The sequence below is a fragment of the Peromyscus californicus genome, unplaced genomic scaffold (assembly GCF_007827085.1).
Source record: "Peromyscus californicus insignis strain IS unplaced genomic scaffold, ASM782708v3 Scaffold_4__1_contigs__length_199733344, whole genome shotgun sequence".
Lineage (NCBI taxonomy): Eukaryota > Metazoa > Chordata > Mammalia > Rodentia > Cricetidae > Peromyscus > Peromyscus californicus.
The window spans coordinates 176,332,069-176,398,401 of NW_026294562.1; the positions used below are offsets into that span (position 1 = coordinate 176,332,069).

At 53.9% G+C, this 66,333-nt stretch overlaps 5 protein-coding genes across 10 annotated transcripts in view; 4 read left to right on the forward strand and 1 right to left on the reverse strand.

Moving 5' to 3' along the window:
• Positions 1–2,873, forward strand: part of Pold1 (DNA polymerase delta 1, catalytic subunit) — an 18,557-nt gene extending 15,684 nt beyond the window's left edge. The window contains exons 20-27 of the mRNA XM_052712917.1: positions 453–628; positions 892–1,044; positions 1,122–1,224; positions 1,629–1,761; positions 1,835–1,948; positions 2,211–2,263; positions 2,335–2,432; positions 2,729–2,873. Of these exons, the coding sequence (XP_052568877.1) occupies positions 453–628; positions 892–1,044; positions 1,122–1,224; positions 1,629–1,761; positions 1,835–1,948; positions 2,211–2,263; positions 2,335–2,432; positions 2,729–2,834 (936 nt within the window). The 3' untranslated portion in view covers positions 2,835–2,873. The remainder of the gene's footprint in view (positions 1–452; positions 629–891; positions 1,045–1,121; positions 1,225–1,628; positions 1,762–1,834; positions 1,949–2,210; positions 2,264–2,334; positions 2,433–2,728) is intronic.
• A 1,400-nt stretch (positions 2,874–4,273) lies between these two features.
• On the forward strand, positions 4,274–8,352 carry Spib (Spi-B transcription factor). The gene is made up of 5 exons (XM_052712918.1): positions 4,274–4,396; positions 5,584–5,656; positions 5,905–6,134; positions 6,462–6,606; positions 7,374–8,352. The coding sequence occupies exons 1-5, from the start codon at positions 4,343–4,345 to the stop codon at positions 7,670–7,672; spliced, it is 801 nt and encodes a 266-aa protein (XP_052568878.1). The 5' UTR covers positions 4,274–4,342; the 3' UTR covers positions 7,673–8,352.
• A 2,776-nt stretch (positions 8,353–11,128) lies between these two features.
• Positions 11,129–33,337, forward strand: Mybpc2 (myosin binding protein C2). The gene is made up of 27 exons (XM_052760326.1): positions 11,129–11,147; positions 12,541–12,618; positions 13,085–13,171; positions 13,371–13,519; positions 13,811–13,928; positions 14,871–14,919; positions 15,065–15,124; positions 19,093–19,286; positions 19,598–19,730; positions 19,847–19,971; positions 20,061–20,166; positions 21,137–21,309; positions 22,439–22,604; positions 23,923–24,029; positions 24,371–24,400; positions 24,535–24,674; positions 26,135–26,294; positions 26,389–26,493; positions 27,302–27,490; positions 28,153–28,287; positions 29,422–29,589; positions 29,720–29,808; positions 30,338–30,533; positions 31,013–31,152; positions 31,381–31,540; positions 31,643–31,779; positions 32,948–33,337. The coding sequence occupies exons 1-27, from the start codon at positions 11,129–11,131 to the stop codon at positions 33,335–33,337; spliced, it is 3,603 nt and encodes a 1,200-aa protein (XP_052616286.1).
• Positions 33,338–35,663: 2,326 nt separating this feature from the next.
• Garin5a (golgi associated RAB2 interactor 5A) lies at positions 35,664–40,456 on the reverse strand. Of its 5 annotated transcripts, XM_052762299.1 has the most exons (5): positions 40,260–40,456; positions 39,984–40,102; positions 39,361–39,491; positions 36,377–36,653; positions 35,664–35,828 (listed from the first exon to the last, which is right to left on the reverse strand). In XM_052762299.1, the coding sequence occupies exons 1-5, from the start codon at positions 40,327–40,329 to the stop codon at positions 35,772–35,774; spliced, it is 654 nt and encodes a 217-aa protein (XP_052618259.1). In that variant the 5' UTR covers positions 40,330–40,456; the 3' UTR covers positions 35,664–35,771. The 5 variants fall into 5 exon arrangements, with proteins under 5 accessions (XP_052618259.1, XP_052618260.1, XP_052618257.1 ...); XM_052762300.1 differs by lacking the exon at positions 39,984–40,102; XM_052762297.1 differs by having other exon boundaries at positions 39,984–40,456.
• Positions 40,457–40,559: 103 nt separating this feature from the next.
• Positions 40,560–51,360, forward strand: Emc10 (ER membrane protein complex subunit 10). 2 transcript variants are annotated; one of them, XM_052762296.1, is made up of 8 exons: positions 40,560–40,760; positions 42,151–42,223; positions 43,883–43,992; positions 44,612–44,716; positions 44,928–45,109; positions 45,203–45,296; positions 46,018–46,104; positions 46,283–51,360. In XM_052762296.1, the coding sequence occupies exons 1-7, from the start codon at positions 40,647–40,649 to the stop codon at positions 46,102–46,104; spliced, it is 765 nt and encodes a 254-aa protein (XP_052618256.1). In that variant the 5' UTR covers positions 40,560–40,646; the 3' UTR covers positions 46,283–51,360. The 2 variants fall into 2 exon arrangements, with proteins under 2 accessions (XP_052618256.1, XP_052618255.1); XM_052762295.1 differs by lacking the exon at positions 46,018–46,104 and having other exon boundaries at positions 40,562–40,760.
• Positions 51,361–66,333: the final 14,973 nt, after the last annotated feature.

Sequence of the window (66,333 nt, forward strand, 5' to 3'; positions counted from 1 at the left end):
ACTGCAGTAGTGTGGGGATGCCCAGGTTATGGATGTCTTGCAGTGCTCTGGGCCTGCTTCCCACTCCCATGAGTCTCTTGGGTATCCATTCTTAGGACACAGAAGCCCAGTGTTCTGGGTTCTGAGCCAGAGGCCTCCCTTGCACAAACCAGGGGTGTGCATGGACCCTGAAGTGCTCACCTGGCTTCTTCCCGCTGCTCAGATGTGCACCCTGGCTGCTCCAGTCCTTGGGTCGGGGATCATCTCGGCTCTGGATTCCATGATTTAGGGGCCAGCTCTATGACTATGGTGTGATGTCAAGTCAGGTTCCTAGGATGCTGGAGGGTATCAGGCCTCCTTAGGGCTCATTTCACCAAGGTCACAGGCTCTTCTTTGCTTCTCCTGCTTCTGATGAGTCTCAGGATTGGGGGTGGGGGAAGGGCACAGGGTCACCACTCATGGGTCTCTTCTAGGTTTACTTTCCATACCTGCTCATCAGCAAGAAGCGCTATGCTGGCCTGCTCTTCTCCTCCCAGCCTGATACCCATGACAGAATGGACTGCAAGGGCCTGGAGGCTGTGCGCAGGGATAATTGTCCCCTGGTGGCCAACCTTGTTACATCCTCTCTGCGCCGAATCCTCGTGGACCGGTATGTGTATGTCCCGCCTAGACCAAGAAGCCAGCCTCCCTCAGACCCGGGGGCCCAGCACCCTGCCCTGGGGACACAGGTGTCTTGGCATGACGGTGGGGCAGTGGTGAATCAGGCTGGCGGCTGTGATTGCCTCTGGCCTTTCCTGCCTCTGCACTTGCCCAATCCAGTCTCAGCCCATAGTGCCTGATCCCTAGCTCCTAGCTGATGAAAGTTGCAGCCCTATCCTCAGTAGTCCCGGGTGACACCCTCCATCGTCTCAGGGATCCTGACGGTGCAGTGGCCCATGCAAAAGATGTCATCTCGGACCTGCTCTGCAACCGAATAGACATCTCCCAGCTGGTCATCACCAAGGAGCTGACCCGTGCAGCATCAGACTACGCTGGCAAACAGGCTCACGTGGAACTGGCTGAGAGGTGGGGCAGTCACCCAGCCTCCTGCAGCTGGGGCCACTCAGCCCTCCCCAAACCTCACCCATCTCCCCTATCCGCAGGATGAGGAAGCGCGACCCCGGCAGCGCGCCCAGCTTGGGTGACCGCGTCCCCTATGTGATCATTGGTGCTGCCAAAGGCGTGGCTGCCTACATGAAGTCGGAGGTCAGGCCCACCTGGGCTCTGCCCCTCCCAGAATCTCACTTCTGCTTTCCTTGGGGCGGTCAAGCCCCTGGGCCTGACTGCCTAGTGCCTCCTTGTACAGAGCTGGCTGCTGTACCATCTCCGCCCCTCCCTGCCCAGAGTGCCAGCATTTCTATTTGCTTTTATCATTTCAAGCCACCCGGTGAACAGTGACCCAGTTCTCAGCCTTGTGACCTCTGACCCCTGCACCCCCTCCATGGCCCTTCTCATGTGGGGAAACTGACTCTTAGTGTCCTGAGGGCCCCCACCCAGGCCAGAGTCATGCCCCCAGGTTCCACCCCTTCCTCACAACCTGCGGGTGGTGTCCACAGTTTTCCCCAACCGGTGCCCCTCTGCAGCTGTTGGTAACCCCAGCCTGCCCACAGGACCCCCTGTTTGTGCTGGAGCACAGTCTGCCCATCGACACTCAGTACTACCTGGAGCAGCAGCTGGCCAAGCCACTGCTGCGCATCTTTGAGCCCATTCTGGGTGAGGGCCGTGCAGAGTCTGTGCTGCTGCGTAAGTGGAGCCCCGAGGAGAGGGTGTGGGCGAGGAAGGGCCAGGGGCAAGGCTGTCAGCTCCTCTCCTATAGGTGGTGACCACACACGCTGCAAAACCGTGCTCACCAGCAAGGTTGGTGGCCTCCTGGCCTTCACCAAGCGCCGCAACTGCTGCATTGGCTGCCGCTCCGTGATCAACCATCAGGGTGAGACCCAAGCCACAGCTCCTACAGCCATGGTCGGGCTTCCACAGGCCCCACTCTGCCCACACTCCAGCAGAGGGTCCTCACCCGCCCCGGGGTTCCCCAGGGGAGTTTTCCCCACACACTCAGGCCCTTGTTCTCCAGCCTCTGGGGACTTTCAGAGGCCGGGATGGGCCGCGGGTGGAGAAGAACAGAGATGCGGGGATGGAGGCTAGGGCCTGGCTCTGTCCCAGCACCCCTGTGCTGATACCCACCCCGCCCCCAGGAGCTGTGTGTGAGTTCTGTCAGCCACGGGAGTCAGAGCTCTATCAGAAGGAGGTGAGTGAGGTAGGGCTGGAGCTGGGGCAAGCCTGACCCCCACAGTCCTGCTCAGCCCACTGTGTGCCCAGGTGTCACACCTGAATGCCCTGGAGGAACGCTTCTCACGCCTCTGGACACAGTGCCAGCGATGCCAGGGCAGCTTGCATGAAGACGTCATCTGCACCAGGTGCCCTCCCCCTCTGCTGCCAAGACTCCTGACCCAGACCTCACTGAAGAGAGGGCAGGGTCTGCCTGGCTAGGCGCCCGCACAGCCTCCCCGAGGGTGGGGCCGGGCTTTCCCCAGGGAACGGGCGGGCGGGGCGGGTTCCCACGCCAGGTGACAGCTGATATACGGCTGGCTACCTCTCGGCACTGCTGTTATCGGCTCCCCTGTGCCCGCTAAGCAAACAGCCCCCTCCCCTGGGTGGGCAGCAGGTAGGGGCCAAAGTCCTGGGAACGGCCCCTGACCACCACCCTTCACAGCCGCGACTGTCCCATCTTCTACATGCGCAAGAAAGTTCGCAAGGACCTGGAAGACCAGGAGAGGCTGCTGCAGCGTTTTGGACCTCCGGGCCCTGAGGCCTGGTGACCTGAAGAGGGACAGGGAATAAAGCTTAGACTTTTGCTACTGGCTGTGTGTTGTGGTCTCGGGGAACAGATTGGGCTTCATGGCTCAGGCGCTGTGCAATCCCTTGGGGCCTCAGTGCCTCTGCCTGTGCCCACATAGGGCTGGCATCTCTGTTTCCCTTCTGAAACCTCGAGTAGGACCCGCCACCCTGCTCTGCTCCTCCCCACGGAGCTGGTGGTCGCCCAGCTGGCACCAGGTGCTGTCCTGTTTCCTTCAGGCCTCGGGCAGCCCTTGGCACATCGGCTTCCACACCTCAGCGCAGCAAGGGGACCCTCCCTGACGCTGTACTTCCACCATGGGGTCCTGGTGGTCTGTCTGCCTGGGCTTCCCCTCCACTCTTGGGAGGTCCCGTCTTCACAGCTGTTCCTGGGCCTCACTGCCCCAGGCCATCTTGCCCTGGTCACCATTGGCTCCCTCCTGTGGCATCTTACTCCAGCGCCTACAAGCCCTCATCACCTTGCCCTTTCTCAGAACTCTCTCCACCCCTCCGAGTCAGCCCTCCACCCCAGTGGTGGGGAACCCCAAATCCAAATGGCTCCTAGGCCCACCCTCCCTGCCACGTGACCAGAGGGTTGTGCAATCCAGACCCCTCCCCAAGGGGATTTTTGAGGAGGGCCCCCGTGGCCCGCCCCTGGAGGATGGGGGCTGGGCCAAAACGTATAAATACAGGGGTAGTGGCCAGAGGCAGCCCAGCCTGCCGTCAACCACCATGCTTGCTCTGGAGGCTACACAGTAAGTGGGTAATCCCTAAACCTGTACTTGGGACTCCCACCCCACTCAGCACCCTCTGCTTCTGTGGCCCCCAAGGCAGGTGATAAGGGGGTGGTCCCACTGTGCACAGAACAGATCTCCCGTTAGCTCCGTTCCTAGACAGGTTTCCAGCATGGCATGTTGTGGAGACACTCACCCCCATCCTGCCCGGGTCCTCCCAAGTGTGTCTGTCCTCTGCATGGTATTGCACGCTCCATTTCTGGCGCTCTGCCCCTTGAGTTTTGTCTATTTCCTTCTGTCCAACCGTTCCCTTCAGCTCCTGGCACCTACCCGAGCCGCCCGTCCTGGGGCACGAGAAACCCCGTCCCTTTGCTCACTCCCTTTCGGACTCTCCGTTTCTAGCCCTGCTCTTCATTCAGTCCATTGCTTCTGGTCTCAGCTGGGCTTGCTAGGAAGACACTCAAACCGAGCTCTGGCCACCCTGTCCCCAGCTGTCTGGGGACTTTCTCCCTCTTACTTTCCTTGTCTCCCCCCAGTGTCTGGGCATGCAAATCCCAGGGGTAGTGGGGGACATTTGCCTGGCACCCGCCCCCTACTTCCTGTCCTGATGGGGGTGTGGGGGTGACTGTGGGAAGGCTGGGCGCACACAAGAACAGCCAGCAGACTGCAGAGCTGTGGTGGGTGATCACAGCTGCCATCGCCTCCCCTGTGGGCCCCACAACCACTCTGAGTCTCAGGTGGCCAAGGGCAGCCCTGACATGCCCCTGTGTCTCTCTCCTGCCAGGCTGGAAGGCCCACACTTGAGCTGTTTGGTGAGTCGGAGGCCCCCAGGGGGGGAGCGGGCCCCTGTGGCCCATGGGGACTAACTTTTCTAAGATCATCTGCTTCTGGCCTCAGTTTCCAGTCTCTGTCTCCCCAAACCCCCATCCCCACCTCACCTGTCTGCTATCTTTCTAAAACTTGAGGCTACTTCCTTGTCCTTGTCTACCTGTCTATTTCATGCTGTATGTGTACAGCCCCTTCTTTTGGGGCTTACCTTATGGATCTTAGGCCTTTTAACGATGGCATTTAGGACGCCAACTATTTTCCCCAACATTTTTTAACTCACAGCCCAACAATGAGACCTTTCCTGTGGTGGCAAGAAGCCCCCACTTCCTTGAGTTTTGTTGGGCTTTGTTTTGTCTTAATTGAGACGGTCTCTCAGTGTAGCCCTAGCTGGTATCAAGTTCATGATCCTCCTGCCTCAGCCTTCAGAGTACTGGGGAGTTTAAAACTGGTGTCTTACGTGTGCATCAGTGAGTGTCTTTATTGTATGCACCCCCGTAGCCATTACCAGACCCAGAGCCAGAAAGATCCCGCCATTCTGGAACATTCCCTGGCGTTCCTTCCTATGAAGTCTCACCCCATATTCTACGTTGATTCATTTGAAGTTTGTGTTAACTGACTCATGCATAGGTCTTTTGGGCACCTAACCTCTTTCCATCTACAGCATGTTAGGTACCTGTCCAATGCCTTTGCTGCATGGTCTGCCACCCACCAGTACAGTGTGTTTATCCTTCTTCTTGCTGAGAAGCTTGTGATCTGGGATCAGAGCAGAGCTGCCTCAGGCTGCTCTAGCTCCCCGACATGAACAGGAGGGGTGTGCTGGAGTCAGTGGGGTAGCACTTATCTGCTTCAGATCTAGTCTCCACTGCCTCTACAATGGCTGTGCTGAAGCAACATAGAATTGTTGAGATGAACTGGTGCATGCCTGTCACCACAGTACTCAGAGGATAGCAATCACTTCAAGTCCTGGGCTAGCCTGGGCTACAGAGTGAGTTCCTGGGTACCAGCTGCATAGTGGAAACTACTAGGGTTCCTTGAGGGTGTCCCTTACTCATGGACTCAGCCTCTGTCTCTGTCCTTGTCGGCCTCTCCCTTCTTTCACATGTCTGTCTTCCAAAGGTTGGGGACGGGGGAGTCTCCAAGGCCTGGGATGACTCTGTCCTCACTCCAGCAGTACCCAGAAGGTGTCTTCTATGACCTGGACAGCTGCAAGCCCTTCAGTTACCCAGATTCAGATGGGGGCCCTGGTGAGTGACCCCAGCTTCCTAGCACCTTAGGCTCAGTTCACAGAGGGGGAGCTGAGACCCATGGGAGCTCTCCCTCATCATGGAAGCCCCTCCCCAAGCCACCTCCCTACCCCCTCCAGTCCATCTGCTCCCCCATGCAAATTCTGGGGTCAGAGATTTGCACAGCTTACAAAGGCTCCTCTGTGTGGGACCTTGAGGGAGCGGGTCTTCTGTCCACCTTTGGCTACTGACTCTGACCCTTCTCCTAGACGCCACCTGGGGCTGGACAGAGGCCCCACCTGCCCCCACCATCGCCCCCTATGAAGTCTTCGACCCCGCTACGGCTGCCTTCGCCCACTCCCAGGCTGTGCAGCTCTGTTACGGTCATGGTCTCGGCCCCTCTGCCTACAGCCCTGTGGGGACCCTAGACCCAGCCCCCAGCTTGGAGCCTCCAGGGCCTGGCCTCCAGGTGTACCCCTCAGAGGACTTCGTCAGCCAGGTGAGGGGCAGGGAGAGCTCGGAGGGAGACGTCCCACCTCATCTTTCTTCTGCAGCTCTCTGAAATGAACTTCTGGATTGTGCTTGGGCGGGGAACACGAGGACACCCTTCTGTCCCTCCTCTGTACTTCAATGCAGAGGGCAGTTCCTGGGTCCATGCCATCTACTGGCTGTGTAGCTTTGGGCAACTGCCTTAACGTCTCTGTGTATTGAGATAACCAAGGCCAGTGTCTACACTGTACAGGAAGATGGAGACCCAAGTAGTGAGGGCTGCAGGGGTCAGGGGAGACTGAGGGACTGATGTGCAGGTGACCCTGGTCTCCCACAGACCCTGGGCCCCTTGGCTCCGTACCCCAGCCCTGTGCTATCAGAGGAGGAAGACATTCTGCTGGACAGCCCTGCCCTGGAGGTCTCGGACAGTGAGTCAGACGAGGCCCTCTTGGCTGGCTCCGAGGGGAGGGGATCCGAGGCAGGTATGTGAGGTGGAGAGTTGGTGGGAATAGTGACTGTGGGTCAGGGGAGGGGCTGAAGGAACCAGGGTTCCCTAAGCACTTACTAATACCCCCCCCCAGGAAGTTCCTAAATCCATGCTACTTGTTGGCTGTGTGACCTTGGCCAAGGGCATCAACCTCTCTGTGCCATGGTTTCCATTGTACACAAAGCCACAGTCACAGCAGCAGTAACTGCCCAACACCTACCCACAACCAGTCTCCACCTCCTTGTACCTCTGTGTCTGGCCGCCTTTCGAGATTTCTCTGTTGGACATCAGTTTCCCATGTAGAAACCCGTTATCTTGTACTGCTCCGCTTCCCAGCCCCTTGCTGTGGGGCTTCTAGGCAAGGGGCTCTATCGTCCTTCTTTTTACTTTTTTTTTTTTTTTTTTTAAATTTTTTGAGACAGGGTTTCTCTGTGTAACATTCCTAGCTGTCCTGGACAGCTTTGTAGACAAGGCTGGCCTGGAACTCACAGAGACAGAGATCTACCTGCCTCTGCCTCTCAAGAGCTGGCATTAAAGGTGTGCGCCACCACCGCCTGGCCCTCTTTTTACTTCAACTAAGTTGCCCAGGCTGGTCTTGAACTTGTGATCCCCTTTCTCAGTCTCTGGAGTAGTTGGAATAATAGGTTTGAGCCAACTAGGTCCGACTCAATTGTGAAAAACTGAAGTGTGTCAGAGGGCTATGGATCTGGGGGTCCCTTCAACAGACTCCACCTCTTAAAGTGGGTCCCCAATACCCTGCAGGTGCACGCAAGAAGCTGCGCCTGTACCAGTTCCTGCTGGGGCTGCTGCTGAGAGGGGACATGCGCGAGTGCGTGTGGTGGGTGGAGCCGGGCGCCGGCGTCTTCCAGTTCTCCTCCAAGCACAAGGAGCTGCTGGCTCGCCGCTGGGGCCAGCAGAAGGGCAACCGCAAGCGCATGACGTACCAGAAGCTGGCGCGCGCGCTGCGCAACTACGCCAAGACGGGCGAGATCCGCAAGGTCAAACGCAAGCTCACCTACCAGTTCGACAGCGCGTTGCTGCCAGCCACCCGGCGCGCCTGAGCACCCCGCTGGGACCCCTTTCTGGCCCCCAGGTCCCAGGGCCCCTGGAGCCCCGTCTGGGGCTGCCAGGGTCCTCAGCTCTCACCAGGGCCTCCCCCAGAGTCCCCTGTGCCATATATGGGACAGGATGGTCGTGTTTGAGGGGCTGTCTCATGAACATGTCATTCTCCACGCTCCTAGCACGGCAGGTTTCTCCCTGGGGGCTCCTGGTGGTGGTTGCGGTTCCGGAATCCACCTTGGTACTTCTTGCCGGAGCCGGGTGATGACACACGTCATCGTACCAGCAGGTGGCGCTGTCTACAGCCCCCCCCAAGCGCCGCACCCCCCACCCCGCTCCGTGTGTGTGTGTGTGTGTGTGTGTGTGTGTGTGTGTGTGTGTGTGTGTGTGTGTGTGTGTGTGTGTGTGTGTGTGTTGGGTGGGTGGGTGTCCCGCTGTGCTGCCCTGAATCCCTTGTCAGATTTGAGATCTAGTTATGTCTTTATCTGGAGCCCTCTGAGAACCCTGTGCCATCTATGACTTTTCTCTGTGTCCACCTATGACTTTATTTGAAACAAGGTCTCACTATGTAGCTCAGAGTGGCCCCCAACTTGTGATAATCCTCCTGCCTCAGCATCCCAAGTGCTGGGATTACAGGGGCACACCACCACACCAGGCTTGTTTCTTTTTTTTTTTTTTTTTTTTTTTTCGAGACAGGGTTTCTCTGTGTAGCTTTGCGCCTTTCCTGGAACTCACTTGGTAGTCCAGGCTGGCCTCGAACTCACAGAGATCCGCCTGGCTCTGCCTCCCGAGTGCTGGGATTAAAGGCGTGCGCCACCACCGCCCGGCCGGCTTGTTTCTTTTTTGACGCAAGGTTTTACTCTGTGATCCAGGCTCTCCTCAAGCTTGTGGTGATCCTCTCGCCTCAGCCATCCTTGGGGACCCTCTGGGATCCATGTCTGACATGATTTGTTGGGTAGCGTGGGGGTGGGTTGTTTGGTAAATCTTGTAGACCGGGCCCTTCTGGGGTCCTTTGATCATATGAGAAGTTCTCTAGCATCCCTAGGTTCTCAGCAGTCCGAGTTCACATACTGACTCTCCTGCGTGAGGTGCACCTGGGTCATTCTAGCGCCTGGCCAGTGTGGGGTGTGTGGCGGAGATGCAGGTGTGTCAAGGCCTGTTATTTTTGAGGCTGGGTCTCATGTAGCTGAGACTGGCCTTGAACTCACTATGTAGCTGGGGTGACCTTGAGCTCCTGCCTCAGCTGGAGTGCTCAGATTACTGGCACCATCATGAGACTGTTTCTTTTCTTTTTCTCAAGTCAGTCTATCTTTGTGGCCCAGGCTGGCTTCAGACTCATAATAATCTTCCTGCCTCAGTGTCTGGGGTGCTAGGATTACGAACATGTTCCACCAAACCCCGCTTACCCCATGCCATCACTAACCAGACTTCTAAAGCTGGTTAACCCCCACCCACAAGGCAGGCAAATTAAGTCCTTGCAGGTGTTTTCTTCAGAGGAAAACGCGTTTTTACAGTGATCTTTCAAACTAGGAAGCTCCTCCACAGTCCAGACATCTGAATGGGAAACTTTGGACAATTGGTGACCTCTGGCCAGCTTTTCTGTGTCTAGAGGCTGGGACCAGCCCTGTCCTAGTGTTGGCCCAAGACCCTGCCCAGTGCCTGCCTGTCTCACCCCCTGTGGCTTCGTCAGCTGCCTGTTGGGGCCCAGTCTTTGCCCTTCAAGTGCTGGATACAGCCAGCTGCAGGCCAGGCCAGCTCAAAATGGTTCTCATTGGGCCTCCATGGCAGAAACAGAACCCAAGGCTTCCAGCCCAGGGGGGCGGGGTCACCTAGGCCTAGGTCCCTCTGAGGAAGAGGAGGAAGAAGGCCTCCTGCAACCCTGATAAACCTGACACATGAACTCACCTCTGGGTGGCCAGGACGGGAAAGAAGGATCGTGGAAGATTTGGATGTCCATGTGGCCAAGGCTAAGCTGGCACCTAGGAAAATTCTTTCTTCAAAAGCCAACATCATCACTCTACATGGATAATAAATAAAATCCTAAATCAAGGTTACAGCTGGGACCCTTTATCAAACACTGCCCCTGCCCCTCCGCCGGATCTGGCTGGTACTGACACTGAGGCGGCTACAGTAGGGGGCAGATGAGGGACGAACCGTGAAGTCCCCGGGCTCCTGTCCGCTCACTCCTCCACTCCAGGTTTCTAGCTTTTGTGTGTTCGTTTTCTAAAGATAGGATCGTTCTCACATTGTAGTTCAGGCTGGCCTCGAAGTCACGCCAATTCCCCTGTTTCAGCTCAGCCTCTGGAATTCCGGGATTCAAGGGTGTGCCACTTCCCTGGGCCACTATGTAACTTGCCTGCTCCCTCGGGAGCGAGGTGGAAGTTTGCCGGGCAACCGAAGGCGTCACAGGGAGGCTGCCTACTAGTTGGCTTAGTGCCCCCAGAGGCGGGCAAGTTTCCGGCTGTCAGGGGATTTTGTAAAGTGGAGAGGAGGGAGGGGAGTAGGAAGAAAGAAAAGAGATGGAGGCAGCTTGTCTTGGCTCCCCTGGGCCCTGACCCAATCCTTTTCCCTGACACCCTCCTGGGCCAGCCACGCCTATGGTACCCCAAGCCCCTCTCTTCGTCCTTACCCCCTCCTCGGCTCTCTGGTGCTGGGAAGGAGCCGGCCCGGGCAGCCCTCCAGGGCCTTCCCGGCCTCTGCACCCGGCCGGTGACCGGCAGCCGGCCAGGCCGCTCCCAGGGGGACCCACACCAGGACAGGGCGGGAGGGACACCGAGACCTCCTCCCCCCGGCAGGCACCCGTCCTGCCTACGCGGGGAAACCGGACTCTCTCTCCCGGCTCTGGTTTCTAGAAAACTCCTGACTCGGGCTGGCTAAGGAAGGCTTCCGGAACCTACCCCTCCCGCGCCCTGTGCACCTGAGACCCCCAGCCCTGCTCCTCGTCCTCCTCCCAGGACCTAGTCGGCCCCTCCCCACACACTCCTCTCCTTCCAGGACCCAGGTTCCCCTCCTCCTTCATCTCCTTCCTTTCCCCTCGTCTCCTCCCCCTTTGTCCCGGGACACAAGTGCGCTCTCCGTTTCCCCTCTCTCCCCATCTTGTGGTCTGCTCCCTTCTCCTCCCTCACCCCCATTTCTCCAGGACCTAAGGATCTGGGCCCCTGCGCCCCAGACCCCCTCCTGAGGTCATGCAGTCTCTACCTTTGCACCTCCACAGACTCAGGTGTCCAAGCTCCCCCAGCCCGCCCCCACTGGGGCCCTGGCACTCCTCCACCCCTCTCGGTCTGTTAGCTATTTCTCGCCCTTTAGAGCACTCGGGAGGAATGTGGGGCGGCCCTGCGATGCCTCCTGGGAGTCTTGAGCCTCCATAAAGGGCTCCTCCTAGGAACCCACCTGTCTCCACTAGGGCCTGGCTAGAGCTACTGCGGTCCCAGTCCTGGGAGCGGGAGGAGGTCGCCGACATGCCTGAGGCTAAACCAGGTGGCTGGCCAGAAACCTTCCCGGGGATGGGGTGGGAGAGGGACTGCAGACTAGGGCATGTCTCTACCGTGGGAGGAGGGGGCTCTTTGCCTGGTCCTACATCTAGGGGGAGTGTGGGTTCCTTCCCTGCTTGGGGAAGATGGGCCCCTTCTCTGTGCACAGATGGATTACTTCCTAGTGCAGGGTGGTGGGGTCTCATGTCTGTGTAGGGTCAGGAGTCACCCTCCCTCTTCCGGGACTGGGAGACCCATCCTGGGTAGAAATCTCAGCTGTCTAATTATAAATTGGGCTCGGTTTCTTTCTCTCTCTCCCTCTCTGCTTACTTCATCCTTTCTTTCTCTCCTCCCGCCCCCCCCCCCCCCCCAGCCCTATAGACTGGTGTCAAACTCACTCCCAGGCTGGCTTGGAAGTCCCAATCTTACTGCCTCAATCTCCCAAGAACTGGGTGGTAGGCATGCGCCCCTACACCCAGCGAGGGGGCTCCTTTTCTTGGGGCTTATGGGATCTTGCTGTGCACTGCTGGGGCTCAGCTTAAGGATAGGGTCCTCTCCAGATGGGAGAACTCCCTCAAGGTAGTTGAGTCTCCTCACTGAGTGAAGATTGGGGGCTTTCTAGATCATGGAGTGCTTCTATGGACACAGTAGGACTCCATATGCATGGAATGATACTTTTCTGTGTAAAGATGAGAACCCCCTTGGTGTGAAAGTTGGGCTTCTGTGCAGGAATTATGGGTCTCTTTTCCATGGGTGGGGAGCCTTCTTTTTCCTGCTCCGATGGGCATGGAATCCAGAGCCTCCCGCCTGCTTGGCAAGCACTAGCCCTGTCCCAGACCCCAGTATCTCTCCATGTGTGGTTAGGTTTACTCCTTGGGGACAGGAGCAGTCTGTATGCTGGCTGGGGCTTTCTCTTTTTCTGGAAGTGGGCATTGCACATGAATCCTGGCATCACCTTCCCCAAGGTGGCTGGTCCCCTGGTGTCAGCCCAGCTAGACTGAGGTGGACACCAGCTCTCTTGCACAGACTGACCCATGGGTCAGTGACCCGCACCACATGGGAGACTGCTGTGGTCAGCACCAGTGTCCAGTTTCCATCCCAGGGGAAGGGCTAATTATACCCCAAACCTGAAAGGTCAGGCTGACGGCCAGAGTCTGGGGCGAGGCTACGAGGGTTGGGGGAACCTGATTCCATACTCAGGGTTAGGATCAACTTATGCCTGGAATGGGGGGGATCTGTAACCCACCATCTGAGGGAGGAAGGCCTGATCTGGACCTTGTGTCTGAGGGAGAAGGTTTGAGGCCTGGACCCCCAGGTCTGAGGAAGGTCTGGGTCTGGACTCTGCATTCTTGGGGAGGAGAGCACTGTATTAAGCTGAAGTCTCCACATCTCCTGTTCAGCAGCCAAAAAGGCCCCCAAAGGAAAGGATGCGCCAAAGGAAGCCCCTGCTAAGCCGGCTCCTGCAGAAACCCCCAAAGGTGAGGTGCCCCCTGGGGCTCTGCCAACTGTCTCCGCCTGGCCCCTCTGCACAGTGGCCCTAGCCTTTCCTAATCCCTTTCCTGTAGCTGTCCCCACACAGCGACAGAGCCACAGTCCTTCCTGGCTCCCCAGCACCCCACCCAGGCTGGCACTTCACTCTGAGTAATGATTCAAGTAATTCTTGCCCAGTCCCCAAAGGCTGTGTCCATATTTCCATGTCCTTTACCTGAAAGTCCATTCAGGACCATCCTGGCCATAACCTGCTGGTCTACAGAAGGGGAAACTGAGGCCCAAGGGGCTGAGAGAGCCTAGCAAAGTTTATGCCCTCTGGATAAAAATGCAAGCCACACCTCTAGTCTCTGGTTTCTGAGCAGAGGGATTCTTACTGACCCCAGAACCCTTCCCAAAGAGGGCCTCTGCTTCCCCTAGACCACTGCTGATACCCTAATCCTTTCTCTTGAGCAGAGGCCCCACCTGAGGGCCAATCCCCAACTGCAGAGGAGCCCACAGGCATTTTCCTGAAAAAGCCGGACTCTGTGTCAGTGGAGGCTGGTAAGCACTTGAGAAGAACAGTCTAGAACCCGAGTCTGAGGGAGGACTCCTGGGTCTAAGGGAGGAGAGCTGGGGAGGACTCCTGGATCGGACGGAGGAGGGCTGGGCCTGGACCCCCTGGATCTGAGGGAGGAGGGCTGGGTCTTGAGCTCAGGGTCCTCTCTGGAGAAGTGGGTTCCTCCCTGCCTCCCTCCTCCAGGGACGGACACAGTGATTCTGGCCAAGGTGAACGGAAAGGAGCTCCCGGGCAAGCCTACCATCAAGTGGTTCAAGGGGAAGTGGCAGGAGCTGGGCAGCAAGAGTGGAGCCCGATTCTCTTTCAAGGAATCCCACGACTCTGCTAGCAATGTGAGACCCTGGTGGGATCAGAAGTGGAGCTAGCCACCCAGCTGGTGCTTGGGAGCTCTGGCACCCCCTTGAGAGAGCCAGCGCCTGGGGTGGTGGCTGAGCTCTGCAGGGTGAACTAACAAACCCGGCTCGAGCAGGGCATAGCCATGTGTTCCTCACCCACCGAGAGGCCCCAGGGAGTCAAGATCCTGCAAGTTGGAGGGCGAGCTGTCCCAGACCGAGAACTCTGCTTTGGGGCCGGGTGGAGACTTGGGGACTGTGAGTCACAAGCGCCATGCCCCTGGCCCCCAGGTGTACACCGTGGAACTCCACATTGGGAAGGTGGTCCTAGGGGACCGCGGGGATTACCGTCTAGAGGTCAAAGCCAAGGATGTCTGCGACAGCTGCCCATTCAACGTGGACGTGGAGGGTGCGCTGGCGATGGGGGTGGGAGTGGGTGCGCAGGCGGGACAGGGGATGCTGTCAGGGTGGGGGGTTCTAGACTGAGCTGCGGTGGATGCAGGTGTGGGGGTGGGGCGGTCACAGTCTCTTGGAGGAGAGGGTCTAGATTTAGTAATGGGGGGGGCAAGGTCTTCAGGCCTTGTGTAGGAGGAGGTATGGAGTTAGGGGTACAGATGTTTAGCAACTTGGGGTATGCATACAAATGCTCAGGAGGCTTCCAGGTTTGTGTAAGTGTGCTGAAGGCTTGGGTAGCTAGGGCCTCCCACCTCATAGAATCCGGATGTGCGGGTTCAGGATGGGGTGTATAGACTAGGCAGGTTTAGGAGCAAGCAGGGGTCCTGCAGCCTCTGGGGTTCTACAGCTCACAGTGTGTGGGGTCTGAAAGTGAGGGGCTGGAGGAATGAGATCACCCTGACCTGGGGGAGTAAGGACCAGCTGTCCAGGAGAATGCGGCCTGGCGGCCAGGGGAGTGGGACTCCAAAAGGTAGAGAAATTATCCCTGGTGCATGCCTTTCACCCAGCCCTGAGACTGAGGCAGGATGATTCATGCCAGCTCCACATGAGCCTGGGTTACACAGTGAAATCTTGTCTCAAAATCCAAAAAACTGGGGAGGGATATGCAGGATGGTTTTGGTTCTAGGCCAGCCAGGGCTACATAGTTTGAGACTCTGTTTCAAATACCCCCCACACACACACACACACAGGAAAGAGAGAGAGAGAGAGAGAGAGAGAGAGAGAGACAGACAGACAGATAGAGAGACAGACAGAGAGGGAGCACACTGTCTAGGCCTTCAGAAAGGGTGCATTGACCCAAAAGATGGAGGAAAGGGTCCCCAAAGAGGCTGTGAGTTGTGAATGTCTGGGCAGGATACCCTGGCCCTGATCTTACTTCTCTATCACCTGTCCCCAGCACCCCGACAGGACGCCTCCGGTCAGAGCCTTGAGAGCTTCAAGCGTTCGTGAGTGCCCTGGGTCCCGGGAAGAGGCGCCATTGGCCCTGAGAATCAAGGGGGGCTCTCCTTGGGGGGGTGGAGATGGAGGACAAGGAGTGGAGCCTCTGGGACTGATCCTAGTGCGGTTCACACTCCTTCATAATGATCACAGGGGCGACGGGAAGTCAGAAGATGCGGGGGAGCTGGATTTCAGCGGCTTGTTGAAGAAGAGGTGAGCTGGCCTAGCTACAGAGAGGGGACAGGGGGGTCTTGGGAGAGGGACGATGGCCAAAGTGCCAACACCTCATTTCTTTTCAACCTCCCTGGATTTTCTCCTTTTCCTCCCTCCCTCCCTCCTCCGTCCCTCCTCCCTCCCTCCTCCCTCCCTCCTCCCTCCCTCCCTCCTCCCTCCCTCCTCCCTCCCTCCTCCCTCCCTCCTCCCTCCCTCCTCCCTCCCTCCTCCCTCCCTCTCTTCCCTTCATTTTCTTTCCTTCTCCGTGTGGTGTGTGAGTGGGGAGGGGTGGGGGCAGAGGTTGATTTCTGGTGTCTTCTATCACGCTCCACTGCCTTTCTTTCTTTATTGTGTTTTGAGACAAAGTCTCACTATACAGCTTTGGCTGGCCTTGCTTGGAACTTGCTATGTAGACCAGTCTGGCCTCAAATTCACAGAGATCTGTCTGCCTTCAGTATTCAGTTGCTGGGATTAAAGGAGTGTGCCACTATGCCTGGCCTTTCACTTTGGTTTTTGAGATGGGGTCTCTCACTGAACTTGGAATTCAATAGGCTGGCTAGGGCAAGCTGACAAGGTCCAGGGGTCCACTTCTCTCCATGCCCCACCCCCAGGACTTCATTTTTATTAGCCTGTGGGTTTGTGTACATGAGTACAATAGCTGTGGAAGCCGGAAGAGGGTGCCGGACCCCCGAGGGCTGGAGCTACCTGTGGTTGTAAGTTGCTTGATGTGGGCACTGGGAACTGAATCCGGGTTCTCCAGAAAAGCTGTGTGTATACTTAACTGCAGAGCATGCCCTGCAGTCCACACTGGCTTTTACAGACATAGGTCCTCATGAAGCAAGCACTTTGCCCAGAGCCATCCCTCCAGCCTCCACCCCTAAGCTTTCTGTTTACTCTGGTACCATCTCCTCCACAGCTTCATTCCTTCCCACCAGACCATCCACCCCTACCCCTGCCTACAGCGACATCCAGTCAGGCACCTGCCCAGCAAGTCCTCGACCTACTCCCCCTGAAGCCACCAGCCACGCATCCACCCTGCTCACCCAGGCTTCCAGCCTCTTACTGGTCCAGCTATGCATCCCTCCACCCTACCACCTACCCATCACTGGTCCCCTACCCACAAATCCGTCCACTCATCCTCCATCCACATAGCTATCTACCTCTCCATCTTCAAACCCACCTACCCACTTTACACATCCACTCTTCCCCCACCAGCTTCCCAGCTCTCTACGCACCCATCTGCCTTTACACTCAGACATCTATCTGTCAATCTGCCCATCTACTCTCCACACTCATTCCCTACACCAATCTGTCCTTTTTATATCCATCCACCTCCCTGCCTGTTTATTCAACTGTACCTGCACCCCTCCTCCCCAACAGCACCCAACATCCTATCCAGACATCTGCTCCCCCCCACACCCAGCCAGCCAGCAGTGTCCTTTCATCTCTTCAACCCATCACTGACATACCCAATCCCTTAGAGCTTTCTGTTAAAATTAGCAATGTGAGGTTGGTATTCTGTAGGTAAAAAATAACTGGACTGGGGCTGTGAGGATGTAATCAGTAAAGCGCTTACTGTGCAAGTGTGAGGCCCTGAGTTTCAATCCCCGGGACCTGTGTAAAAGCCAGGGATAGAGCCACGCTTCTGTAATCCCAGCAGGGCTGAAATCGGGATAGGTAGATTCTTGGAGTTTGCTGGCCAGCCAGCCTAGACCAATCAGTGAGCTCCAGGTTCAGGGATAGACCAACCATGTCTCAAAAAGTAAGGTGGGTTAGGGAGATGGCCCAGTGGGTAAGGGTGCCCGTGACCAAGCCTGATGACCAACATTCAGTCTTTGGAGAAACAGCTGACTCCTGAAAATTGTTCCCTGACTTCTACACATGTGCTGTGGTTAAAAACATTTTAAGAAACGAGGTAGAAAAATGATTGAAGAAAGACTTGATAGCAACTTCTGGCTGCACACACAGATGCACACGTGCACACATGCAGAACAGAGTGGATAGATGGCAACAATGTACTGTTGTTCTTCAGAACACTTACTCTTTCTCATGTATCCACCCGATTATTGGTCATATGTCCACCTTCATGGCTCCAGTTTTCCCACTGACAGCTCTGCTTATTGATTGATTCCTCTGTGGGTCTTCTACCCACAGCCACAGGCTTGGCCATCTTGCATCTACTTGTGACCCAGTGCTTGCTCAACCATTTCTGATGTCCTAGCCATGCATGCATGCATCCTGCTCTTCTCTATCCGTCCTTCTGTTGATCTGTCCTCTCACCCTCTGCTCTCAATATCGATACAATGTTCATGCCCCAAGTTCACCCGTGCATCTACTTTGTCCCTTCTTCCTTCCTTCCTGAAGATTCCTGCATGCATTCCTCCTTCCATGTGCTGCACATCTTGTGAGGCCATCGGTCCACTAGGGGCTGGGCTGAGATGGAGGCACAGAGAAGCCCCACTTGATCCTGGCCTGACTCCTTCAGTGCCTTGGGAAGATCCAAAGACAGGGACACACATGAGGCAGTTTGGTGTGGTTGGAGGAAGTGTCGGCAAGGACCTAAGACATCAGGGCAAGACCAGGTCACTGCCTTGGAGGACCATAGGTACCTCACAGAGAAGAAATCATTGGTACTAGCGTTTGTAGGAAGGAAAGGGACACAAAGGCAGGGACGTAAGAGGCTGGAAGCAGCAAAGAGCCCCGAGAGGCAGAGAAGAGGCTGGAGTGCTAAGGACAGGGCATGAATCTGGTTTGGATGACTGGAATGGTGGTGGTGGAAAGATGGGTAGGTTGGTGATTTCCAGGATGAGGAGCTGGGGCTCCCTTCTGAAGGTAGTGAGGAGTCACGGCAAAGGTTAGAACAGGGAAGGGATGGCTTCTGATGTGAATGTCAGAGACCATGGGTGGAAAAACCTAGAAAGGAAGGTGACTGGTAAATATTTGTTGGATAAGTGGATGGATGGATAAGTGAATGGGCACATGGGTAGGAAGGTGAAAGGGATGGATGGGTAAGTATATGGGTACATGGGTAGAAAGTGAAAGGGTGGATAGATGGATGGATGGATGGATGGATGGATGGATGGTGAGTGGGTAGATGTGTAGGAAAGTAAATGGATAGATGAATAAATGAATGGATAAATGGGTAGGAAGGTGAAGGGATTAATGTTTAGTTGACTACTTGGATGGATGAATCAATGAAATTGATGTGGAAATGGGTAGTTGTATGGATGGATGGATGAGTGGGGGAAGGGATAGAGAGTAGATTAAGGATGACTGTTTACCCAGTTAGATGAATGAGTGGGTAGACTGGGTGGACAGAGGGATGAATGAGGACTGGATAGATGGAAGATGGATGAATGGGTAGAGACTTGAGGAAGAGAGGGAAGGATGATTGGATGATAAATTCAATGGTGTTTATATAGTTAGATGAAGGGAGATAGGAAAGGAAGGATGGATGAATGAGTGTTCAGATGGATGGGTAGGATACATGGACAACTGGAAATGGATAGATGTGTGGGTAGCAGATAAATGAAGAAATGGATTTATGAAGGGGAGGTAAGGTGGAAGAAGAGATGGATGGGTGATAAATGGAGAGGAGTGGATAATGAATAAATGGGTGGGTATTCAGGTGGATGTGTGGAATAGAAGGATGGATGGATAGATGAATAAATTAGTGGGCGGATGGGTGGATGAATGTAGGGGTAGGTGGGTGGGTAAATACCTGGATGGTTGGATGGATGGACAGATAGATGCTGGATAGATGGATTGATGTGTGGCTGAGGGCTGGATAATTGGGGAATGGATAGATAAGTGGCTAAAAGGAGGGAAGGAAGATGCTTGGGCAATGATCCAAGAGGGAGAGAACAAGGCTCAGAGTTACCAGGTAACTGATGAGTCACACAGCAAATCTCATCGTGGGGTGGTGGGGTACCTTAACCACCTCACTACTGGTGTCCCTGCTTCCCCAGGGAGGTAGTTGAGGAGGAAAAGAAGAAGAAGAAAGATGATGATGATCTGGGCATTCCCCCAGAGATTTGGGAGCTCCTGAAAGGGGCCAAGAAGAGCGAGTACGAGAAGATTGCCTTTCAATATGGTATCACTGACCTCCGTGGCATGCTGAAGCGGCTCAAGAAGGCCAAGGTGGAGGTCAAGAAGAGTGCAGGTCAGTATTGAGCCCTGAGAGACGGGATTGTCCTGAAGTCCTCCAACACTGGGGACATCTGTACCTTGGACTCAGCTTTTGGTCCTAATCTGACAAGTGGTGGGCCTCTCTCTCTCAAAGGTCTCTAAGTCCACAGAGACCTCTGGACTTGATCTTGGAGAGACCGAGGTCTGGGAGGAAGACCTGGCTCCTTTAGAGATGATCAGGGCAACAAGGAAGTCTCCTCTCTACCCCCTGGTCTCCTGTCCTCGATGAGCATCTCCACATTCCTTGATCCTTCCTCTACCCTGTGGTCCTCTCTCCATCCCTAGCCTTCACTAAGAAGTTGGACCCAGCCTACCAAGTAGACAGGGGCAACAAGATCAAGTTGGTGGTGGAGATCAGTGACCCAGACCTTCCTCTCAAGTGGTTCAAGAATGGCCAAGAGATCAAACCAAGCAGCAAGTATGCACAGGGCAGTTGCTGCACAGAGGGAGGTCTGGAGTGAGCGCCCAGAAACAAGTATGGGTTTCAGCTTTCCCTTTGGGTTGTGTCTTCTATGATGGGTACTCTCACGGCAGGTATGTGTTTGAGAATGTGGGGAAGAAACGAATTCTCACCATCAACAAGTGCACACTGGCGGATGACGCTGCATACGAGGTGGCAGTCAAAGACGAGAAGTGCTTCACAGAACTCTTTGTCAAAGGTGGGGCTGGCTCCATCCTGAGCCCGGAGAAGCAGGGAGGAAATGGAGTGGGCCCTGAGACTGCTGACTTCCTCTCTCTCACTACACAGAGCCTCCAGTCCTGATTGTCACCCCACTGGAAGACCAGCAGGTGTTTGTGGGTGACCGAGTGGAAATGTCTGTGGAGGTGTCTGAAGAAGGTGCACAGGTCATGTGGTGAGTGAGTTGAGCTTTGGCTTCTTAGCTGAGCACAGCTGCCTTTAGGTTCTTCACCGCAGCCCTGGTCTCTAGCACACCCAAAACTTTCTAGGAGGTTCTGATCTTTGCTCAGGAGGCACCTGAGACCCCAGTTACTCTCTTTAAATCCCCCCTTTGCTCATGATCTCCTTATTCTAGAACTGACCTCTGTTCATCCCGTCTGTTTATCTTTAGGATCTTTTCCTGATCCATCCTGTTGCACTGAATATTAATTCATCTATCAGCCAGTCATTTGTCCTTGGATCCATCTATGTGTCTGTTATCCACTTGTCTATCACCCTCTCATCCATCCAGCATGTATCCATCCACCATCTAACCACCCATCCATTATCCATCACACATCTATCATCCCTCTACACATCCATCCATCTTTCTATCACCCACCCATCATCATTCTATCTACTGTGCATCCTTCTGTAATCCATTCACCTACCATCTTTCCACCCAATCATTATCAGTCCATCATCTCATTATCCATTGACCTATTCATCCATCATCCCTCCACCTATCCATTATCCATCCATCCTTATCATCCATCCATCCATCCATCCATCCATCCATCCATCCATCCATCCATTTTTCTATCCATCACCCCTCTATTCCTTTCCCCCTCTTTCCACCCATCCATCACCATCCGTCTGCCCATCTATCATCAATCTATTTATCTGTTCATAACTTCATCTATTCATTTCTCCATCCATCCCCCCAACCCAACCCCCTTTACATCGACTCATTCAGTCATTTATCTATCATCTTTCAACCCATCATTATCAATCTATCCTTCTATCATTCATTCACCCACCCATCCCTTACCCCTCCATCCATTCATTCTCCATCTAAACCAAGCACATTCCCTCCCATCCCTGATCTATGCACGATCTATCCTCCCACCTCATTGAGACCACTGATCTGTCTTCCCTCCACCTAGGATGAAAGATGGTGTGGAGATGACACGGGAGGACTCCTACAAGGCACGCTACCGCTTCAAGAAGGACGGGAAACGGCACATCCTCATCTACTCTGATGTGACCCAGGAGGATGGGGGCCGCTATCAGGTCATAACCAACGGTGGCCAATGCGAGGCTGAACTCATTGTGGAAGGTATGGCTTCCTCTCCGAGGGTTGGAGAGAGCTGAGGCTCCAGATCGATGTGTATGTCCTCTCCCACCCCAACCTGGCCAGACTCTCCATCTTGTGCCCAGACTGGCACAACAGTCATGCTGCCTGCTGCACTCACATCTGTCCACTCCCCTCACCACGCATGACACAGAATCAGGTGTGTTTTGAAAGGCATGACAGGACCCTGTGAATGTCCCAGTTTACCAACTTACTGTTATATAAAATGCCACCCCAGGAGAAAGTGGGTCAGAGAAGGGTCCACAGGACCTTATGTCCCGAGAGCCTATATTTCTACAAAGAGAAAAGCAAAGCAAAACAAAACAAAAATCTATGTCACTCACATCCAAATAAATACATTTTTTTCCCATATCGGCCATTAAACAAGTGCACACTGCATTGACTCACAGGAACAGCCTGCCAAGGTCAGCTCTCAGGTGATACTGTTGTCCAGGGGAGAGAAAGAGAAAAGGAAGGATGGAGAGGAGGTGACAAGCATGAACACACACACACACACTCACACATACACACTCACACACACACATACACACACACAACACACTCACACACATACACACACACTCACACACATACACACACTCACACTCACACATACTCACACACACTCACACATACACACACTCACATACACTCACACACACACACACTCAGCTCAGCTCTCCTTCCCCAGGAGTTCTGTGTGTCAACACCTTCTGAGTAAAATATTGGGAAAATAAATTGCATCTTAGGGCATGCTAGCCAGGAATCCACTTATCTACACCCCAACCTCTCACTGGAGAATTCTGGGCAGAGGCTCTACCACTGAGTATGCCCCCAACCCACCACAGGGCCTTTGCATATATGCCCTTCCTGGGAGGCTCTCGGCATTCTCTGTGGTGTCTCCCCTGCCCTTCTCAGCCCACTTCACTCCTATTCATGGACTTTCCTTGTTCACTATTCCCCATGACAACGTGACCTTCCATGTCCAGTACGTAGTTTGGGGCTTACTCCTCACTATATCCCCAGAACAGCATTCAGCACACAGTGGGTGCTCACTAGCATTTGTGGCCTGATTGGAGCGATCGGCTTCCCACCCTTCTTCCTTCTTATCCAGAAAAGCAACTGGAGGTCCTGCAGGATATTGCAGATCTGACAGTGAAGGCCTCGGAGCAGGCTGTGTTCAAGTGTGAAGTGTCTGATGAGAAAGTGACGGGCAAGTGGTACAAGAATGGGGTGGAAGTCCGGCCCAGCAAGAGGATCACCATCTCCCATGTGGGCAGGTGAGGCGCAGGCTGAGGAGACAGTGGGGTGTCTGAGTCCTTGGACTGGGTGGGCGGGACACATGTATCAGCTATGGCTGTCACAGACTCACTGGTTGAAAAGGAGGGTTGTTTTAATAGGAGTCTGTGGGTTGGGTGGCAGCAGGCTGATCCACCAGGTCTCACTGCAAAGGAAGGCACGTGCAGGGAGGGGTCAACTTGGACCATGTTTGGGACACACAGGAAAGCAAGAGGTTAGAATTCTGCAGGCGGTGTGTGAACACCTGAGAGAAATGCCTGCTCATCTGCTGAACGCCTGAGAGCCATGACTCTGGTCCAGTGCTACATCCTCCTGGGTTTCTTCATGAGGGCTGTTTGTCCCTGTGTTCTTGTAGCTGCTGGTAGCCTTGATAATGATCGTAGCCAGTCTGGATGCTGACAGGGAACTTTTTGAGTACCAGGTCTACCCTAGATGTTTCACGACTCTGAGATAGTGTTATCATTACCTCTGTTTATGGATGAAGAAATGGAGGCACAGAGAGGCTTGGTAGCTTGCCCAAAGCCACACAGCTAGGAAGTGGGATTTAAGCTCAGGCCAGAACATCACAAAACCACAAGTAAAAACAGTGGCTGTGTAAACATGAAGACTTGAGTTCAATTTCCAGCATCCATAAAAAGCTGGGGCGTGGTGGTGTATGCCCATAATCCCAACACTGGGAGGCAGAGACAGGAGGATCCCTGGAGTTTGCTGGCCAGACAGCTTAATTGGTGAGACCCAGGTTCCAGTGAGAGGCCCTGTGACAAAATGGAGGAGAAGGGCTGGAGAGAAGGCACAATGATTAAGAGCACTGGCTGCTCTCGCAGAGGACTCAGGTTCAAGTCCCGTCATCCACGTGGTGGCTCACAACCATCTGTAAATCCAGTCCCAGGGAACCAGTGCTGTCTTCTGTCCTCTGTAGCTACTACTGCACACACATGGTGCGCACAGACATGAAGGCGAACATGCATATATAAATAAATCTTTTTTTTTAAAGATTTATTTATTATGTATACAGTATTCTGCCTGTGTACCAGAAGAGGGCACCAGATCTCATTACAGATGGTTGTGAGCCACCATGTGGTTGCTGGGAATTGAACTCAGGACCTCTGGAAGAACAGCCAGTGCTCTTAACCTCTGAGCCATCTCTCCAGCCCACATATAAATAAATCTTAAGGAAGAAATGTGGATGGTGCCTGAGGAATGACATATGAGGAAGACCCCTGGGCTCCACACTCATGTTGGCGTTCACAGAAGCACATGGGAGGACCTGACCCTACCCACCTCCTTTCTGCCTTCTAGAATCCACAAGCTGGTGATTGATGATGTCCGCCCCGAGGACGAGGGAGACTACACATTTGTGCCTGATGGCTACGCCCTGTCCCTCTCAGCCAAGCTCAACTTTCTGGGTAGAGACAGCCTTCCTTTTCTACTTGGAATGGAGAACCCACCCTCCCAGACCTCCAGAATCCCAGAATTTCTCTCTTCAGGATTAAAATCCCTGGTTGTACAATGGAGGCCATAGCAAGTGTCTGTGGGGCCCATGAATATAGTCAGTGGGATGTTCAGGGCATGGTACATGCTACATGAGTATCCATAGGGAGTAGGGGTGGCCTGGGTGTCTTTCCCTCCCCTAGGACCCAAGACTCAGGTTTTCTTCCAGATGCTTCCCTCTGCCCCTGGATTATGAAGGAAAGATGAGGGAGGGACATGAGAGTTTTGCTCTAACCATCCCAACTCCTTCTTCCAGAAATCAAAGTGGAGTATGTACCCAAGCAAGGTAAGGGCCAGGTGGCCCCAGTATGACTCATGACTGAGGGAGGAGGTTGGGTCTGGACTTGGAACGTTGCTTCTCTGGGGACTCTTTGATGGTATTGGGAAGCCAGGTCCACGGTGCCTCTTTTGTGCCTGTAGAGCCCCCAAAGATCCACCTGGACTGCTCGGGGAAGACCTCAGATAACTCGATTGTTGTGGTGGCTGGAAACAAACTGCGGCTGGATGTGGCTATCACGGGGGAGCCGCCTCCCACGGCCACCTGGCTAAAGGGAGATGAGGTAGGTTCTGTCCTTGTCCCTCTCCCTCTGGCTCTGGTAAGTGGCATCAGGCAGGTGTTCTCCCTGTCTGAGCTTCAGTTTCATTCTCTATGGAATGAGGACACCTTCCTTCTGTGTGGACACCTCTGAAGACTGCAGGCTGGACTGGTCTATGCAAGCCATGAGCCCAACATTATGCTCACCTCATAATGGCTGGGACACACTGAGGGGAAGGGTCCAGAGCCCCAATATCCTCTTCAGTGGCACCCCCACTTACCAATGACTGGATGTCCTCTTGCTAGGTCCTGCCACTTTGGGTTTTTTTATTTGAGACAGGGTTTCTTTGTGTATCCCTGGCTGTCCTGGAACTCGCTCTGTAGACCAGACTGGCCTCCAACTCAGAGATCTGCCTGTCTCTGCCTCCTGAGTGCTGGGATTAAAGGTGTGCACCATCACATCCAGGCTCTAGGTCCCATCACTTAAAGGCTCCACCTCCTTCCAGTAATATAATGAACTGGGACAGGCCTTTAGGACACGAGTCTTCGGGTAGCATTCATGTAGCGTCACCGAGGTCCTCTCTTCTGGAACATGGACAGCATGGTTCCATGTTTATCCACTCTTCCCCACCAGCTAACCACTACAGGTGCCACCCTGATCAGATGCAGTCCTTTGGGGGAGGTGACACAAGCCACAGTTGCTTCCCAAGATGGCCAAGACTGAGCTATGGGGGCCAGAGAGCAGGAGCTGTAGGAATGTAAGGTCATTTTCCTCACGTCCTGGAAGACCTGATGACTTCCAGGGGGTCTTAAGAGGAGGAGGCGGCGGCCTGGAGAGATGGCTCAGCAGTTAAGAGCCCTGGCTGCTCTTCCAGAGGACCCGGGTACAATTCCCAGCACCCACATGGCAGCTCCCAACTGTCTATAACTCCAGTTCCGGGGGGTCTGACACCCTCACACCAATGTACATAAAATAAAATAAAATAAAATAAAATAAAATAAAATAAAATAAAATAAAATAAAATAAAAAGAGCAGGAGGCAGCTTGAGACAGAAGTGGAGTGGTTGGGATTCTAGGCAGGGCCTCTACCACTGGATTTTATCCCCAGCACTGCACAGATCGGACATGGCGGTTCACACCACCATCCCTGCACTTGGGAGGTAGAGGCAGGGGAAGCAGGAGTTCAAGATCATCTTCAGCTACAGAAGAAGTTCAATGTCAGTCTAGATTACAAGAGACCCTGTCTTAGAAAGAAAACAAGAAAGAAAAAGGATTGTCAGGCTGTGTGTATATAGATACATTGTGACTTTTGGGAACAAGACATGTGCTTAGTGAAGGGTGTGGGGGGGACAGGAAGGATGGAGGAGGAGAGTCAGGGTGAGTCCGCTGAGTCAGAACTCACATACGTGTGGCCATAGTGAGGTCCTGAGGCGCGCCTGGTTTGGGAGAGTGATACAAGCCTGGCTGCTGGGCGGCCCTGTCCAGGTGTTCACAGCCACGGAGGGCAGGACGCACATTGAGCAGAGGCCAGACTGCAGCAGCTTTGTGATTGAGAGTGCAGAACGGGCAGATGAGGGCCGCTATACCATCAAAGTCACCAACCCTGTGGGCGAGGATGTGGCCTCCATTTTCCTGCGGGTTGTGGGTAAGCAGGGGTCAAGGGGGATGATGCACGGGGTGGCTCATTGAGGCCTCTAGGGGTGCCCCTGACACTCTTACTGTCCCTCACCCCCACCCAGATGTTCCTGACCCTCCAGAGGCCGTTCGTGTCACCTCAGTTGGAGAAGACTGGGCCATTCTGGTCTGGGAGCCACCCAAGTACGATGGAGGACAGCCCGTGACTGGTTAGCATCCTCATACCAGTGTCCCCGTGACTCCCATGTTCCCTGACCTTTCATTCATCTCTTACCCGAGTCCACAGCTTCCTTGTGGGTCTCCCCAGAGAACTAAGTTTCCACGATTTCTCCTCTTGACTTGTGTGTACATGCACGTGGAGGCCAGGCCCACCTCGAGTGTCCCCCTCCATCACTCCCCACCGACCCTAAGGCTCGCCTACTAGGCTAGACTGGCTGGCTGGTGAGCCCAGGGAGCCTTCTGTCTCCGGCACTGAGATTACAAGCGCACACTACTACACCCAGCTTGTATGTGGGTGCTATGGATCCAAACTCAGGCCTTCATGTTTGTGCAGGCACTAACGACTGAGCCATACCTGTAGCCCCCACCCCGACCCCCTTTTGAGACAGGGTCTTACTGTGTCGCTCTGTCTGGCCTAGAATTCACTTTGTAGACCAGGCTGGCCTCAAACTCACAGGTATCAGCTTGACCCTGCCTCCTGAGTGCTGGGATTAAAGGTGTGCACCACCACGCCCGGCCAGATTTCCATCTTTGTTACTTTTTGACCCCATTAACCTTTCCCAGGGTTCATTGTTCCTCAGTGACCTGGAGATAAGTATAATTTTGGCTTCATAGCCTGGGGAATTCTGTGACCCTTGGCTTCCCAAGGCCACGCATGGCAGCCACCAGAAGGCTCTGTGAAGCTGAGAGTCGATCTGATGGGGGTTGCACGATCCTTTCCATGTGACCCTTCCCTGCCCCGAATGTGACACTAGATCTCACCATGGCCCCCCAAACCTTCTGCTTGGGGAGCCACAGGGTACCTGATGGAGCGGAAGAAGAAAGGTTCTCAGCGCTGGATGAAGCTCAACTTTGAAGTCTTCACCGAGACAACCTACGAGTCCACAAAGATGATCGAGGGCATCCTCTATGAGATGCGGGTCTTCGCTGTCAACGCCATCGGTGTCTCACAGCCCAGCGTGAACACCAAGCCCTTCATGCCCATTGGTACAATGGCCCGCCCCTCCCCACATGCCCCTCCCACCTACCCTGCCCCACATCCATTTCCAGTCCCACACCTGGCCTTTGACCCACAGAGCTTGGAACTCGTGTGAGTGTGTGTGTGTGTGTGTGTGTGTGTGTGTGTGTGTGTGTGTGTGTGTGTGTGTGTGTTGCTGGAGACGAACCCAGACCTTGCACAAAACTCCAGCTCCTCACTGAGAGATTCTAGACACAGGCTCTACTACTGAGCGACACCCCCAGCCTCTCACTGGCAGATTCTAGGTAGGCATTTAACCTCTGAGTTACAGCCCCAGCACCCCCGCCTCTTTTTTCGGTCTTTAGAGACATGTTTTCTCTGTGTAGTCCTAACTGGTTTGGAACTTGATATGTAGGCCAAGCTGGCCTTGAACTCACAGAGATTCTCCTGCTTCTGCCACCCCAGTGCTGGGATTAAAGGTGTGTGTCACCACAGTGGCTTTTTGTTTTGGGTGCTATTTTAATCTCCTTCAAGCCCTTTCTTGCTCACTGACTTCTGGCCCATCACAGTGATACTAGCCTCTGACCCCTGCCCTCTCTTGCTGACCCCTGCCCTCTCTTGCTGACCCCTGCCCTCTCTTGCTGACCTCTGGTCCTTCACTGGCTCCTGTCCCCCCTCTGGATCCCTGCAGCCCCCACAAGTGCACCCCAGCACCTCACAGTGGAGGATGTGACAGATACCACCACCACACTCAAGTGGAGGCCTCCAGACAGGATTGGTGCTGGCGGCATTGATGGCTACCTGGTGGAGTACTGCTTGGAGGGCTGTAAGTGGCACTTGGTCCTACGTTGAGCTGGGATTGGACTTGGGAGATGCACAGGGGCTGGTATAGTGCCTGGGATAGGCTGGACCACTCAGGCCGGTGCGTCGTCCCACTCTCCGTCCACCTCCACGCAGCAGGGGCTCCTTGTCTTTCTGTTCCTCCCTCTCCTGTATTTTCCTCTACCTCCTTCCCTCCCTTCCCCTCTCCTCTCTTCCTTGTCTTAATAGTCTTCCCTCCCAACCATCTCTGTAACTGTCATCTCCATTGTCCCTACCCCACCTCTGCTGCATGCCCCCACAAACACACTCACACTCACGCACTTGCACATACCCACACACACTCATGAAGCACATTGGCATGCAGTCACACACTCACACTAGTACACACATACTCCTTAAAGCCATGCACTCACACTCAAATATTCATTTACCCACCCATGTACATGCACACTCGAATATGCACACTGGCACACACACACACACACACACACACACACACACACACACACACACACACACACACAGCCTGCCGTGGGGTTCACAGCCCTGGCTGCAGAATGTCTTCCATGCATCACTTCTCTGGCGGTCAGGACACCACACTGACACCATCTGCCCAGCCGTATCAGTAACCGAGCAGCCCCAGCCCTACCTGCTCTGCCTGTGGCTGTGTGGTTTTGGTCTCTATGATTCAGAACCTTCATTTTGACTTGGAACTGTGACCACCACATCAGGTCATGCAGGAAAGTGATAACGTTGCCCCATCAGCTTCTTGCCCCCATCTCTTCCCGGTATTCCCCTTTTCATTCTCCAGTTGGGCAGCACCTCACCCTCATACCCCTGGAATTTCTTGCACCATGCTGGAGCTGTGTAACTTCAAGTAGCTTCTTAACCTACCTGGGCCTCTAGTTTCCTTGTCCTTGAAATGGGGGTCACAGCAGCGCTGGGGCAGGTCTGCGGCTCCATGTCGCGATGGGTGTGGCCCTTCACCCATTCTCAGGAAGGCTTGACCAGAGCTGCTCCCACTTACGCTGTATTCACGGAGTCCTCACTGTGCTGGGGCTGTTTCTGGGGGGACAGTGGGGGAACCAGTGCAGAGGTCAGGGGAAGGGCCAGCTCCACATGTGACTCCTCTCTCTAGCTGAGGAATGGGTCCCGGCTAACAAGGAACCCGTGGAACGGTGTGGCTTCACTGTCAAGGATCTCCCAACTGGAGCCAGGATTCTCTTCCGGGTTGTTGGGGTCAACATTGCAGGGCGCAGTGAACCAGCCACCCTCCTTCAGCCGGTCACCATTAGGGAGATTGTGGGTGAGTGATACCCAGTCCCTGACTCAGCCCTCCTGAGGACTCAGTGTCCTTCAGTGAGGGTCCCTCAGATGGTGTCATCCCTCTCTAGTGTCCCCAGCCCAACACCAACCCCCTCTGTTCACACCCTCAGAGCAACCCAAGATCCGCCTCCCCCGCCACCTGCGTCAGACCTATATCCGAAAAGTGGGGGAAGCTCTCAATCTTGTTATCCCCTTCCAGGTACTCAGGCTAGGATCAGTGTGGGTGCTGGGGTTGGGGTTATGATAGGGCCAGGGTCAGAGCTGGGATCAGTGTGGGTGCTGCGGTTGGGGATATGGACAGGGCCAGGGTCAGAGCTGGGATCAGTGTGGGTGCTGGGGTTGGGGATATGGACAGGGCCAGGGTCAGAGCTGGGATCAGGGCCAGGGCCAAGGGTTGGGGCTGGGGTTGGGGCTATGGACAGGATTGGAGTTGGGGTCATGCTTAGGGGTGGGGCTGGGGACCAAGACTATGGAGAGGGTCAGGTTCAGGGCCAGTACCATTGTTTGTGCTAAAGTCAGAGCCAGGGTCTGGATCAAGGCTAGGGCTGGGGTCAAGGTGGACTTCAGAGATAGGGTTGGGATCAAAGCCATGGCCAGAGTTCAGTGGGGATCAGGGCCTAGATTAGAGTCAAGTACAAGTCCAGTATGGTATCAGGCCCAGGGGCAGTGATGTAGCCAGGCCCTCGGGCCTGAAGAGCCCACTCACCTGACATTATAACCTCTCCCAGGGCAAGCCCCGGCCTCAGGTGGTGTGGACAAAGGGTGGGGCTCCCTTGGATACCTCCCGTGTGAATGTGCGAACCAGCGACTTCGACACCGTGTTCTTCGTGCGTCAGGCGGCCCGCTCTGACTCGGGAGAGTATGAGCTGAGTGTGCAGATAGAGAACATGAAGGACACTGCCACCATCCGAATCCGGGTTGTGGGTGCGAGGCTGGAGCCCGGGGGGTGGGGGGTGTGGGGGAGTGGGGGGGGGGTGTGGGGGAGGGATAGAACAGGCTCAGGAGCAGGTGGAAGAGGCCAGTAAGGAATGGGAGGAGAGGGAAGTCAGAGTAGGGGAGAGGCTGGGACTGGAGGAACATGGCCAAAGGGAAGACAGGGAGGCTTGAAATAGGAAGGGTGAAAGGTGGGGCAGGGGCTCACTTGGCACTGTGCTTGTCTAACGTACATGAGGCCCCAGGGTCCACGTCCAGCACTAGATAAAGTGCGGTGGTCTGTGCCTATAATCTCAGCACTCATGGGCTAGCAGTGGGAAGATCAGGAGTTTAATGTAGTCCTGGGATATATAGTGGGTTTTAGACCAGCCTGAGCTACGAGTCAAAAAGAAAAAACCAGGAGGGGAGGGAGAGGCAGAGCCAGGCATCAGGGCCCCTTGATGATGTGTAACCCCCAACCCTCTTGGCAGAAAAGGCAGGGCCAGCTGAGAACGTGATGGTGAAGGAGGTGTGGGGCACCAATGCACTGGTGGAGTGGCAGCCGCCGAAGGATGATGGGAACAGCGAGGTCACGGGCTACTTTGTCCAGAAGGCTGACAAAAAAACCATGGTGAGGGAACAGAGGGGCCTCAGGGGCTGCGGGAAATGCTGGTGGCTTTGGCAGAACAGAGCTGAGCTTTCTGTTTCACAGCTGGGACATTGAGGCTAGGCGATTGGGTGGCTGAGAGGGAGTGGGCCGAGTATGAAAGACAGGCTGTTTCCTGCCCTTCCTGGGTCTGTACCCACGTGTGTCCTCCATGAGCTTGCCTTCCTTGGTCCCTCCTTGTCCCCATTCCAGGAGTGGTTCAATGTCTATGAACACAATCGCCACACCAGCTGTACAGTGTCCGATCTCATCGTGGGCAATGAGTACTACTTCCGGGTCTTCAGCGAGAACATCTGTGGTCTCAGTGACTCACCTGGTGTCTCCAAGAACACAGCTCGAATCCTCAAGACAGGTGCGGGGCCTGGCTGCCTGGCCTTGAGCTGCAGCTCCTGGCTGTTGGTCCCTGGCTGGAGCTGGGGTGGGACTCACCTTATAGGTGTCTCTTCTTCCTTAGGAATCACCTTAAAATCACTGGAATACAGGGAGCATGATTTCCGAACGGCCCCCAAGTTCCTGACACCGCTGACGGATCGGGTAGTGGTGGCAGGATATGCTGCAGCTCTCAACTGTGCTGTCAGAGGACACCCAAAGGTGCCGGGGCGGGGTCTGGGGAAGCCACCACACCAGCAGCTCCTCCCTCCGGCCCCCTTGGTGGAGGCCAAGTGTCAGACAATCCTGAACCCTCTTGCCCTTTCTCTGCCTCACGACTGCCAGGCACACCTCATTCATGAAGCCCACCTCTCCTGTCCTGTTTGTGGGCACCGTCATTCCCTGGAAAACCTTGGGCAAGTATCTACACCTGCAAAGCTCCCTGGGGGTTTTCCTCAGCCAACCAGTTACAAGTTCACTCTTTTCTTTAAAAATATCTTAAAATTTATGTGTCTGTATGTGCACTTTGTGTGTGCAGTGCTCTTGTAGGCCAGAGAGGGCTCTGGACTCCCTGGAAGTGGAATTAAAGGCAGCTGTGAGCTGGGACTGAACCCAGATCTTCTGGAAAAGCAGCAAGCACTTTTAACCACTGAACCATTTCTCCAGGCCCCAGGGTTCTTGTAGCCTAGGATGGCCTTGAACTCAAGATCCTTCTGCCTCCACTTCCTGAGTGCCGGGCTTTTAGGTGTGCACCACCAAGTCTGGGTATTCTCATCCATTCGTTCATAAATCCACCCACCATCTCCTTTAACCATGTGCCAATTAATTCATTTTTCTCAGCTTATTCATTCATCCCATTTGCTGAATTACATCATTGTTTCCACAAATATTTTCCTGGACTTCACGTGTGCTTCACAGATGGAACAAAGAAGTTCCGTTTGTGTTGTGTGTGGGGGGGAAGGACTGATCTAAGTTCTCACAGATCATATAAATTGTGAATGGTGATAAGCATGATAGAGAGACACAGGCAGTTCTGGGACAGTAACCGCGGCACCCCAGTCCAGGAGGTGACTGGTGTGGGAAGGGCGGGGCAGGCAGGAAGAGCGGTGTTGGAGGAGGAGGGAACAGTGTCAGGGTCCTGGATGGGAAAGGTAAAGAAAAGGGAGGAAGGGTGGCCAAACTGGGGGCCTTAAGGCGCTACCTTTTTTGAGAACAATGGGAGGTCGCTGTTTCCCTTGAGCACGAGGCATCATGTACTTGTCTGTACAGAAGAAAAACTGGGGATCAGAGAGAAAAGTGACTGGTTCAAGTCCACCCAGCCAGGTAGTGGCACGGGCTTCTGTCGAGGGCACCCCTCTACATCAGCCTCCTCTTTTGTGCCCCTCCCTAGCCAAAGGTGGTGTGGATGAAGAACAAGATGGAAATCCATGAAGATCCCAAATTCCTCATAACCAACTATCAGGGCATCCTGACGCTGAACATCCGCCGCCCTTCACCCTTCGATGCAGGGACCTATTCCTGCCGCGCCTTCAATGAACTGGGGGAGGCCCTGGCTGAGTGCAAGCTAGATGTCCGAGGTGAGGAGGGAATGGCCCCACACTGGCTGACCTTCATCCAGGGCCCTTGGCAAACCTACCCAGGTGCCCCAGGCAGGAAGAGGGGACAGGTCCTGCAAAGGCCTTGGGGTTGGAGAGCACCGGTCCCAGCCCACGCTTCACCTTCTACCTCTCGAATCCTCTGTCAAGCCTCCTCCTGTCCTTTGCCCCGGAGTCAGAGTTGAGGTGACCATCCCCTACTCCTCAGAGCCCCCCCACCCCCGCAGTCTCATCAGCCTGGAATTATTGTCTTGTATCTCAGCCCTGTCCCTCACTCCAACCTCCTATATATCCACACTGTGTCCCAGACGTCCTATGCCACTGGTAGGGCCACAGTGGCTACATTTTATCCCTACTCTGGGCCTCTGCACATGATGAGCCATCCTCCGAGAGAACTGTCCATCTCCTTTGCTGGCTCCAGTCCACGCACACTGCTGGAGGAAGCAGACCAGGTCTCCCAGAGTGCACATTAGCGTAGTCCGTCCCTGCTTGATTTGGAGACACTTACTCATGCTGATGTGCCTGGCCCTGTGACAGCTTAGCAGACAGGGACTTCAGCCCCTCAAGGAAGATTCCAGGATCACCCACCAGGCCCAGTGACTTCGTTGTGGATTCAGGCTGATCCACCATATACTTTGCAGTCTTCTTTGTGGGTGACTAGGTCATCTCAGATGTGCCCCCATCGCAGGCTCCTGCTGATTTCTGATAGCTGGTAGTTCCTCAGAAAGTCCCCATTTGGGATTTAAAATGACATTAAACTGTCAGGGGTGTGGTGCACATCTGTCATCTAGCACTCAGGAAGCTGAGGCAGGAGAATCAAGAGTTTGAAGCCAACCTATGCTACAGAGCAAACTCTAAATCAGCCTGAGTTACATAGTATGATCTTGTCAAAATACCATAGAATGAAGAAACAAGGGCTGCAAAGGGGCTTGGTGGTTAAGAGCAGTGGCTGCTCTTCAGAGGACCTGAGTTCAGTCCTCAGGACGCACATGGTGGCTCACAACCATCTGTAATTCGAGTTCCAGGGGCTCCAAAGCCCTCTCCTGACCGCCACGGGCTCCTGCATGCACATGGTGCACATAAACTCAGGCAGGCAAACACACATAAAATAAATAAATTTGAGAACAAAAATGCGAACTAAAATGGCCAGCCATGGCAAAGTACAACTGTAGCCCTAGTTCTTAGGAGCTGGCAGCAGGAGCACCAAGCCTTGAGGGATGCCGTGAGACCCTGTCTCAGAAGGGCCACATGAGGCTTTTTCTCAAAAGGAAAAAAAGAGAAGAAAAAGGTGTGAGGCTGGAGATGTGGCTTATGGGTGCAGTGCTTATCCAGCATAAAGTCATGGGTTCCATCCCCAGCACTCTGTAAACCCAGGCACAGTGGTCCATGGCTGTGATCCCAGCACTTGGGAGATGGAAGCGGGAGGATCAGGAGTTCAAGGACATTCTCAGCTACATATCTGAGTTCAAGACCAGCTGGGCCTACATGCGGCCCTGCTGAGGGAGGGAGGGAGGGAGGGAGGGAGGGAGGGAGGGAGGGAGAGAGAGAGAGAGAGAGAGAGAGAGAGAGAGAGAGAGAGAGAGAGAGAGAAGTGATCATAATGACTTCACTGGTGTTCAGGGACAGTCACTGGATGGGAACTTTCTTGCCCCCTCTGCTGGTCACATGGTTACATGCAGTACAGGGTTCTGGGGGATTTTAGAAGACATGGTGCAGCCCACCTCACTCTGCCTCCCCCATCTCTCATTTCTTCTGCAGTGCCACAGTGACAGCTCATCATCTGTCAGAAAAGTCAGCCTGGACACCAGTCCTGCAACCCTTGGGATGGCAGTCATCTTCCTAGAATGATCATTGTGATAAAATACTGTTACTCAAATTATGTGTCCATCCTTCCAGAATCTGTAGTTCTTGTCCTCTTGTGGGTGGGGTTAGTCACTCTGGGGTAGATGGCCACCACCACAAGGCAGTCTTAAAGATCAGATACCATTGAGGTTGCCATGTTGGAAGATGGCATTTGCTGAGGGAACTGCTTTGCCATGGCATTTACAATAGTCAAAGGTGAATCTCATGCCCTGTGGCCTGAACTCTCTTGAACATTACCTACAGAGAGGAGGAGACAGGCTGGTCGCCACCCTCAAGGGACAGCACTTCCAAGCTGATCAAGACAGGCTTGGGCACACCTGCCATCTTAGCAAAAGGCTGAGGCGAGCTAGAATGGTCAGAGTCATGCTGGGCAATTAAATGGCACCCTGCATTAAAATAAAAAAGAGATAGAGCCCTTGAGTGGAATCCCCCAGTGAGGGACTTAGGGTGTGGCTCGGTGGTGGAGTGCTTCCTTAGAATGTGGGAGGCTATGGATTTCATCTCTACAGATGAAAAAAAGAGAAGGCAACTGGACAAGCCTTGGGGAAAGTGGGTACTAGGGCAACAAGGGCACAGAAGGCTAGAAGAACAACCTAGAAGCAGCCTGTTGCCTTGGTGACTGTGGCATAAAGAGCCAGGACCTGGGTGTTGGTTTTTAAGAGCCCGATCTTTATTAACTTTAAAATCCATCTCTGGCTCTGAGCTGAGCTGGCTTGATCTCCGGTCCTTTGGCGATCTGGAAGGATCTTGTCCGAATCAGAGCCCCCAGAGTTCTGAGACCTGCGGGTCCAGTCTGGCCTCTATGGCTTGACGCTAAGGAGAAGAGTGTGTATCTGAGAGCCGGACCACCATGTGGGTGTGAGGTTGGGATAGGTAGGCCCATGGATGTCTTGGGAAGAGGCCTCACCTTCCAGAACTGGCCTCTCCTGTTCCCCTTTCAGGGAACTGGGCATGTGTAGCCAGGCTGAGCCCACCCCTTCAATGAGTAGGCTTTCCTCTCTAGACCCCACTTGGTGTCAAGAGGAGGCTGGGGGAGGGCTGTGTGCTCTCTCTTGGGAACCTACAGGCAGTTGGGCTAGGAATACCAGCCACACAGTTCCCACTTTGCTGCCAGACCCTGTCGCCTTCTTAGAATCCCTAAGAAGCAGGAGGAATGGATGGGTATTCAGGCCCAGGGATTCAGGCCTAGCTCTCCTCCCTCAGACCCAGGGGTCCAGGCCTCAGCCCTCCTCCCCCAGACCCAGGCATCCAGGATCCAGCCTTCCTCCCTCAGACCCAAGGGTCTAGGGCCCAGCAGTCCTACCTGGTCCCTCTCCATCCTTCCTGGCCTAACATCCCTGGGCTCGTGGCCCCGCCCTCACCTCCGGGGGCTGCAACTGTCCCTGCTCGCCCTCCTCCTCCTCCTCCTCCTCGTCCTCCTCCGGCGCAGTGTCCTCGTGTGTGAAGGGTACGGCGCTGGCGGGCGAGTGGAAGCGCAGGCGGTAGAGCAGACGCACCCAGCGGCCGAACTCGCGGTCGCGGGTCTCTGCAGATGCGCGCAGCTGCAGGTAGAAGGCACGACCAGTGCGGAACTTGACCTTGAGCTGGTGGCGGCTCTCATCATGCACGAAGAGCTGCACGAACTGCAAGGGGAACAGCCTGACGGGAGAGGGGCGGCTCAGTTGCGGCCTCTTGCGCCTCGTGTTTCTAGCCCTGTCGCGGTCCCTGCGGGCACTCCTAATTCTGGATGGGCCGTGGAATGCCTACGGTGGCCCTCTCTCACACTTTGCTGCCAGACCTGGTCCTGTCCCATTGCCAGGTCCTCACAGCTGCACCTGAGCTGCATCAGGCCACGCTTAGCATCTTAGCTTGGCCCAACCAAAGTCAGGGCGAGGTCCTCCCTGTGGACCGGAAGCCCCTGCTTGGGGAGGTCTCCTCTGGCCTATTATACTCTCCATCACCCCATGTGACAGGTCCCCACCTCTGCTGTTTCCTTCACCTGTGCCTACAATGTGAGCTCCTTGGATTCTGAACTCTGGCCTGATTTGGCCCCGTCCTGTTTTCCCTAATATGGTAAACCACTGAAAGGATGCTTGACGAATATTTGAATAAACAAATTGCTCAGGCTTTCAGCTAGATTTAAGGTCCTACAAAGGAAAGGAAGATATAGTCCCAAGAGAGTAAGTAACCTGGCCCAGGCCACACAGCGGGGGCGGAACAAGGCCTATGTTCATACCCCTGGAGTTTGTTAGCTACAGCAGTTTCACCACAGCCCCCTCTGGTCTGGTCACAGTACCTCTAGGACCTAATGTGTCCAGTCTCCTCACTCCTGTGCACACAAACACATATAACACATGCTCCCTGTTACCCGGTGACCAAGTCCATGGACAAAACTCGTGTCCTTCTGTGGACAATGGGTACCCCTAAGTGTAACAGCAGTTGGTGACACTTACACACTGCTTACACTGTGACAGGTGCTTCATGAAAGACAAATAGGAAGGACTGTCCTGCGCCCCCCTCCGCCCAATGTTCCAGATGAGGAGACTGAGGCACAGGAAAGAGGAAGACAATGTTTTGATCCCAAGCTCTGGGATTGCTGACTTGTTCAAGAATGTCCCAGTCACAAGAGTCAAGTTGGCTCAGCCTGGATCCAGGAATAGCCTGGAGTAGGGTGGGGCTAATTGCCAACAGGGTTGGTTTTGTTTTGTAGACAAGGTTATCCCAGGCTCATGGTGTGGAATTGGTTATGTCATTGAGTCTAGCCCTGAACTTCTGATCCTCCTGCCTCCACCTCCCGAGGGCTGGGATTACAGTTCTGAAGCACTTTGTCGGCTGCAGGCAGGAGAGGACAGACAGTCAGAGGGACTCCAAGCTTGCGTTTAATATTCAAACACTGTTGTTGGAAACAGTGCAGTTTACCAGGACAGAAACCCGCTTTGAGCAATGTTCTCCACTAGGCAAGGAGACACCTGGGTGAATTCAGGTGCATTTCCCCCTTTCTTTCTGCTTTTTTTGAAGCAAGGTCTCATATAGCCCTGGCTGAATTTGGAGACAGTCTGACCTTAATCTCAGAGATGTACCACCTGCCTCTGCCTCTGCAGTGCTATGATTAAAGATGTGAACCACCCTGTACAGCCAAAATCTTTCTATTCTTCCCTTCCTCCCTTCCTTCTTGCGCATGCTATAGCCCAAGGCCTCTTTAAAATGACTTGAATGTATATGTGCACTGGCATGTGGTGCTCATAGTCAAATGTGTTCCTTCATCATATTCTCTCACCTCATTTTTTGGGACAGGGTTTCTCACTGAACCTGGAGCCAAATGATTGGGTAGACTGGCTGGCCAACAAGCTCTGAGGATCCTCCTGTTTAGTCTTTCCCAACACTGGGATTATCATGGGACCTGGCTTTTTATTGTTTTGGTTTTCAAGATAGGGTTTTTCTGGCTGTCCTGGAACTCATAGAGATCCACCTGCCTCTGCCTCCCAAGTGCTGGAATTAAAGGTGTGCGCCACCACCGCCCGGCTGGTGCCAGGCTTTTTACATGGCTGTTGGGGATTCAAACTCAGATTTTCATGCTCGCCTGCGAACACGTTACTGACCGAGTCATCCCCCCAGTAGCCCCTTTTTACTTTTTACCTTAAGACAAAGGTCTCACTAAGCTGTCCAGACTGTCCTGGGAGCCACTCTTATAGCTCAAGCTGGCCTTGAACTTGTAATTCTCCTGTCTCAGCCTTCCAAGTAGCTTGTACCATTAGGCTTGGCCAGTTTCTATTTTCTCCCTGTCTTCCATGAACTGAGATAGGATGGGAAAGGATGCAGGTCCCACAAGAATACCAGAGTATGCACATGTACTCCAAGTATGTAAATGTTTGCTGTTCACAGCTGAAGCAGGGCAGGGGCCTAGGCTGGGAAAAGGGATGTTCTGAGTGTGAGGTTTGTACTTGGCAGTGTTTGATTTCTACATGTGAAGTTTTCAGTGAGAGGAGCAGAGTGGAACTGTGCACTTGAACTCAGTACTTTGAGATCAGGATTGGGAGGGGCCTCAGGTTCTAGTCCCAGCTCCTCACATGCTCTATGGGATCATGGGCCATGGGTCTGGGCTCTGAGCCTTACTTTATCTCTCTGGGACAGAGGAGCACCTGGAAAGCAGAAAGCATTGTGTAAACAGTCACCATCCTGACACTGTGGTGTCACTGAGAACTGTCCTTCTCTTCTCGCCTGACTTCTGACCTTGTGAACTTCCCTGTCATCTCTCTGAGTGGAGGGGCCCGGTAAGTATTTTGGTGGTGCTCTTGGTCCCCAAAACCTGGGTAGCAGAATGGTGGCTGTAAGGTTGGAGGAGGTTGGGACCAGGAAGGGCAGTCACCCGAGGAGCTGCAGGCGTCCACTCTCCTTGTCAGGGCCAGCCAGCAGCAGCAGGTCTGGCAGTTCCAGGGCTGGACTAGAGGCTGCCACCCCCATGGTGACCTTGTTGGCGACTTCTCCAAACCGGGTCACCTGGGGCCAGAGGTTAGAGGCAGGATAGATGGAGAACAGAATTGAACAGAAATCTGGTGGGTGTCGGGAATCTTGACAGGGTCATGAACTAGGGGAGTTGAAAGCAGGTTGGGGGCTGGAAATATGACGGCTCAGTATATTGCACCTGCCTAGAACCCCCTAGTGCGAGGCCCCGGGGTGTAGCTCAGTGGTAGAGCTCCTGCCTAACGTGAGCCCTGGGTGCTATCCACAGTACCACAAAAGAAAAAAGGTTGTGGGCCACATATTTTAGGATTAAGGGATAACAACCATATATGTGTGCAGTCAATGAAACTGAGACAAAGGCTTCTGAAGCCACAAACAAGCCAAAGGCTTGGCGGTGTGAGGTGAGAGGGCTCAGGGGTTATGTGAACACTTGGGGAGTTCGACAGGGCGATGGATCATGGGGGCCAGGCACAGGTCGCAGAGCAGGGGCTCCGTACAACCAAGGGGCGGAGGTCCGGGGCTCCACACCTGCACGAAGTTGCTCTCAAAGATGGGGAAGTCGCGCAGCTGGTCGAACTCGCCGCTCAGGAGGTGGCGCTGGAGGCGCCCAGGGCGGCACGGGGCGTAGGCGGGAACCACGGGGCGGTCTGCAGGGGCGAAGGGCTGGCATCCACCCCAGGAGGCCAGGTACGACTCCCCCGACAGGGGACGCACGCGAGGCAGCGGCCTCCGCATTGCCGGTCCCATGCCTTCCCGGGCTCCCTCACCAGGGCCAACCCCTCCGCGCTGGGAGCCTCCTCTCACCTGCCATCCCATCTGAACCGGCCTCACCAGCTCCACCCCGGACAGGCTTAAGATCGCGCCCGCCCTTCATCGCCACGCCCCGGCCCCGGGTGGGAACGCAGGGTGGAGCCAAACCGGAGAGCTAGGGGGCGGGGCTAGCGCCTGTGACATCACAATAAACGCCTAGCGTTCGATGACGTCACGGACGCGGCCGCTCTCTCCTGGGAGGTACAGCCGGGAGGGTGGGCCTTAGAGACCCGGATGGAGAAATGGCCGCCGTCACCGAGGGGGCAGGCGACCGGGTGCTAGTGCGCAGGGGCGGCACGCGGCGCAGGCGCATGAGCCTCAGCATGCACGCTGTGGTTCCCGGCGTGCTTTACGGCGCTGGGCTCTTCTCAGATCCTCGGTATGGTGACCGCGGGTGCTAGGGCCACCCGGCTGCTCGTGCTCTTGCTGATAGCAGCCGCGGCTCCGAGTAGGGCCCGAGGCAGCGGCTGCCGGGTCGGGGCGGCCGCGCGCGGGGTGAGTGCTCGCGGCCGGGGTGGAGCGGCCCCCTGCGGGCGCTAGATGGGCTCGCATCGTGAATATTCATGAGAGGATGCGGTCTGTTTGGAACCTAAGCTGACTAAGAATGAGGCTTGGCGTGGTGGTGCACGCCCTTCTCCCCAGTGCTCGGGAGGCTGAGGCTGGAGGATCAAGGAAGGAGTTTGAGGCCAGCCTGGGCTGCATGAGATTGTCTCAAAAATACAAAAAAAGAGTGGGTGTGATGGTGCACGCTTTCAATTTCAGTATTCGAGAGGCAGAGACAGGTGAGTGCGAGACCAGCCAGGGCTACATAGTGAGACCCAGACTCAATAAATAATAAAGATAGAGCGCTAGCGCCCGAGCGCTAGGGGGGGAGTCGTATTCCTGAATTCGCATGACGGAGCCAGGTCCTCATTGGCATAAATGTTGTAGGATGCCTGGGTAGGGGAAGCTTGAAGTTAAGACGTAAAACGCATAGGCCTTGGCGTGGAGTTGCAGTCCTGATATCCTAGGAGTTCAAGGGCTACCTAAGGCCCTGTTTCCCACACACACAAAAAAGGATGCTGGAGAGATGGGGGAAATAAGAGCACTGGCTGCTCTTCCAGAGTATTCGAGTTCGACACCTAGCACCCACCTGGCTGCTCACAACTGTAACACCCTCTTCTGGCCTACCAGGTACCAGGTGTGCACATGGGGCACAGATGTACATGCAGCAAACACCCATACACAAATTCAAAACAAAACAAATGAAGCAGGTGGTGGTTATACTTATCTGTAATCCCAGCACTCAGCAGGCTGAGGCAGGAGGATCGTCTTGAGATTAGACCAGCCTGGGAGTGGTTTAGTGGGACTGTTTCAGAACATGGAAAAAAAGTGTAGGATCAAGAATATACTGGAAAAGGGTGGAATTCTTGACAGTGTGAGTCAGGATATTAACATATATGCAAAGGAAGCCAGTACCTGTGAACTCATGAATGAAAAGCTTGACAGTGACCTGGGGAGCAGAGAGCATGGTGGTGCTTGCCTGTAATACTAGCACTAGGAGGTGGGGGCAAGGGGATCATGAGTTAGAGACCAGCTTGGACTATGCAGTGAGACTATCTCAACAACAACAACAAGGAAAAAACCCAACTAGCCAAACAAAGATAATGACCTGGGCCTTGGACATGAGAATAACATTTAAGCATGTTTATGTGGTTTTCTTTTGAGCTATGGAAACTACTCTGAATATTCATGAGCGGCCAGTCCTGGGGAAGGAACCTATCATTTAATGTGAACATGAAGATAAGGCTTGTCCTTCAATCTGTCATTCTGTTCTGGGGCCAGTTGGTTCTGCCCTGCCCAGAATTTGAGTGGTCTTTACCTGAGGTCCCTGTCTCTCCTGTAGGCTGGGGCTGATGGCCGTGAAGGTGAAGGCTGTGGTACTGTGGGATTGCTGCTGGAGCATTCATTTGAGATTGGTGAGTTCATTGTGTGTTCAAACTTACACATACCCAGTGAGATCTAACAGCCTGCTGGGGAGAGGGTGGAAACAGCAGATAGGTGAAGAGAAGCTGTTTTTACATGCCCTATACCTGGCTTCAAGGGTTCAAGGATTGAGTGCTTCCCCAGCATGTCCAAGGGCTTGGATTGCATCTCTGTTAATGGAAATTACACGCACACGCACATATCACGCCACACACATGCATAGATACATGTGTACACATATGTGTTTGTGCACATGTACATGTGTACGTGTACATGTGCATATAATAAAGGTACATGTGTGATGGCTAAAGAAACCCCATTTTATGCCAGGCATCCCATCTTGATACCTACTACCTGTTTGTCCCTGACTCCAGCACCTGGAAGATAAGCTCTCAGTAACCCTGACTTAGTGACCCCCCCCAAATGTCTGACCATCTGTCTACTTGTTATTATATGGCTAATTGTTTTCTTGGCTTCTGTAACTTGCTCAAAGGTTGTTTTGAGTTGCTGTGACCACTTGGCAGTTTTTGCTTGCTTGTATAGAGATGGAAGGTCGCCTTTAGAAACCCTTTCCCATACTCCTTCACGACATGCCTGAGATTCAGCTTTAAGGCTGTCTAATCAAGAAACCTTTTAATTATTTCCGGATGGCGGTGGCGCACGCCTTTAATCCCAGCACTCGGGAGGCAGGGCCAGGCGGATCTCTGTGAGTCCTTTTAATTATAATTGGATTGAGTCTATGGTCTTTTCCCAGGACTCACAAACTCCGTAACACATGCGTGTGCTTTTCTTTTTCTTTCACATTTTTAAAATTTCCTTTTCTTTCACAGTTCTAGTCATAGTCCATCATAGTAGGAACTGTAACCAGCTGGTTACAGTCACATCCACAGTTCAGAGCAGAGAGAGTTAATGTATGCATGCTCACTTGTGCTCAGCCCCTCTCTACACTTAACGCACTCAGGGACCAAACCACAGTGGGGGCCTTCCTACCTAATGAATGTAAATATTCGCCCACAGCCCAGCCTGACCCAGACAGTCCCTCACTGAGACTGTTTCCTTGTGATTCTAGATTGTGTCAAGTTACAATTAAAACTAGCCATCAGGGTCCCTGACTACTCATACTCATGTGGCCAGCTGTTAAATATTGACAGGATCTCCCTCTATAAAATGTACTATTGATTTGCTCTAATAAAGTTTTCTTTCACAGAAATTAAATAGAACAAGTTAACATCACATGTATACATCTGGGTGCACACATATGCATGTGTGTATATATATATACACACATGTATGTATACATTCATATGCACACATATATATGCATCTGTGTGTGTGTGTGTCTGGGGCACGCGGGGCCCCTCTTTCAGGGAAGGCAGAGCTGAGCCAGCCTCAACATCTGCCTGACGAAAGGGGCTGCGACCAGTCAGCTCAGAGCTTGCTGTTTGCTTTGCGCACAGCTCCTTACTGTTGTCAGGCACTTGTGACAGTCCAGGCCCTGGTTGACCCAGAGAGTTTTCTAACCATCCCAGAGTTATCCATGAAGGCAGTGCAGGCCATGGGGCCTCAGGCTGGGCTGCCCTGACAGCAGGCACGTGGGCCAAGAAGCCACCTGTCACTGAGATGGGCTTGTTGCTGAGCCCATTTCCCCACAGGTGACGGAGCCAACTTCCAGAAGCGTGGCTCGCTGCTCTGGAACCAGCAGGACGGCACCTTGTCCGCGACACAACGGCAGCTCAGTGAGGAGGAGCGGGGCCGGCTCCGGGTGAGCTTGGGGCCCCAGGGCCTCTGCAGATGAACGGGCTTGGCGCCCAGCTCAGCCACCCCTCCCTATGGGGTACCTTCTTACCTTCCCAAGAGGCTCCTTCAAGTGCAGCCTTGTCTGCTGGGCTCTGCCCTTGCTCCCACTGAATGCTGGCGTGTTGACAGTTTTACTTCTGCCCAGTGTGGGGGAGGCAGGGGAACTTGCTTTGCTGCAGTGGCCATGTGCCTGGGCGTCTTCTGTGTGCAGGAAGGCAGCAAGAGGCCTGCTGGCTGCCTCTGCCTGCTCTCCATGTGATTCTCTGCCCTAGCTGCCCCCACAGGCAACCATTTGTGGTACCTGGGTTGAGGTGTGTATGGGATGGGGACCAGGTGTGGCTGCATCCAGGCTCAGCAGTGCTTAGATGAACATTTGTTGATGTAGCAATGATGGCTTCTCCACCAGGGGGAGGGCAGCCCAGCTGTTTTAGCACCACTTGGTAGCCAGGGGGAAGAGTTCTGCGCAGACTCTTGTCGGCCAAGGGTTGTGGGAGGTGCTGTGAGGACAAGGCCGGGGAAGCATTCTCTTGACCAGCCTGGTGTGCTGGCACTGTCCAGTTCATGGGCCTCTGCGTACCCTCCAGGATGTGGCTGCCGTCAATGGCCTCTACAGGGTCCGGGTCCCAAGACGGCCTGGGGTACTTGATGGTTCAGAAGCTGGAGGCTATGTGTCTTCCTTTGTCCCAGCGGTAAGTCACTCATGAGGACTGCCTACATCCTCATCCCTGCCTGCCTCAGTGTCCCCACCCTTCATCGAGCCCCTCCTGTGAAGTCCCGTAGTTGTTGATGGTCCAAGGGGCCTGGGGATGGGTGTGGGGGCTCTGGAGGATGCTTGTGCATTTGTGGGGGAACGCTGGGTAGCTCTCCCTGACTGCTCCTCCCCCACCCCATCTGCCACAGTGCTCCCTGGTGGAGTCACACCTCTCGGACCAGCTGACCTTGCATGTGGATGTGGCTGGCAACGTGGTGGGACTGTCGGTGGTAGCGTACCCCGGGGGCTGCCGGGGCTCTGAGGTAGAAGACGAGGACCTGGAGCTGTTCAATACATCTGTGCAGCTGCGGCCTCCAGGCACTGCCCCAGGGTGAGTGCTGGAGGGAGGCCAGGGCCCCTGGCTGCCGAGGCACCCAGCTCCAGGGCTTTAGCTTTCATCTTGCCCCTTCCCTTCCATGTTCAGCCCTGAGACTGCAGCCTTCATTGAGCGCCTAGAGATGGAGCAGGCCCAGAAGGCGAAGAATCCTCAGGAGCAGAAGTCATTCTTTGCCAAATACGTGAGTGTGGCTCCTTCCCCTCCCCGCAGCAGGTGGCCTGTGTGTGTTCCTCTGGTGGGAGGCTGAGGGCTGTGGACCCCACCTGAGTTGTCCGGGGCTGAGTGGCTCGAGAAGCCCGACCACCTGGCCTGGCCTGGGGGTCTGCAGGCACAGGCATCCCAGGCCTGTCGGGAGCAGAGCAGCGTGGAAGGTAGCTGGGTGTGGACAGACAAGCTGTGGGCATGCGTGGAGGGCTCGGCGGGAAAGGGCCACCAGTGTTCAGAGAAGTGAGGGAGTTTGAAGAGGTTGAATCCATGGGAGGCCCAGGGCCAGGAGGCAGTAGCCCTGGAGTAGTGTAAGAGGCGCAGGTGGAGGTGCAGAGGAGCCCAGGAGGGCGGCTGCTGGCCCGAGGAGTCTAATGCCCAGGCTTTTGAATGGGGCTGGAGTTAAGGGGCAGACCCTCCTGAGGAGGCCGGCTGTGCGTAGTCCTCTATCCCTTGAGGCTGGAGACTTCTGCCAGGCCCAACAAGGTGAGGACCCAGCAAGGCCAGCAGGACTCAAGGGTGAGGTGGGAGTGTGCTGAGGCCAGTGGCATTGGGCCAAGCACCTTTCCCTAGGGGCCTCAGAAGCCCCCATGTCCGGACCTGAGGCCCGGCAAACCTCAGCCCTTGCGTCTCTGCACTTACTTGAGGGCTGGCCCTTCCCATGACCAGGCTGCTGACCTGCCTCCCTCCTCCCTCAGTGGCACCTCATCCTGGGGGGGGCCGTGTTGCTCACAGCCCTGCGTCCTGCTGCCCCAGGGCCTGCGCCAGCGCCAACGGAGGCCTAAGTGAGGACCCAGACCCCTGCCCGCCTTGCCCTCTGCCCACACCCTCCTGCCCCTGCCTTGGCCCTGCCTGTAGTGACTAGGGGACCCAGCCCCTCCCTTCCATGGCCCCCATCCTGGACCAGCCTCATCACTTACATCCCTTCCCCTCTATCTCTTTGTCCACCTGTCCCACCTGCAGTGGATGTACATCATTCCAGTTGTGCTGTTCCTCATGATGTCGGGAGCACCAGACGCTGGGGGCCAGGGCGGCGGTGGGGGTGGGGGCAGCGGCCGGTGAGCAGCTGTTCCACCTAGAGTCCCCCAGAGCTTCCTGTCCTTGGCAAGCCCACGAAGAAGTTCCTGTCCCTCCATCTCCCTGTTGCATGACCATGGAAGGCTCTCCCTTCCCAGGAGCCGTTGGCCTTCTTGCAGGTCCTTCCTTCTCCCCCTGAGCCTCTCTGTGTTGACTGAGAGCCAGGGTGCGCCTCCCTGTAGCCCCTCAGGCCCACTGGCTTCCCTGGGTGCTGTGTGCCTGTGCCCTGCCGTGCAGCACTGTGTCCCTTTGCTGAACACCCACTATCCCCACCCACACCACTCCACCATGTAGTTTGGGAACATGCCAAGTTCTCTCCAGCCTCTGTGCCTTTGTCCCCATGCTCCATGCACCCCTCACTGTCACACTCAGGCTCCTTGCCAAGGATGTGTGGCCAGGAGGCCTCTGCTGCTGGTGGCCGGGTCTGCCTGCACAGTGTGTTGAAGCCTCCGGCCCACTGTCCATTTGGCATTCTGTACTCTTTGCCCCCCTTCCTGGTGCCCCAGAAAACTATGGTGACTTCCTTTCTGTCTCTGGATGTCCCACTCGGGGTACAGCACCAGGAGAGAATTGTGAGTCTCGTCATTAGTCTGTCTTTTGTAATGTAACTCTGGCAATTTGCGTGCGTGTTTTGAGAGCCTGGTTTGAGCTAGCTGCTTGACAGCTGCCGGTGTGGCCGTGCACTTGCACACGTGTGTGGCCCTGGGCGTGGGGTGCTGTGTAGCCTCAGCTGTGTTGGGCGGCTGCTGATTAAACCGTTCCCCAGACAGCCGCCGTTCATCTCGCTTCCTGCCTTCTGTGGTTGTAAGTGGTCCCGAGGGCTGCTGTCATCTGCCTGATTTATGTTTGGATGGCGTCTTAGGACGTGTTACAGAGGGATGCCTGGGGCAGATTAAAAGTGTGGGAACAGGGACACCTTCCAACTGCAGGAGGAGGCTGGTTCCTGACCCTCCTGGCACATTTGTTCATTCCCTTCCCAGAACATCTACACTTGTTGGCACAGCAGCTGCACCGTTCGTATTGTCCCCTCACTAGATGGCCAGGGTGTAACCTGGCCTCGTGTGTTGGTGCATTTGCTATCAATTGGAATCCCAGCATTCAGTAGGCGAAGGCTGCCTGAGCTCCATAGTGACTTTAAGGCTAGTCTAGGCTACATAGCAAGACCCTGTCTTAAAGAACCAGTGGGGTTCAGTTGGTAGAATGCTTGCTTCACATGCGTGAAGCTGTGGGTTCCATTCCCAGCAGTGCATAATCCAGCTGTACATGGTGGCACACACTCATGGCAGCACTCGGGAGCCAGGAGGGTCAGAAGTTCAAGGTGTTGCTTGGCTAGTTAGCAGGTTTGAGGCTAGCCTGGGCTACTTGAGACTCCCTGCTCACAAATAACAAAAACCAAGACCGTTCTCTGCACTTTGAGCCTGCCCTGTGAGGACCAGTTTCCTTAGTCCGGTGACTGCAGGTGTGACCTGGAGTTGGAGTCACATTTGTGCTGTGGTGATGCCGCACCTGACAGGAGCAGCTGAGGGGGAAGGCTGAGCAGGCTCATGGTTCAGAGGGCTTTCGCCCATCCTTGTGGGGTTGGCCTGACAGGGCTGCTTAATTCATACAAGCCAGGATGTGACGGAGGCTGCTCGTATCCTGGTAGACGGGACGCTGAGGGAAACGTAGTAGTGTGGGTCAGAGAGACCTTTAAAGGCCTACTCAAGGTCTCCCACCCCTCAAGGTCTACTCCCTCCAGCTGGGTCCCACCTGTGAAGGTTCCCTAACCTCTCAGAACAGCACTGCCTGGGACATCGGTCTGTCAGGGATGTTTCACTGTCACACCATAACACAGTGCTCCAGTTATAAAAGCCTCCCCAACAGGCCATCCTCAGGTGTGGGCTTGGGAAACGGCAAAATGCCACCTGTCACACCTGTTCAGCAGCCAGAAACCTCCAGCCTGCCATCTCCACATCAGCTCACAGTCGTGTGTCCCCTTGTGGTGTCCTCTTCCTGAGCCTCCATGCCCCCAGCTGCTTCTCCCTGGCCAGTGTGGCTACTCAGACCCCTGCACACCATAGTGTGACAGATGGCCCGGGGCCCAGGGGCTTGGCCAGTTCTCGTCCCCTTGCTGTTGATGGAAGTTGACTGTTCTGCATGGAGTGGTGGCCTAGCGTCTTGCCAACTTCCATGGTGACCAGGATGACAGCCGCAGAGGCTGTGCTTCCTGTCTCTATTCTGTGCTGACCTCTTTTCTGATTACTACAGAGGCACAGTCTGATGGCTTTTTCTGGAAGGTTTGGTATGCAGATCTCAACTTGGTCTGATTGTCAGTGCTGCCTTCTGGGCTGGAATGTAACTTGGTGGTTAGATGCTTGCCCAGCATGTCTAAGGAAGACGCTGGGTCCATTTACAGCACTGCCAAACAATCCAGAATATATAAAGAACTGGAAAAACTAAGAAATCAAAACAGCTTAAGGGGTAGATGAGCTAATGAAATGAATAGACTGCCCTCAAAGGATGAGAAACAGACAGTAGAGATGAAGAGTGTTCACAGGTTGTCAGGGAAGTGAAGGCTGGGGTGTGGTGCACGTAGAGTGCTTGCCATTACCTACGAGGCCCTGGATTCAAACAGCAAGAGCCTATGTTGAGAGTCTGCCTCACCCCAGCCAGTTAAATCAAGTGCAGGCTGGGGTGTGTGTGACATCGAGCTCTCACTGCTGGTGGGAGTGCAAACCATCCCAACCTCTGTGGAAGTGGGTACAGAAGGTCCTCAAGAAATTGGTGTTAGGTCTTCCACACCAGCTAGGTCTGATGCAACTCTGCCTCGTGAGCACTTCCCTGAAGTCTGGGATGCCAGCGTTCCAGAGGAGCTCCCGCACGATGACTGCAGAGCATGGAACTACCCCCGGTGTCCAGTGACAGCAGAGTGGGGGAGGAAAATACAAATATACAATGGAGTTGTTTTCAGTCATAAAGAATGAAACCGTGTTTACAGGAAAATTGTTGCAGCTAAGCCTGGCTGAGACACATGAAACACGTAGCCTCTCATTTGTGGTTCCTAGATTTTATAAACATGATCAGAAGTGAAACTATCCAGAAGGATGAAGAATAACAGGAAGAGAAGGGGAGGCGGGCTGGGTGCGTATGGCAGATGTGCTCTCATACAAGGCCCACATTTGGGACTGGTGGGATGGTTCAGCAGCTGAAGGTGCCGCTAAGCCTGATGACCTGAGATCCATATGGTAGACAAATGACTCCTCGAGGTGTCCTTAGACCTCTCCTGCAGGTCACAGCAAGTTGTGTGTGTGTGAGGGAGAGAGGAGAAAGAATTTTCAAACTTGAGCATGTGCCAGAACTTCTGAGAAGCTCCAGGTGCAGAGCCCTCTTCACATTTGGTGGATGGAGCTGTGGTGTCTGTGGCTGGTGGCTTGGCTTCCCCTCCACTTGAGGTTGTTTTCAGCCAGCGCTTCTGTGCTCTAGCTGCTGAATCCATTAGACACTCTGGGGCTCCATCCCAGCTAAACTCACAGTTCTTGTGAGTTCCCAGAGAGCTAGCTCGCTGTCCAGGGTGCTAGGGATTTAGACACAGTAGCGCCCCATCCCTGCTCCCCTATGGGAGCAGCTGCTGTCGGTGCAGACAGAGGGCAACAGCAGTCTCTGCAGGATGGTCTTGCAAAAGCCTATAGCTCTTGTGTGACACATGCTGGCGAAGGCTCCAGCCACCTCCTCCCATCTCTAGCTTATTCTGTTCACAGCCAGTCATCAGTGGGTCTCTGGGTCTGCTTGGCCAGTGCTGCAGGAGACCTGTACACCTGCGTTGTTCCTGCTTGCTTTCTTTCTTTCTTTCACCATATGTATCTGCAGGATGCTTGGCCAGATGACTTGCTGGGTGAGATCTGAGCTTGCGTGTGCACGTTATGCGTTCTCACTTGTGCTTTGGGCCGTGTTGCACTCTGCCTCAGCTCGCTCCTGTCAGTGGCTCCAACAGCCTTGCTTCCCTGACTGGCCCTAGATCCTCCAGACTGCACCTCATCTGCCACTCAGCTCCCTGTGCCTCTGCCCCTGCACAGTGGCTCCTGGATCATTGCTCTAGAAATACTATCATTGGTCCAGCCTTAGGACAGGGTCCTGCTCCGCACCATCCCCCACCTCACCATTCCTGCCCCTTCAGGCTGCCCCAGAGGTAGCCCTGTAGTAAGACACCCACCTGGACCTTCAGTCTGGCCTTCACCCTGACCTTCCCACCCATGGCATTCCCCACCCTCTGTCCATCCCATCTTGGGCTTCCAACACCAGAGCTGACTCCATTGCTGCCCTCTCGTGGCTTCTAGCACCCACAGGACAAACTCCCAGCCCACTCATCCTGGCCTGGCATTTGATGCCCATAATCAGTGCATCAGGCCAGGCTTCTTAAACTCTGTCTTCCTGCCACAATCACTGTGTCCACTTAGCTGGTCCCAGCTCAGCCCTTGGTCCTCTCCTGGACCCTCCTTAGCTTGTTGGCCTCAGGCATAAGCTGGAGGTGGGTCAGGGGGTAGACGATCCCCCTTTCCTTGCCCCATGCATGGATGCCCTTCTCTTTTCCCCAGGAAGATTCCCCTTTCTGACTTCTAGCTTCAGGCTGGCACTTAATCTGCCCTCGGCTACTTTGATATCTTGTGTGACTCTGCTGCCCCATTGTAGCTGCTGGAATTCAGGGAAATACTCTGACCAGAGCAGGGGCCATTCTTGGGCTTCTAGCTGTTCCCCACTGACCTGGCTAGTTCTAGTCAACTTGATATAAACTGGAGCCATCTGAAAGGAGGAAGCCACAACTGAGAAAATACCTCCATAAGATCCGGCTCTAGGGCATTTTTTTCTTTTTCTCTCCCACCTCCAACAGGGTTTCTGTGTGTAGTCCTGGCTGTCCAGGAACTCACTCTGTAGAACAGGCTGGCCTTGAACTCAGAGATCCGCCTTCTCATTAAATGTGTGTACCGCCACCAGCTGGCTGATTTGTCTTAGTTGTTGATGGGGGAGGCACAGCTCATTGTGGGTGGTGCCATCCCTGGGCAGGTGGTATTGGGTGCTATAAGAAAGCAGGCTGAACAAGCCATGAGGAGCACGCCAGTAAGCAGCTCCCTTCCATGGCCTCTGCATCAACTCCGGCCTCCAGATTCTTTCCCTGTCCCGAGTTCCTTCATGGTGAACTACAATGTGGAGGTGTAAGCCAAATAAACCCTTTCCTCCCCAACTTCCTTTTGGCCATGGTGATTTCATCACAGCAATAGAAACCCTAACTAAGAAATAGAAACCCTAACTAAGATACCCACCATCGCTTGCACCCACCTTCCATTCAGCAAGATGATGGCTTGTGCACAGACCTGCAGCCAGTTTGCATAGTCCAAGACCTGTTTTCCATTCTGTCCCCTGGTATGCCGCGTCCACCCCCTGGAATTCAGACACTGTCCTGCTGACTCACAGTGTAAGGCTCAGAGGTGTAAGACTCCATAGTCAGAGTCTGGTTGAAGCCAGGTGCAGCACAGACTTGTAATTCCAGCACTGAAGGAGTAGAAGCAGGAGGATCAGGGTCAAGGTCACCCTTGATTACCTAGGGAGTTCAAGGCCAACCTGGGTAGCATGAGACCCTGTCTCAGACAAGCAAACAAACACTTGCTGTGAATGTTTCTGTATTAGGAGTAAAAGTGTTCATTTTTACAGAATTTTCCATATCCCTTCCTCCACAGCTTCCCTCACCCCAACTGTCCTTTATTGGGGACAAATTTCAGTGCCTTATACAGCTGGGTTGCAGTTTCACTCTGTGGCAGGAGGTGGTGACAGTCCCATCAGCTACACACACACACACACACACACACACACACACACACACACACACACACACGCACACACACTCTGCTGTGCTGAGCAGTGTTGGTCCTTCAGGCAGGTGAGTCCTAAGAAGCCTCTGTCCTAGCAGCTGCTGGTCTTCAGTGTCCTGCAGGTGTTGCACAGATGTTTCCATCTGGAAAACTGAAGTCAGCGGAGGCCTTCCATTGCTGATGCCTGAAGAGGGTGGAGGGCCTGGCAGGGGACAGAGCAGTCTCATCACCCTTCACCAAGCTCCAACTTGAGTCTCAGAGCCCATCCCTGGCCAACCCAGGATCACATGCTGCTCTGGCCCCTCAACTTACACACTGTGTCTGTAGGCGGCTCTCTTTCCTCGCTCTGAGCTGATTCTTTGCTTCCTGCCTTCAGGGTCTGATTCCTCCAGGAAATGTCCAGCGTCCAGGACAGATAGAAAAAAGGAGTGTCACAAAGACCCTGCCCCACACCTGGACTCTGGCTTGGTAGCCATGTTCCAGGTAGTCAGCTTCCTGCCATGACCTTTTGTGGCCATGGTGGCGCACCTCCCTCCCAGGGTCTGGGAACCTCCCAGCACCAGGAGAGGAGTCCACTTGGGGCCCTTGGGGTTGAGAGCTGGGGGAGAAGGGAGGGAGGGAGTGCAGAGGAAAGAGGGAATAAAGAGGAAGAGAAGAGGAGGGAGAGGTCAAAGCCGAGAGAAGGGAAGAGAGAAGAATGGACAGGGCCGAGAGACAGGTCTATCAGGGAAGTGCTTGTTGTGCAGCAGGGAGACCCAAGTTTGAGTCCCCGCACCCACACAACAGCCTGGCACGTGCCTGTAACCCCAGTGCTGGGGAGGTAGAGACCAGTGGATTCCCAGGGCTTGCTGGCTGGCCAGCCTCACCAAATCAGCAAGTTACAAGTTCAGTTAAAGTGGGGAGCCTGGCTGTGATGGCACACACCTTTAATCCCAGCACTCGGGAGGCAGAGGCAGGTGGAGCTCTGAGTTCAAGGCCAACCTGGGCTACAGAGTGAGTTCCAAGGCAGTTAGGCTACACAGAGAAACCTGCCTCAAAAAACCAGCCAATAAACAAAATAAATAAATAAATAAACAAAAAAGATTAAGGTGGAGAACAACAGAGGAGACACCAGTGCTGTGGGATGGTCTGTATGACAAATGAGTTGCTGATTAGTCAATAAATAAAACACTGATTGGCCATTGGCTAGGCAGGAAGTGTAGGCGGGACAAGGAGGAGAATAAAGCTGGGAAGTGGAAGGCTGAGTCAGAGAGACACTGCCAGCCGCCACGATGACAAACAGCATGTGAAGATGCCGGTAAGCCACGAGCCATGTGGCAAGGTATAGATTAGTGGAAATGGATTAATTTAAGCTGTAAGGACAGTTAGCAAGAAGCCTGCCATGGCCATACAGTTTGTAACCAATACAAGTCTCTGTGTTTACTTGGTCGGGTCTGAGCGGCTGTGGGACTGGCAGGTGAGAGAGATTTGTCCTGACTGTGGGCCAGGCAGGAAAACTCTAGCAACACACCAGATGTTGACTTCTTCGCCCCACACACATGTACTCACAAGTGAGTACACTATAAACATTCATGCACATACAAACTAAAAAAAAATTTTAAATGGGTGATACCTAAGGTTGACTTCTGTCCTATACCACACACACACACACACACACACACACACACACACACACACCCCTGGAGGTGATAGGAAGAGTGCAAGACAGAGAGGCAGGAAAACCAGGAGGGCCACAGCAGTGCAAGGGACAGAGTATAGCACCACGAGGGGCGCCAGAGAGAGGGGTGAGCTAGAAAGGAGAAGGGAGAGGCCATCAGCCAGTGTCATGGAACAGGATAGAGGGGTGAGTAGGAGAGACTGAAAGCAAAGGTAAGGAAGGGAGGGAAATGATCAGGGAAGATAAAGAGCAGAGAGCCAAGGGAGATGGGGGCACCTTGTAAGTTTAAATGAGGAGGGAGGGACATCAGGATGGGGGTTACAGAGCTGGTGGGAGAGCCTGGGTTACAGAGAAACTGGAGGAAGAGAGAGTGGTGGTAGGGAATGGAACAAAAGCAGATTCCAGAAGGAACAGTGAGAGCAAGGACAGAAAGGAAACAGGGCAGAGAGCCCCAGGAAGCGGGGAATGGGAAGCCTAGGGAGGGGAAGGAGTTGTGAGTGGAGAAGAGAGCAAGGAAGACATGGCAGGTAGAGGAGGTGAGGGGAGTGGAGTGTACTGAACACCCTTGATCACATTCCTTATGGGACTCAGAGCCAGACAGGACTGTGTGGGGGCACCCAGGAGGACATCAAACCCTGGGTATCCTGTCTCCACATCCTCTGAGGCAGGGACCAGTCTAGAGACCCAGCACAGGTGAGAGGGAAGGGTCCAGAGGGAAAGGGGGAAGGCTGAAAACAGGGGAGAAGGACAAAGAGGAGTCAGGACAAGGCAGGAAGGGGCTGTGAGGGAGAAATGAGCAGGGGGGGTGGTGCACGCTTTTAATCCCAGCACTCAGGAGGCAGAGGCAGGTGGGTTCGAGTTCGAGGCCAGCATGATCTACAGAGTGAGTTCTAGGACAGCCAGGACTGTTACACAGATAAACCCTGTCTCAAAAAACCAAAAGGAGACAAAGAAATTAGAGTGTGTCTAAGATATAGAGCAGAGGGAGATAGAGGGATAAAGGAAGGTGTGAAGGTGCCAGAGGAAATGAGAGGAAAAGGAGGAGAGAGAGGGCAAGAGAAAGCGAGGCACTGAAGCAGGGGACTAGGAGGGGCGGTCGAGGAGGAGGAGGAGGAGGAGGAGGCTGCAGAGAAGAAGGAGTTGCAGAGGATAAGGAAGAGGAGAGGAGAAGGGGGGACGAAGGCAGAAGAGGAGATTGTAGGAAAGGAGGAAGGAAGGAAGAGAAAAGGAGGAAGGGACCAGGGACAAGACAGAGCGGGAGCAAACAGAGAAAGGTGAGGAGACGTGGGTGGGTGGGGAGGAGGAGGAGGAGGACCAAAAAGAGGAGGAAGAGAAGAGGGGAGGAGAGAGTATGGCAGAAAGAGGGGACAGAAGAAAAGGAGAAGAGGAGAACAGGTGTTGGAATGGGAAGAAGAAAGGTCACCAAGGAAAGAGTGGGCCAGGAGAGGCACGTGACCGAGCACAGAGCAACAGGACGCCAATAGGAAACAGGAGACATCAACAACAGAAGAGCAGGAGGAAGAGGAGGGGGCAGAAAAGAGAGTGAAGAGGAGGGGGCAGAAGAGAGTGAAGAGGAGGGGGCAGAAAAGAGAGTGAAGAGGAGGGGGCAGAAGAGAGTGAAGAGGAGGGGGCAGAAGAGAGTGAAGAGGAGGGGGCAGAAAAGAGAGTGAAGAGGAGGGGGGCAGAAAAGAGAGTGAAGAGGAGGGGGCAGAAAAGAGGGTGAAGAGGAGGGGGCAGAAGAGAGAGTGAAGAGGAGGGGGCAGAAAAGAGAGTGAAGAGGAGGGGGGTAGAAAAGAGAGTGAAGAGGAGGGGGGTAGAAAAGAGAGTGAAGAGGAGGGGGGTAGAAAAGAGAGTGAAGAGGAGGGGGCAGAAAAGAGAGTGAAGAGGAGGGGGCAGAAAAGAGAGTGAAGAGGAGGGGGCAGAAAAGAGAGTGAAGAGGAGGGGGCAGAAAAGAGAGTGAAGAGGAGGGGGCAGAAAAGAGGGTGAAGAGGAGGGGGCAGAAGAGAGAGTGAAGAGGAGGGGGCAGAAAAGAGAGTGAAGAGGAGGGGGGACAGAAAAGAGAGTGAAGAGGAGGGGGCAGAAAAGAGAGTGAAGAGGAGGGGGCAGAAAAGAGAGTGAAGAGGAGGGGGCAGAAAAGAGAGTGAAGAGGAGGGGGGTAGAAAAGAGAGTGAAGAGGAGGGGGCAGAAGAGAGAGTGAAGAGGAGGGGGCAGAAAAGAGAGTGAAGAGGAGGGGGGTAGAAAAGAGAGTGAAGAGGAGGGGGGTAGAAAAGAGAGTGAAGAGGAGGGGGGTAGAAAAGAGAGTGAAGAGGAGGGGGCAGAAAAGAGAGTGAAGAGGAGGGGGCAGAAAAGAGAGTGAAGAGGAGGGGGCAGAAAAGAGAGTGAAGAGGAGGGGGCAGAAAAGAGAGTGAAGAGGAGGGGGCAGAAAAGAGAGTGAAGAGGAGGGGGCAGAAAAGAGAGTGAAGAGGAGGGGGGTAGAAAAGAGAGTGAAGAGGAGGGGGCAGAAAAGAGAGTGAAGAGGAGGGGGGACAGAAAAGAGAGTGAAGAGGAGGGGGGTAGAAAAGAGAGTGAAGAGGAGGGGGCAGAAAAGAGAGTGAAGAGGAGGGGGCAGAAAAGAGAGTGAAGAGGAGGGGGCAGAAAAGAGAGTGAAGAGGAGGGGGCAGAAAAGAGAGTGAAGAGGAGGGGGCAGAAAAGAGTGAAGAGGAGGGGGGGTAGAAAAGAGAGTGAAGAGGAGGGGGCAGAAAAGAGAGTGAAGAGGAGGGGGCAGAAAAGAGAGTGAAGAGGAGGGGGGTAGAAAAGAGAGTGAAGAGGAGGGGGCAGAAAAGAGAGTGAAGAGGAGGGGACAGAAAAGAGAGTGAAGAGGAGGGGGGTAGAAAAGAGAGTGAAGAGGAGGGGGCAGAAAAGAGTGAAGAGGAGGGGGCAGAAAAGAGAGTGAAGAGGAGGGGGGACAGAAAAGAGAGTGAAGAGGAGGGGGCAGAAAAGAGAGTGAAGAGGAGGGGGGACAGAAAAGAGAGTGAAGAGGAGGGGGCAGAAAAGAGAGTGAAGAGGAGGGGGGTAGAAAAGAGAGTGAAGAGGAGGGGGCAGAAAAGAGAGTGAAGAGGAGGGGGCAGAAAAGAGAGTGAAGAGGAGGGGGCAGAAAAGAGAGTGAAGAGGAGGGGGGTAGAAAAGAGAGTGAAGAGGAGGGGGCAGAAAAGAGAGTGAAGAGGAGGGGGGACAGAAAAGAGAGTGAAGAGGAGGGGGGTAGAAAAGAGAGTGAAGAGGAGGGGGCAGAAAAGAGAGTGAAGAGGAGGGGGGTAGAAAAGAGAGTGAAGAGGAGGGGGGTAGAAAAGAGAGTGAAGAGGAGGGGGCAGAAAAGAGAGTGAAGAGGAGGGGGCAGAAAAGAGAGTGAAGAGGGGGGGACAGAAAAGAGAGTGAAGAGGAGGGGGCAGAAAAGAGAGTGAAGAGGAGGGGGGTAGAAAAGAGAGTGAAGAGGAGGGGGCAGAAAAGAGAGTGAAGAGGAGGGGGGACAGAAAAGAGAGTGAAGAGGAGGGGGGTAGAAAAGAGAGTGAAGAGGAGGGGGCAGAAAAGAGAGTGAAGAGGAGGGGGCAGAAAAGAGAGTGAAGAGGAGGGGGCAGAAAAGAGAGTGAAGAGGAGGGGGGCAGAAAAGAGAGTGAAGAGGAGGGGGGTAGAAAAGAGAGTGAAGAGGAGGGGGCAGAAAAGAGAGTGAAGAGGAGGGGGGACAGAAAAGAGAGTGAAGAGGAGGGGGGTAGAAAAGAGAGTGAAGAGGAGGGGGCAGAAAAGAGAGTGAAGAGGAGGGGGCAGAAAAGAGAGTGAAGAGGAGGGGGCAGAAAAGAGAGTGAAGAGGAGGGGGCAGAAAAGAGAGTGAAGAGGAGGGGGGTAGAAAAGAGAGTGAAGAGGAGGGGGCAGAAAAGAGAGTGAAGAGGAGGGGGGACAGAAAAGAGAGTGAAGAGGAGGGGGCAGAAAAGAGAGTGAAGAGGAGGGGGGTAGAAAAGAGAGTGAAGAGGAGGGGGCAGAAAAGAGAGTGAAGAGGAGGGGGCAGAAAAGAGAGTGAAGAGGAGGGGGCAGAAAAGAGAGTGAAGAGGAGGGGGGTAGAAAAGAGAGTGAAGAGGAGGGGGCAGAAAAGAGAGTGAAGAGGAGGGGGGACAGAAAAGAGAGTGAAGAGGAGGGGGGTAGAAAAGAGAGTGAAGAGGAGGGGGCAGAAAAGAGAGTGAAGAGGAGGGGGGTAGAAAAGAGAGTGAAGAGGAGGGGGGTAGAAAAGAGTGAAGAGGAGGGGGCAGAAAAGAGAGTGAAGAGGAGGGGGCAGAAAAGAGAGTGAAGAGGGGGGGGACAGAAAAGAGAGTGAAGAGGAGGGGGCAGAAAAGAGAGTGAAGAGGAGGGGGGTAGAAAAGAGAGTGAAGAGGAGGGGGGCAGAAAAGAGAGTGAAGAGGAGGGGGGACAGAAAAGAGAGTGAAGAGGAGGGGGGTAGAAAAGAGAGTGAAGAGGAGGGCAGAAAAGAGAGTGAAGAGGAGGGGGCAGAAAAGAGAGTGAAGAGGAGGGGGACAGAAAAGAGAGTGAAGAGGAGGGGGGCAGAAAAGAGAGTGAAGAGGAGGGGGGTAGAAAAGAGAGTGAAGAGGAGGGGGGACAGAAAAGAGAGTGAAGAGGAGGGGGCAGAAAAGAGAGTGAAGAGGAGGGGGCAGAAAAGAGAGTGAAGAGGAGGGGGCAGAAAAGAGAGTGAAGAGGAGGGGGCAGAAAAGAGAGTGAAGAGGAGGGGGGACAGAAAAGAGAGTGAAGAGGAGGGGGGTAGAAAAGAGAGTGAAGAGGAGGGGGCAGAAAAGAGAGTGAAGAGGAGGGGGCAGAAAAGAGAGTGAAGAGGAGGGGACAGAAAAGAGAGTGAAGAGGAGGGGGCAGAAAAGAGAGTGAAGAGGAGGGGGGTAGAAAAGAGAGTGAAGAGGAGGGGACAGAAAAGAGAGTGCAGAGGAGGGGGCAGAAAAGAGAGTGAAGAGGAGGGGGCAGAAAAGAGAGTGAAGAGGAGGGGGCAGAAAAGAGAGTGAAGAGGAGGGGGCAGAAAAGAGAGTGAAGAGGAGGGGGGTAGAAAAGAGAGTGAAGAGGAGGGGGGTAGAAAAGAGAGTGAAGAGGAGGGGGCAGAAAAGAGAGTGAAGAGGAGGGGGGACAGAAAAGAGAGTGAAGAGGAGGGGGGTAGAAAAGAGAGTGAAGAGGAGGGGGCAGAAAAGAGAGTGAAGAGGAGGGGGGTAGAAAAGAGAGTGAAGAGGAGGGGGCAGAAAAGAGAGTGAAGAGGAGGGGGGACAGAAAAGAGACTGAAGAGGAGGGGGCAGAAAAGAGAGTGAAGAGGAGGGGGGACAGAAAAGAGAGTGAAGAGGAGGGGGGTAGAAAAGAGAGTGAAGAGGAGGGCAGAAAAGAGAGTGAAGAGGAGGGGGGTAGAAAAGAGAGTGAAGAGGAGGGCAGAAAAGAGAGTGAAGAGGAGGGGGGTAGAAAAGAGAGTGAAGAGGAGGGCAGAAAAGAGAGTGAAGAGGAGGGGGCAGAAAAGAGAGTGAAGAGGAGGGGGGACAGAAAAGAGAGTGAAGAGGAGGGGGGTAGAAAAGAGAGTGAAGAGGAGGGGGGTAGAAAAGAGAGTGAAGAGGAGGGGGGTAGAAAAGAGAGTGAAGAGGAGGGGACAGAAAAGAGAGTGAAGAGGAGGGGGCAGAAAAGAGAGTGAAGAGGAGGGGGCAGAAAAGAGAGTGAAGAGGAGGGGGCAGAAAAGAGAGTGAAGAGGAGGGGGGTAGAAAAGAGAGTGAAGAGGAGGGGGCAGAAAAGAGAGTGAAGAGGAGGGGGGACAGAAAAGAGAGTGAAGAGGAGGGGGCAGAAAAGAGAGTGAAGAGGAGGGGGGTAGAAAAGAGAGTGAAGAGGAGGGGGCAGAAAAGAGAGTGAAGAGGAGGGGGCAGAAAAGAGAGTGAAGAGGAGGGGGCAGAAAAGAGAGTGAAGAGGAGGGGGGTAGAAAAGAGAGTGAAGAGGAGGGGGCAGAAAAGAGAGTGAAGAGGAGGGGGGACAGAAAAGAGAGTGAAGAGGAGGGGGGTAGAAAAGAGAGTGAAGAGGAGGGGGCAGAAAAGAGAGTGAAGAGGAGGGGGGTAGAAAAGAGAGTGAAGAGGAGGGGGGTAGAAAAGAGAGTGAAGAGGAGGGGGCAGAAAAGAGAGTGAAGAGGAGGGGGCAGAAAAGAGAGTGAAGAGGGGGGGGACAGAAAAGAGAGTGAAGAGGAGGGGGCAGAAAAGAGAGTGAAGAGGAGGGGGGTAGAAAAGAGAGTGAAGAGGAGGGGGCAGAAAAGAGAGTGAAGAGGAGGGGGGACAGAAAAGAGAGTGAAGAGGAGGGGGGTAGAAAAGAGAGTGAAGAGGAGGGCAGAAAAGAGAGTGAAGAGGAGGGGGCAGAAAAGAGAGTGAAGAGGAGGGGGGTAGAAAAGAGAGTGAAGAGGAGGGGGGACAGAAAAGAGAGTGAAGAGGAGGGGGCAGAAAAGAGAGTGAAGAGGAGGGGGCAGAAAAGAGAGTGAAGAGGAGGGGGCAGAAAAGAGAGTGAAGAGGAGGGGGCAGAAAAGAGAGTGAAGAGGAGGGGGGACAGAAAAGAGAGTGAAGAGGAGGGGGGTAGAAAAGAGAGTGAAGAGGAGGGGGCAGAAAAGAGAGTGAAGAGGAGGGGGCAGAAAAGAGAGTGAAGAGGAGGGGACAGAAAAGAGAGTGAAGAGGAGGGGGCAGAAAAGAGAGTGAAGAGGAGGGGGGTAGAAAAGAGAGTGAAGAGGAGGGGACAGAAAAGAGAGTGAAGAGGAGGGGGCAGAAAAGAGAGTGAAGAGGAGGGGGCAGAAAAGAGAGTGAAGAGGAGGGGGCAGAAAAGAGAGTGAAGAGGAGGGGGCAGAAAAGAGAGTGAAGAGGAGGGGGGTAGAAAAGAGAGTGAAGAGGAGGGGGGTAGAAAAGAGAGTGAAGAGGAGGGGGCAGAAAAGAGAGTGAAGAGGAGGGGGGACAGAAAAGAGAGTGAAGAGGAGGGGGGTAGAAAAGAGAGTGAAGAGGAGGGGGCAGAAAAGAGAGTGAAGAGGAGGGGGGTAGAAAAGAGAGTGAAGAGGAGGGGGCAGAAAAGAGAGTGAAGAGGAGGGGGGACAGAAAAGAGACTGAAGAGGAGGGGGCAGAAAAGAGAGTGAAGAGGAGGGGGGACAGAAAAGAGAGTGAAGAGGAGGGGGGTAGAAAAGAGAGTGAAGAGGAGGGCAGAAAAGAGAGTGAAGAGGAGGGGGGTAGAAAAGAGAGTGAAGAGGAGGGCAGAAAAGAGAGTGAAGAGGAGGGGGGTAGAAAAGAGAGTGAAGAGGAGGGCAGAAAAGAGAGTGAAGAGGAGGGGGCAGAAAAGAGAGTGAAGAGGAGGGGGGACAGAAAAGAGAGTGAAGAGGAGGGGGGTAGAAAAGAGAGTGAAGAGGAGGGGGGTAGAAAAGAGAGTGAAGAGGAGGGGACAGAAAAGAGAGTGAAGAGGAGGGGGCAGAAAAGAGAGTGAAGAGGAGGGGGCAGAAAAGAGAGTGAAGAGGAGGGGGCAGAAAAGAGAGTGAAGAGGAGGGGGGTAGAAAAGAGAGTGAAGAGGAGGGGGGTAGAAAAGAGAGTGAAGAGGAGGGGGCAGAAAAGAGAGTGAAGAGGAGGGGGGTAGAAAAGAGAGTGAAGAGGAGGGGGGTAGAAAAGAGAGTGAAGAGGAGGGGGCAGAAAAGAGAGTGAAGAGGAGGGGGCAGAAAAGAGAGTGAAGAGGAGGGGGCAGAAAAGAGAGTGAAGAGGAGGGGGCAGAAAAGAGAGTGAAGAGGAGGGGGGTAGAAAAGAGAGTGAAGAGGAGGGGGCAGAAAAGAGAGTGAAGAGGAGGGGGGGACAGAAAAGAGAGTGAAGAGGAGGGGGCAGAAAAGAGAGTGAAGAGGAGGGGGCAGAAAAGAGAGTGAAGAGGAGGGGGCAGAAAAGAGAGTGAAGAGGAGGGGGGTAGAAAAGAGAGTGAAGAGGAGGGGGCAGAAAAGAGTGAAGAGGAGGGGGGACAGAAAAGAGAGTGAAGAGGAGGGGGGTAGAAAAGAGAGTGAAGAGGAGGGCAGAAAAGAGAGTGAAGAGGAGGGGGGTAGAAAAGAGAGTGAAGAGGATGGGGCAGAAAAGAGAGTGAAGAGGAGGGGGCAGAAAAGAGAGTGAAGAGGGGGGGGACAGAAAAGAGAGTGAAGAGGAGGGGGCAGAAAAGAGAGTGAAGAGGAGGGGGGTAGAAAAGAGAGTGAAGAGGAGGGGGCAGAAAAGAGAGTGAAGAGGAGGGGGGACAGAAAAGAGAGTGAAGAGGAGGGGGGTAGAAAAGAGAGTGAAGAGGAGGGCAGAAAAGAGAGTGAAGAGGAGGGGGCAGAAAAGAGAGTGAAGAGGAGGGGACAGAAAAGAGAGTGAAGAGGAGGGGGGCAGAAAAGAGAGTGAAGAGGAGGGGGGTAGAAAAGAGAGTGAAGAGGAGGGGGGACAGAAAAGAGAGTGAAGAGGAGGGGGCAGAAAAGAGAGTGAAGAGGAGGGGGCAGAAAAGAGAGTGAAGAGGAGGGGGCAGAAAAGAGAGTGAAGAGGAGGGGGCAGAAAAGAGAGTGAAGAGGAGGGGGGACAGAAAAGAGAGTGAAGAGGAGGGGGGTAGAAAAGAGAGTGAAGAGGAGGGGGGACAGAAAAGAGAGTGAAGAGGAGGGGGCAGAAAAGAGAGTGAAGAGGAGGGGGCAGAAAAGAGAGTGAAGAGGAGGGGGCAGAAAAGAGAGTGAAGAGGAGGGGGCAGAAAAGAGAATGAAGAGGAGGGGGCAGAAAAGAGAGTGAAGAGGAGGGGGGTAGAAAAGAGAGTGAAGAGGAGGGGGGTAGAAAAGAGAGTGAAGAGGAGGGGGGTAGAGGAGCAAGGAGCAGGAGGAGAGAGGACAAGGACATGAGAGACACTAAGGAAATGGAAGAGAAAAAGGAGATGGAGGAAGGCCAAGAGGAGGAGAAGGAGAAGGGAAGGAAGAAGGACAAGGCTAAGTAGGAGAAGGCTGGGTGGGAGGAGGGAGGAGTAAGAGAAGAAAACAGGAAAAGGAGGAGGGTGAGGGAGAAGGGGAGGAGATGGAGGAAATGAAGAAGCAAGGGAAGAGAGAATGCTAAAGGAGTGGAAGGAGGAAGAGAAGATCCAGAAGATAGAGAGGAAGCAGAAGAAGGAGCACAGGAGAAGGAGACAGGAAGAAGATGGAGGGGAAGAGGAGGAAGAGGAGGGGACAGTAGATGGGGGAGGAGGGGGTAGAGTAGATGGAGGAGAAAGAGGGGGGATAGAGTAGATTGTGGAAGAAGAGAAAGGGAAAGAGTAGAAAAGGAAGAATAGGAAGAGGAGGGGAAAGAAGAGATGAGAAAAAGGAAGAGGAGGAACAGAGTAGATGGAGGAGGAGCAGAGGATAGAGTAGATGGAGGGGGAAGAGGAAAAGAGGAGGGGAAAGAGTATATGGAGGAGGAAGAGAAGGGATGGAGTAGATGGAGGAGAAAACAGAGGAAGAGGAGGTGATAGAGTAGATGGAGGAGAAAGAGGAAGATAGATGGAGGAAGAGCGGGGATAGAGTAGATGGAGGAGAAAGGAGAGGATAGAGTAGATAGAGGGGGAAGAGGCGGGGATAGAGTAAATGGAGGAGGAGGAGGAGGGGATATAGTAGATTGTGGAGGAAGAGAAGGGGAAAGAGTAGATGAAGGAAGAATAGGAGGAAGAGGAGGGATAGAGTAGGTGGAGGAGGAAGAGGAGGGGATAGAGTAGATTGTGGAGGGAGAGAAGGAGAAAGAGTAGATGAAGGAGGAATAGGAGGAAGAGGAGGGGATAGAGCAGATGGTGGAGGAAGAGGAGGGATGAAGTAGGTGAGGAGGAAATGGAGGAAGAGGAGGGGATAGAGTCGATGGAGGAGATAGAAGGAGGAGATAGAGTAGATGTTGGAGGAACAGGGGGGGATAGAGAAGATGGAGGAGGAAGAAGAGGGGATGGAGTAGATGGAGGAGGAAGAGGAGAGCATAGAGTAGATGGAAAAAGAAGAGGAGGGGAGAATAGATGGAGGAGGAAGAGGAGGGGATAGAGTAGATGGAAGAGGAGGAAATAGAGTAGATAAATGAAGAGGAGAAAGATGAGGGTATAGAGTAGATGGAGGAGGAAGAGGAAGAGATAGAGTAGATGTTGGAGGAAGAGAGGGGATAGTAAGGATGCAGGAGGAATAGGAGGGGATAGAATAGATGGAGTAGGAGGAGAGCATAGAGTAGATGGAGGAGAATATGGAGGAAGAGGGGAGTACAGATAAAGTAGATAGAGAAGGGGATAGAGTGGATGGAGGAGGAAGAGGAGGGGAAAGAATAGATGAAGGAGGAATAGGAGGGAGAGGAGGGGAAGAGTAGATGGAGAAAGAAGAGGAGATAGAGTAGATGTTGGAGGAAGAGGGGGAATAGAGTAGAGGGAGGAGGAAGAGGAGGGCATAGAGTAGATGGAGGAGAAAAAGGAGGAAGAGGAGGGGATAGAGTAGATGGAGGAAGGAGAGGAGGGGATAAAGTAGATGGAAGAGGAAGAGGAGGGGATGGAGTAGATGTAGGAGAAAGAGGAGAGCATAGAGTAGATGGAGGAGAAAGAGGAGGGGTAGAGGAGATGGAGTCGGACGAGGGGGGTGATAGAGTAGAGAGAGGAGTGGAGGAGGAAGAGCAGGGGAAGAGTAGATTGTGGAGGAAGAGGAGGGGATAGAGGAGATGGAACAGGTAGAGAAGAGGATAGAGTAGATGGAGGAGGAAGAGGGGGGATAGAGTAGATAGAGGAGGAAGAGAGGGGATAGAATAGATGGAGGAGGAAGAGCAGGGGATAGTAGATGGAGGAGAAAGAGGAGAGGATAGAATAGATGGAGGAGAAAGAGGAGAGCATAGAGTAGATGGAGGAGAAAAAGGAGGAAGAAGAGGGGATAGAGTAGATGGAGGAGAAAGAATAGGCGATAGAGTATATGGAGGAGATAGAGGAGGGGATAGAGTAGATGGAAGAGGAATAGGAGGGGATGGAGTAGATTGTGGAGGAAGAGGAGCGGATAGAGTAGTTGGAGGAGGAAGAGGAGGGGATGGAGTATATGTAGGAGGAAGAGGAGAGGATGGAGTAGATGAAGGAGGAATATGACGAAGAGGAGGGTACAGAGTGGATGGAAGAGGGAGATAAGGGGATAGAGTAGATTGAGGAGCAAGAGGAGGGGACAGAGTAGATGAAGCAGGAAGAGGATGGGATAGAGTAGATGGAGGAGGATGAGGAGGGAATAGAGTAGATGGAGGAGGAAGAGGGGGGATAGAGTAGATGGAGGAGGAACAGGAGGGAATAGAGTAGATGGAGAGTAGATGGAGGAAGAAGAGGGGGAATAGAGTAGATGGAGGAGAAAAAGGAGGAAGAAGAGGGAATAGAGTAGATGGAGGAGAAAAAGGAGGAAGAAGAGGGAATAGAGTAGATGGAGGAGAAAGAATAGGCAATAGAGTCGATGAAGGAGGTAGAGGGGGAATGTAGTAAATGGAGAAGAGGAAGAAGAGTAGGGGATTGAGTAGATGGAGGTAGAAGAGGAGAGGATAGAGTAGATGGAGGAGGAGGAGGGGGATAGAGTAGATAGAGGAGGAAGAGAAAGAGGAGCCATGAGAGTAGACGGAGGAGGAAGAGAAGGGGATTAAGTAGATGGAGGAGAAAGAGAAGAAAGATGAGGGTATAGAGTAGATCGTGGAGGGAAAAGGAGGAAGAGAAGGGGATAGTGTATATCGAGGAGGAAGAGGATGGGATAGAATAGATGGAGGAGGACGAGGAGGGAATAGAGTAGATGGAGGAGGAAGAGGTGGTGATAGTAGAGAGAGGAGTGGAGGAGCAAGAGGACGGGTAGAGTAGATTGTGGAGGAAGAGGTGGGAATAGAGTAGATTATGAAGGAAGAGAAATGGGTAGAGTAGATGGAGGAGGAAGAGGGGGTGATAGAGTAGAGAGAGGAGTCGAGTTGGAAGAGGAGGTGAAAAGTAGATTGTGAAGGAAGAGGAGGTGATAGAGTAGATGGAGTAGGTAGAGGAGAGGATAGAGTAGATGGAGGAGGAAGAGGGGGCATAGAGTAGATGGAGGATGAAGAGGACATAATGTAGAAGGAGGAGAAAGAGGAGAGGATAGAGTAGATGGAGGAGGAGGAGGAGGTGATAGAGGAAATGGAGGAGGGAGAGGAGGGGATAGAATAAATCGAGGAGAAAAAGGAGGGGATAGAGTAGATAGAAGAGGAACAGGAGGGGGTAGAGTAGATGGAGGAGGAAGAGGAGAGCATAGAGTAGATGGAGGAGAAAAAGAGGAAGAAGAGGCGATAGAGTAGATGGAGGAGAAAATATAGGTGATATAGTAGATGAAGGAGGTAGAGGGGATAGAGTAAATGGAAGAGGAAGAGGAGGGGATAGAGTAGATTGTGGAGGAAGAGGAGAAGATAGAGTAGTTGGAGGAGGAA

What these genes read in the sequence shown, in the direction of transcription:
- Spib (XM_052712918.1), top strand. Translation starts at nt 4,343, where the DNA reads ATGCCCCTGTGTCTCTCTCCTGCCAGGCTGGAAGGCCCACACTTGAGC. An exon ending in GCCCACACTTGAGCTGTTTG is followed by an intron (nt 4,397 to 5,583) that starts GTGAGTCGGAGG and finishes TCACTCCAGCAG; the next exon opens with TACCCAGAAGGTGTCTTCTA. An exon ending in GGGGAGGGGATCCGAGGCAG is followed by an intron (nt 6,607 to 7,373) that starts GTATGTGAGGTG and finishes AATACCCTGCAG; the next exon opens with GTGCACGCAAGAAGCTGCGC.
- Mybpc2 (XM_052760326.1), top strand. An exon ending in CACAGAACTCTTTGTCAAAG is followed by an intron (nt 19,972 to 20,060) that starts GTGGGGCTGGCT and finishes CTCACTACACAG; the next exon opens with AGCCTCCAGTCCTGATTGTC. An exon ending in GGAGTATGTACCCAAGCAAG is followed by an intron (nt 24,401 to 24,534) that starts GTAAGGGCCAGG and finishes TTGTGCCTGTAG; the next exon opens with AGCCCCCAAAGATCCACCTG.
- Garin5a (XM_052762297.1), bottom strand. Translation starts at nt 40,271, where the DNA reads ATGGGATGGCAGGTGAGAGGAGGCTCCCAGCGCGGAGGGGTTGGCCCT. An exon ending in GGACGCCTGCAGCTCCTCGG is followed by an intron (nt 36,654 to 39,360) that starts GTGACTGCCCTT and finishes CTCTCCCGTCAG; the next exon opens with GCTGTTCCCCTTGCAGTTCG. An exon ending in GACAGTTGCAGCCCCCGGAG is followed by an intron (nt 35,829 to 36,376) that starts GTGAGGGCGGGG and finishes TCTTCTCCTTAG; the next exon opens with CGTCAAGCCATAGAGGCCAG.
- Emc10 (XM_052762295.1), top strand. Translation starts at nt 40,647, where the DNA reads ATGGTGACCGCGGGTGCTAGGGCCACCCGGCTGCTCGTGCTCTTGCTG. An exon ending in TGTCTTCCTTTGTCCCAGCG is followed by an intron (nt 44,717 to 44,927) that starts GTAAGTCACTCA and finishes CATCTGCCACAG; the next exon opens with TGCTCCCTGGTGGAGTCACA. An exon ending in CCTCCAGGCACTGCCCCAGG is followed by an intron (nt 45,110 to 45,202) that starts GTGAGTGCTGGA and finishes TTCCATGTTCAG; the next exon opens with CCCTGAGACTGCAGCCTTCA.